The 72089-nt window shown below is 42.9% G+C and overlaps 2 protein-coding genes and 2 long non-coding RNA genes across 5 annotated transcripts; 2 read left to right on the top strand and 2 right to left on the bottom strand.

The window, feature by feature from the left end:
• Window positions 1–28031: 28031 nt before the first annotated feature.
• On the top strand, window positions 28032–34466 carry LOC142107403 (protein DVR-1-like). Its single transcript, XM_075190836.1, has 2 exons — window positions 28032–28306; window positions 33394–34466. Exons 1-2 carry the CDS (start codon window positions 28039–28041, stop codon window positions 34206–34208), a joined length of 1083 nt encoding a protein of 360 aa, XP_075046937.1. The 5' UTR covers window positions 28032–28038; the 3' UTR covers window positions 34209–34466.
• Window positions 34467–34671: 205 nt separating this feature from the next.
• Window positions 34672–37768, bottom strand: LOC142107398 (derriere protein-like). The gene is made up of 2 exons (XM_075190822.1): window positions 37326–37768; window positions 34672–36290 (listed from the first exon to the last, which is right to left on the bottom strand). Exons 1-2 carry the CDS (start codon window positions 37573–37575, stop codon window positions 35479–35481), a joined length of 1062 nt encoding a protein of 353 aa, XP_075046923.1. The 5' UTR covers window positions 37576–37768; the 3' UTR covers window positions 34672–35478.
• A 9982-nt stretch (window positions 37769–47750) lies between these two features.
• On the top strand, window positions 47751–60959 carry LOC142151599 (uncharacterized). 2 transcript variants are annotated; one of them, XR_012691214.1, is made up of 4 exons: window positions 47751–48529; window positions 50877–50988; window positions 60269–60364; window positions 60675–60959. It is a non-coding gene; the product is annotated as an uncharacterized LOC142151599 (long non-coding RNA). The 2 variants fall into 2 exon arrangements; XR_012691215.1 differs by lacking the exon at window positions 50877–50988.
• Window positions 52630–57129, bottom strand: LOC142151595 (uncharacterized). Its single transcript, XR_012691212.1, has 2 exons — window positions 56638–57129; window positions 52630–55926 (listed from the first exon to the last, which is right to left on the bottom strand). It is a non-coding gene; the product is annotated as an uncharacterized LOC142151595 (long non-coding RNA).
• Window positions 60960–72089: the final 11130 nt, after the last annotated feature.

The following is a 72089-nucleotide window of genomic DNA, read 5'->3' as shown; positions in this document are numbered from 1 at the left end:
TACAGAGTTTGGAAAAGGTATATTCTGTGGTGCGAGTCTAAGGGACTTCACACTTCAAAATTTAGACTTCCCCGCTTGCTAGACTTCTTGCAAGAAGGTCTACAAAAAGGTCTCCGCCTAGGATCACTCAAAGTACAAGTATCTGCACTTTCCGTGTACTTCCAGCGAAAGATAGCAAATTATAAAGACATTAAAATGTTTCTGCAGGGGGTTCTACATATACAACCCCCATTCTGCCATCCACGAGAGCCCTGGGACCTCAACCTTGTTCTCAGGGCTCTCACCAAACCACCGTTTGAACCTTTACATTTGGTAGCCTTAAGACATCTTACTTGGAAGACATTGTTCCTCTTGGCTCTAGCCTCAGCTCGTAGAGTGTCGGAACCAGTGGTGGGATTCAGCCGGTTCGCACCGGTCCTATAGAACCGATTCCTAAACTACTTGCGGTTCGGCAGAACCGTTTGCTGGCCTACTGTGTGGCCATAGCCCGATTAAGGGGGGGGCACAGGGGGCACGTGCCCCGGGCCCCTCTCTCTCCAAGGGCCCCCTGCAGCCGCATGCACTTTCCTGCTGTCAGTTTCTAACTGACAGCAACTGCTCCGGGCCCCCCTCTCTCCGCGGCTTTCCCCCCCCCCCCCGTTGCCCATATGACCTAACCTGCTCCTGCTGTCAGTTGCTGTCTGACAGCTCTGCCTATGATTTTTTTTTTTTTTACGGCAGCGGCAGGGGGGGGGGGGGGGTGGTTTGCGGGCGGGTTCTGGGCTGCTCCTCCTCGTTGGTGGGGGGAGCAGTGTAGCAAAAAAATATATATATATTTACTCACCTGATCTCAGCGACGGCGTGCCTCCTTCCTCTCTGCTCTGTTAATGCTGAATGACAGGCGTGACATCATCAAGTCACGCCTGTCATTCAGTGAGGAGCAGCGCAGAGAGGAAGCAAGAAGAGAGAAGACAGAAAAGAGGAGAAGAAAAGAAAAGCTAATAGAAAGGTAAGTGAAAAAAGGGAATTAAGCAGAAAGGCAAACTATGAGGAAAAAGGAGATGAGAGAGGCATAGTAAGGAAAAAGGAGATGAGAGAGGCACAGTAAGGAAAAAGGAGATGAAAGAGGCACAGTAAGGAAAAAGGAGGTGAGAGAGGCACAGTAAGGAAAAAGGAGGTGAGAGAGGCACAGTAAGGAAAAAGGAGGCGAGAGAGGCACAGTAAGGAAAAAGGAGGTGAGAGAGGCACAGTAAGGAATAAGGGGTGGAGAGAGGCACATTAAGGAATAATGGGAGAGAGGCACAGTAAGGAATAAGGGGAGAGAGGCACAGTAAGGAATACGGGGAGGAGAGAGGCACAGTAAGGTAAAAGGGGGGGATGGGAGAGGCACAGCATGAGAAAAAAGGGGGGAGATGCACAGATTGAGGAAAAATGGGGAGACAGGCACAGTATGAGGAAAAAGTGCGGGGGAGAGGCACAGTATAAGGAAAAAGGTGGGGAGAGAGTCACAATAGTAAGGACTATTAATTTAAGATGGGGTGGTTTGGGGGTGAGTTTGGGGAGAATGAGGTCTCTATTAAATGTGCCTATGAATAATTTAATGGCAGTGACAGGTTCGGGAAATAGGTATATTTCTGAAATGCAAATACTATTCATTTATTGCTGGACCTGTTTGTAGGGAGGGAAATAGGTTTATTTATTAAATATGAATACTATTATTTTAATGTTGGGGCTGGAGGAAGGCCTAATTATTAATCGTGGGTGGTATTGATTTAACCTCGGGGCTGGCTGTAATTTTCTAAATGTACCCATTTTTTTTCAAATAGGTCCTCCAACATTCCAGGATCCAGACAAGCCGCAACTAAAAAAACCTGCAGCACAGGTGGTGAAAGTAAGAAGAACAGGTAGGAGAGAGCAGCAGAGTCTGTAAAACGTTGTGATTCTAGTGGGACAATCCTAATTTTTGGTGACCGTTCAATGGTGTACACAACAATGCAGGTTTCTTGGTCTGTAGGAGGGTGCATCAACACACCCATTAGCAATTTTGAATAAATATTGAATAAAATTTTAGTACATTTTATATATATATATATATTATTTTTTATGTTAGTTATAATGTGCGGTATCATTGCTAGTTTTAATGTGCATTATCAATAGTATTTTTAATATGCGGTATCATTGCTAGTTTTAATGTGTGGTGTCAATACCAATTTTAATGTGGTGTTTTGATGATTGTTTTAATGTACAGTATTTTAGTTTGTGGAAACAATGATATTTCTTATGCAGACAACCTAGGCGAGCCCTCTGGGAGAGCTGTAAGTGTCATACTGTGGGCTGTAGGTGATGTAATGCAGCATCTGTCACTATTCCCTTAATTTTAGATCTTAGGGGCCCCCCTGTCTTACGAGCCCCGGGCCCCCCAAAGCCTTAATCCAGCTCTGTGTGCGGCTGCTTTAAATTTTTACACCTTGTGCACTGCAGCTTGCCCTGCTGGCCTGGACAACGATCCCAAATCAGTTTAATAGCTCACACCGGCCTGGCTCTGCTGTTCTAAGCTGTGCTGGGATGTTCAGGCTGTCAGTCATCATGTAAGCCCCACCCTGCCTCCCTTGTTCTTTGCAACAATTGGCTCCCCCTACACGTGTCCTGAACGCACAACAGACTGTGCAGAGGAGAGATGCGAGAAGAAGATCCAGCCCAGGGCGGAGGCCGCGGAGCCACCATCAGCCATCACGCGGCAGCGCAGAAGAGCAGAGCAGACAGGCAGCCCGGGCCGGGAGTACGGACATTACTGGGTCACTCACCGTCGCCGACCGTCGGCATCTGGGGTGAGTAACCGTGATGATGCTGATGTGCTGAGCCTGTCACTGCAGGTCTTATCGGCCTACCGCTGAAGGAATGGAATCCTACTCCTACAGTGCAAAGATGGTTAAGGGTAAATCACACAGCTGATGATGCTCGGATAAAAGCAAAGAAAATTGCAAGTGAGGACGCCAATCAAACAGCAATATGGAAATATCTTCACTAACTGTTTGTGAGGTATTTAATATTAAAAATCTTCCGTTACACATAATCTAGTTGTCTTTACCTCTTTTACTGTTCTTATTGCAGTATTTAATGCGTGAATTGTTAGACTACCTTTCGGTATATCTTTTGGTATAGTTAAAATGGTCATTAGGACATAAACCCTGTTGTTAATTTTTTTGAATCCCACCACTGGTCGGAACTAGGGGCGCTTCACTGTGACCCCCCTTTCCTCATTTTCCATACCGACAGGGCGCTACTTCGTACAAAACCCTCTTTCAGCCCAAAGGTGGTATCCAGATTCCACTTGAACCAAGAGATTGTCGTTACAGCGTTCCGGTCCAACCGAGACTCCCAAGAGGAGGGCTTACAATTACTGGATATAGTCCGAGCACTACAGTGTTATATAGACTGCACGGCCCTGGTTAGAAAAAAAAGTATCTCTTTGTCCTCTATGAGGCTCATAACGAGGGTGGCTAGCTTCAAGGCAGTCAATTGCCCGCTGGATTACATCCACAATTCTAGGCACATTCTGCCAGGGCAGTAGGCGCCTCTTAAGCGGCTCGACACGGGGCGTCGCCGGAACAGTTGTGTATAGAGGCGACATGGTCTTCCGTCCACACCTTCACTAGGTTTTACAGATTACAGGGCTTTGCATCGCCGATGCAAGTTTTCCCTTGAGAAAGTCTTTGGACGAAACGCGTTGGAACCCCACCCACTTAACATCTATTGGCCACAGACGAAACTGGAAGTGACGAAACCGGAAGTACTGCAGTGGAATGCACGCGCCTCACCAACGAAGCAGCGGTTCAATGAAATTGTGATCTCAATAGGTTCCTCTATTTTCACTCTACTGTGGATTACTAGGACTTGTTGGCTGATGATTATTAATTACATGATATTAGCATCATTATACCAGCATATGATATTTATGTCAATATTTATATGTTAAGTCTTATGCACAATTGTTTTTTTCCTTATCATTATCTGTCACATCTATGAACAGACCTGTGCTTTTTAGGTTTAGACCATTTAAGGTTCTTAATATGTTTTAATAAAGTGTTGAATTCATCTATACTGAAGGATATAGTTTTTATATATACATAATAGTCTAACAGTGGTAAAGTGTTGTGCCAACCCCTGGCTGGATACCAATTAAGCACATTAGGACTACACCACATTTATTGAGAAATATTTGGAAGTCAATGAGCGCATACAATCTTGTTTTATTTGTATTTATAAGGAGGGATCCCTAATTCTATTTGCAGCTCTTGCAATCATTAGGAGTTGAGTGCAACCCCTTCTCCTATAAAAACTGTAGCTTTGGCCGCAGGATTATACGCGCAGCTGGTCCAGAGCAATCACTCCCATAAGGAAGCTTTGGTATATCCCCAATGTCTCGCAGTGTCCCCCAAAGGCAGGAAAGAGAAAATAAGATTTTTACTCACCGTAAAATCCATTTCTCTGACTCCATTGGGGGAGTCAGGTTCTCTTAACCTGCATGGTCCCGACATTGCCACTTTAAATAAAATTTTATTGAGGGTGCACTGACGTCAAACACTACGACAGGACACCTGTGCATACGGAAGAAGCTCCTGTCAGTGTTTTGCTAGGATCGGATATGTGGACAGTCGCTGATCAGGTAAGTCTGTGTATATTCTTGTCGTTTTCTTCTGAAATCGGTTTCCTTCTGTAGGTGTCCTCAGTGTCGGATTTGTCAGCATCGGCGAAGAGACTACCACCAGTGCAGACTCCATATTTCTCCTGACCCAGATTTTTTCCATAATAAACGGCCAAAGACAAGAAGGGCCTTTCCAAAAAGTATTCAGGGAAACCAGGCTGCACTCCATAACGCCCTGACCTCAGGCATTTCTAAAAAATTTCTACTTCCTCACAGGTGACTGAAGACTTCCCTTCTCTCTCACATTCATGCTCACTAGTCTCTGACATGTCTTCCTCAGCTACTGCTCCGACCCTTGATTCTACTATGCAGGGTAACCAACATTTTGGAGCTATTCTACAACTCATTAAATCCCTCCCAATGGCAAAGGAGCTCCCACAAAACTGGATTTTCACATTTGGGATGTCAGACTGCAGAAGACTGTCCGAGGTGGCTACCCCTCAGGCCAACTTTGCTAATCTTACCTATAGACTGTCAGTTTGAGAGGGATATAGGAAAGAATCAGAGCAGCATCATACACAACTTTGTGACTCTTTGGCACATCAGGCGCAAGACCTCCATTTGCTACAACACAGGGTTGACGACCTTGTCAACAGGGGCCATAGAAATAACTTACTGATCTGCGCTATCCCCCAGGAGACTAATCTCATGCGGCCATCCATTACTGGTACTTTGCCCCTCAAAGCCTTTTGTATTAATTTTGTTATCCCAAAGATCTGCTGATTAAGACTGACTCAGTATTACCTCAGCAGGCACAATTCTCTCAGTTGTACAGTGTTACAGAACATTTTGCAATTTATGAACAAATAATATTAAATTATTTAACTGGGCAATATTTCACCAATCCCAGTAAATGAAAAACAATATAAAATCATAAATATAAACCATTTTATCATGTGATGGTCTTACAATATGTTATGGAACCCCTGTCACTGTGTGTCGTCCTGTGCTGCAGGTGGGTAATGCAGTTCTTCACTTGCACTTCCCTTTGTCCTGGCTAGCTTTCTGGCGTGGGTATAAATGACCAGTGTCCCCGCACATGCAGATTTTATAGCAATGTCTGTTAAGTAGGGATACAGGTGTTTTTGCGTGGTGGTGCAGTGCATTAGTTTTCGCAGTAATTTGGGCACCAGAATAACTTTAGATAAATAAACTTTACACTCAAATAAAAACACTATAATAAATATGTACAGCTCCTTTCCCACTCTAGCACAGTTAATCACCCCTCCTTTGTGGGGGCCATACCCCTTTGTGCTATAACCAGGGCTGCCAAGAAGAATTCAGGGCCCGGGTACAACAAATTCATGGGGCCCCCCTCATAGTGAAGTAAGCCCCAAAATTTTTTTGCGACGCCTTACGGCGGCGCAAAAAAGATTAGGTGTATGGTCATATATTCAGGGGCGTGGCTAGCCAAACGGCAGTGCAAAAATTTTGGGAGGTGCGGTCATGCATTTGGATGCGTGGCAAACGTGCCATTGGGGCGTGGCTAACATAAAAACCACTAGGCTCTCAATTCGCCGGAGCGTCACATATGTTTAAGCACTCCTGACTTTCAGGACATCTACCACCACAGGGTAGTATACAAACAATGCAGTGTGTACACAAACAGTTCAGTCTTGGCCTACACCTTACATTGGACACAACATTCACCAAAAATTGGTATTGTCCCTACTAGAATCACAACATTTCACACACTGTGCTGCTCTCTCCTACCTGTTCTTCTCACTTTCTCCACCTGTGGCTGCTGCTTTCTTTAGTTGTGGCTTGTCCGGATCCAGAAATGTTGAAGGACCTATTTTGAAAAAAAAATGGCTACATTTAGAAAATTACAGCCAGCCCCGGCCTTAAATCAATAGCACCCACGATTAATAATTAGGCCTTCCTCCAGCTCCAATATTACAATAATGTGCCCCTTCATCATCGCCATGCCTTATGATCACACTGTGCCCTCCATGCTGTTTTTGCCCCCTTCATCTGGCTCCCCTTCATCAGACTATACTATGCTGCTCCCCCCCTTTTTCAATCCCACTGTGCCATGCCTCCCCCCCCCTTTGTAACCCCACTGTGTCATGCTGCCCACCATTTTTTAACCCCACTGTGCCATGCTGACCCCTGTTTATTAACCCCACTGTGCCATACTGCCCCGTTTTTTAACCCATCTGTGCCCCTCTCATTTTTTCACCCCCTCTGTCATGCTGCTTTCCCATTTTTTTAACCCCTCTGTGCTCCCCCCTCAATTTTTAACCCCTCTGACATGCTGCTTTCCCATTTTTTAACCCATCTGTGCCCCTCTCATTTTTTAACCCCTCTGACATGCTGCTTTCCCGTTTTTTAACCCCTCTGTGCTCCCCCCTCAATTTTTAACCGCTCTGACATGCTGCTTTCCCATTTTTTAACCCCTCTGTGCCCCCACTCATTTTTTAACCCCTCTGACATGCTGCTTTCCCATTTTTTAACCCCTCTGTGCTCCCCCTCATTTTTTAACCCCTCTGACATGCTGCTTTCCCATTTTTTAACCCCTCTGTGCTCCCCCTCATTTTTTAACCCCTCTGACATGCTGCTTTCCCATTTTTTAACCCCTCTGTGCTCCCCCTCATTTTTTAACCCCTCTGACATGCTGCTTTCCCGTTTTTTAACCCCTCTGTGCTCCCCCCTCAATTTTTAACCCCTCTGACATGCTGCTTCCCCGTTTTTAACCCCTTTGACATGCTGCTTTCCCGTTTTTTAACCCCTCTGTGCTCCCGCTAATTTTTTAACCCCTCTGACATGCTGCTTCCCCGTTTTTAACTCCTCTGACATGCTGCTTCCCCGTTTTTTAACCCCTCTGTGCCCCCCCTTATTTTTTAACCCCTCTGTCATGCTGCCCCCCCATTTTTTAACCCCTTTGTGCCCCCTCATTTTTTAACCCCTCTGTCATGCTGCCCCCCCGTTTTTTAACCCCTTTGTGCTCCCCCTCATTTTTTAACCCCTCTGTGCCCCCCTCGTTTTCCTCCCTTCACTTACCTTTTCTCCTCTCTTGGTCTTCTCTGCTGCTCTGTGCTCCATTGCTCCAGACTGACTGAATGCTGGGCATGACATGATGAGATCACACCCAGCATTCAGACAGTCTGAATAGAGCACAGAGCAGCAGAGAGGAGGGATGCCGGCTCCGCGATCAGGTGAGTATGTTTTTTTTTTTTTTAAACTAGCCTGCTCCCCCCACCAACGACCGATCAGCAGCGCAAGGGCCCGGGCCGGGCCCCCTGACATGCCGGGCCCGGGTAATTAGTACCCGCTCCCCCCCCCTCTCGGCGGCCCTGGCTATAACACACTCGCTGTGCTCTCCCTGCCCCTCCTGTGATTCCCACTCTAACTGAAGTTTGCACAATCTCTGCCACCCTCTTTCAGGTGCACTCTCAGCCTTGCTTGGTAGATCTGACACTCTCACTAGTGTCCTTTTGCAGCTTCTTCCCTCACCCCTTGGACTATAACATCCTCTCTGGTGTCCTCTCTGCCCCTTTGGGTCACATCAAATATGGCTAAACTGCAACGTGCGGCAATTTCCTTTCCATAGGGTCATGCTCCCCCCTCACTATATGGCAGATCCTCAATGCTGATACTATTAATTGAAACACGCTGCATTGGCAGCAGCCCCCCTTCTTTACTGGTGTCTCCCTGTTTTCTATATTAATATGGGGACTCATTCCTTTTTTTGTGACTTGTAGATTTGAGGACTCCTTCCCCTCTTTATATGCAGCCACATTCTCTCAGTCACTGGGAGATGTGAATAACAATGCCACAGGGGAGTTACAGTAATTTTGTAGAAGTGTTTGGGACATTGCCTTAACTATACATGGACAGAATTAGACAGACTTAGACAACCACATTGAATACGAAAACAAACTTTCTACCAATATTTTCCCTTCACTTTATTTAACTTCCTTTAACTTCTTTGAGATATAACAACCATTATATTTATATTATTTTCATTATTATTATTATTATTATTATTATTATTATTATTGTGCTCCAAAGTTCCAGACAGTGGGGAAAACTGAGACATACAATGAAGACAAAATAAATGCAGACAACTAAAAGGTAGGGAGGGCCCTGCTTATTATTGGTTATAACTTTGATGTTGTAAAAGGTGTCAGCGGTGTTAGGTGAATGTGAAGCCACAAACACTTTTAAATTAAACAGGATGCTGTTTATTGAACATAGTAACAAGTCTTGATGCAAGTACTCACAGTTGTAGATGCAGTAGTAGTACAGCAGCAGCAGGTTCATATACACTATATGGACAAAAGTATTCAGACGCTTGACCATTACACCAACCGGGACTGTAATGACATTGTATTCAAATACATATACTTTAATATGGAGTTGGTCCCCCTTTTGCAGCGATAACAGCTTTTACCCTTCTTTTGGGAGGCTTTCCACAAGATGTTGGAGTGTTTCTGTGGGAATTTGTGCCCATTCATTCTGTAGAGCATTTATGAGATCAGAAATAAATTTTAGATGAGAAGGTCTGGCTCGCAATCTCCGTTCCAGTTCATCCCAAAGGTGTTCGATGGGTTTGAGATCAGGGCTCTTTGCGGCCAATCAAGTTCTTTCACACCGAACTCATCAAACCATGTCTTTGTAGTCCTTGCTTTGTGCACTGGGGCACAGTCATGTTGGAATAGAAAAGGAGCTTCCCCAAACTATTGCCACAAAGTTGGAAGCATAGCATTGTCCAAAATGACTTGATAGACTGAAGCCTTAAGATTGCCCTTCAACCTGGTTTCCCTAAACACACACAAAAACTCATCACACACATCCTTAGTGTCGTGAAATGCCAAATTGCGCTTTTTTTGAAAAATCCAGAGCCGCATCCTCTTCCCTCCATTATCAATCACCATTGGCAGGTTTACAACATGGACTACATTACGAGCATACTACGCCATACCCCTGTCCAAATTACCAACATATGGAGTCCCTGGACTGAGTATCATGGGTCCCCCCACCTCTGGCGTTCTAACCTTCCTGGCCTTTTCTTATAGTAAACGTCTACTTTGTCTCACCCACCCTCACAATACAACTCCTGAGCGAAAAATTTACTTCCCCTCTTCTTTTACCCTCTCCTTTCTCCTTCTCTTCACACTCCCCTCATTGTCATATTGCATATGCATAACATTATGTGTTATATTTGTTTGTTTCTAAATTTTCTATTTTTTCTCTTTGCATCTCCACTGTGCATCGTTACCATGTATGCTTTCCTATGTTTGTTTCTGAAAAATTCCAATAAAAATGTTTATTCAAAAAAAAAAAAAAAAAGATTGCCCTTCAGTGGATATAAGGGGCCTAGCCCAAACACTGAAGAACAGCCCCATACCATTATCCCTCCTCCACCAAACTTCTCAGGGACGTAACGTTTTCCCGACATACACCAAATCCAGACTTGCCAAACAAAGCATGATTCGTCACTCCACAGAATATGTTTCCACGGCTCCACAGTTTAGTGCTTTATACCACTCCTTCTGATGCCTGGCATTGGTCTTGGTAATGTGAGTCTTGCATGCAGCTGCACGGCTATGGAAACCTATTCCTTTAAGCTCTCACCGAACAGTTTTTGTGCTTACATTAATGCCAGTGAAAGTTCAGGAATCAGCAGAGCATTGGCGACTTTTACGCACCAAGGTCCTTAGCAGTCCTTGATTCTGCTCTGTGATTTTATCTGGTCTTTGCTGTTGTTCCTAAACGCTTCCACTTTCTAATAATATTAGAGATGCTAAGGCTTGGTTTTCAGAAAACCAAGCTTTTCCCCCCCTGAACATCCCGAATCCGAGTACCGAGCTGAGCTGGTTGAGTACTTTCCTGCGTCCTCGGAGCTGAAATCGAGACTATACGGCATCGGTGCATCATCGGATATTGCGGGATTTGGAATCCATAAGTACATCCCTTCCTGTCTCACACAGACACAGGAGGGGAAGTAGCATTCTGGTAGACTGCAGTGCCATTGCTCACACAGAAACAGGTGGGGTGGCAGGGTTATTCTCAGTCTCTAGTGCCATTGCTCACATAGAAACAGAAGGGGTAGCAGTGTTCTTGTCAGTCTTCAGTTACATTACTCTGTGTCATTGCTCACACAGAACCTCAGTGTTCTTGTCAGTCTTCAGTTACATTGCTCTGTGCCATTTCTCACATAGGAACAGGAAAGGTAGCAGTGTTCTTGTCAGTCTCCATTGACAATCCTCTGTGCCATTGCTCACACCAAAACAGAAGGGATGGCAGTATTCTTGTCAGTCTCCAGTGACATTAATCTGTGCCATTGCTCACATAGAAACACGAGGAGTGGCACTGTTCTTGTCAGTCTCCAGTGACATAGATCTATGCCATTGCTCACACAGAAACAGTAGGAGTGGCAGTGTTCTTGTCACTCTCCAGTGCCATTTCTCTGTGCCATTGCTCACACAGAAACAGAAGCAGTAGCAGTGGTCTTGTCACAATCCTGACTAAGCGGGACAGTCACCCACCAAATTCAGGACAGTTGGCAGACTGTCCTGGTCTCTCCTACCTGTCTTGTCATTGTCACCACTTGTGGCTGCTGGTGTCTTTAGATCAGTTGCTGCTTGTCTGGATCCTGGAATGTTTAGAAAACTCCAACCAGCACCGGTGTTAAATCAATATAACACCCACGTTTTAAATTTAGGCCTCACTCCAGCCCCAACATTAAAATAATAGTATTCACATTTGATAAATACATCTATTTCCCTCCAACTAGCCCTGACATTAAATAGTGTATACATTTAATAAATATACCTATTTCCCTACAACCAGCCCCAAACATTAAATTAATAGTATTCCCATTTAATAAGTTAACCTATTGCCCTCCCTCCAAACAACCCCAGCAAGAAATTAAATAGCATTTATGTTTAATAAAAATAACCATTTCCCACAACCATCTCAGGCATTAAATAATTCATAATCACATTCAATAAATATACCTCATTTTCCCTAAGCAGCCCCACATTCACTTAATAGCACACATTATAGTCATATACTGTCCCCCCACACACATTATAGTCATATACTGTCCCCCACACACATTATAGTCATATACTGTCCCCCACACATATTATAGTCATATACTGTCCCCCCACACACATTATAGTCATATACTGTTCCCCACACACATTATAGTCATATACTGTCCCCCACACACATTACAGTCATATACTGTCCCCCACACACATTATAGTCATATACTGTCCTCCCACACACACATTACAGTCATATACTGTCCCCCACACACATTATAGTCATATACTGTCCCCCACACACATTACAGTCATATACTGTCCCCCCACACACATTACACAGTCATATACTGTCCCCCACACACATTATAGTCATATACTGCCCCCCCCCCACACACATTACAGTCATATACTGTCCCCCCACACACATTACAGTCATATACTGTCCCCCACACACATTACAGTCATATACTGTCCCCCACACACATTATAGTCATATACTGTCCCCCACACACATTGGGCATTTTTATTGTCCCCCTCTTACAGTCAATGCCCCTTGCAGACATTTTCACCCCCCCTTCCCCCTGCAGACATTTTCACTCACCCCCCTTCCCCCTGCAGACATTTTCACTCACCCCCCTTCCCCCTGCAGACATTGTCACTCACCCCCCCTTCCCCCTGCAGACATTGTCACTCACCCCCCCCCCTTCCCCCTGCAGGCATTTTCTTCCCCCTGCAGACATCACTTCTCCCGTGCACTAATTTTTAGTTATTGCCCACCCCAGCCCCCCTCCGCAGTACCTGTCACTATCCCCTGGACGGATTACAAATAAAAACAGTGCACCAACTTACCGAAGGCTCCTGGGTGGCTGCGTCGGCGCGATGTGACGTCTTCGCGTGACCGCGCGGAAGTTTAAAAAAAAAATTAAAAAAAATGCGGGACTGGAAGCGCAGGGCCCTGCTCTTCTGTCTCCAGTGCCATTGCTCTGTGGCATTGCTCACACAGCAACAGAAGTGGTAGCAGTATTCTTGTCACTCTCCAGTCTCCAGTGCCATTGCACTGTGCCATTGCTCACACAGCAACAGAAGAGGTAGCAGTGTTCTTGTCACTCTCCAGTCTCCAGTGCCATTGCTCACACATTAACAGAAGGGGTAGCAGTGTTCTTGTCAATCTCCAGTCTCCAGTGCCATTGTTCACACAGAAACGAAAGGTGTAGCAGTATTATTGTCACTATTCAGTCTACAGTGCCATTGTACTGTGCCATTGTTCACACAGAAACAGAATGGGTAGCAGTGTTCTTGTCACTCTCCAGTCTCCAGTGCCATTGCTAACACAGAAACAGAAGGTGTAGCAGTGTTCTTGTCATCCTCCAGTCTACAGTACCATTGCTCTGTGCCACTGCTCACACAGAAACAGGAGGGATAGCAGTATTATTGTCACTATTCAGTCTACAGTGCCATTGTACTGTGCCATTGTTCACACAGAAACAGAATGGGTAGCAGTGTTCTTGTCACTCTCCAGTCTTCAGTGCCATTGCTCACACAGAAACAGAAGGTGTAGCAGTGTTCTTGTCAATCTCCAGTCAACAGTACCATTGCTCACACAAACAGAAGGGATAGCAGTATTTTTGTCACTATTCAGTCTACAGTGCCATTGTACTGTGCCATTGTTCACACAGAAACAGAAGGGGTAGCAGTGTTCTTGTCACTCTCCAGTCCCCAGTGCCATTGCTCTGTGCCATTGCTCACACAGAAACAGAAGGGGTAGCAGTGTTCTTGTCACTCTCCATTCTCCAGTGTCAATGCTCTGTGCTATTGCTCACACAGAAACAGAAGGGGTAGCAGTATTCTTGTCACTCTCTATTCACCAGTGCCATTGCTCTGTGCCATTGCTCACACAGAAACAAAAGGGGTAGCAGTGTTCTTGTCACTCTCCAGTCCCCAGTGCCATTGCTCTGTGCCATTGCTCACACAGAAACAGAAGGGGTAGTAGTGTTCTTGTCACTCTCCATTCTCCAGTGTCAATGCTCTGTGCTATTGCTCACACAGAAACAGAAGGGGTAGCAGTATTCTTGTCACTCTCTATTCACCAGTGCCATTGCTCTGTGCCATTGCTCACACAGAAACAGAAGGGGTAGCAGTGTTCTTGTCACTCTCCATTCTCCAGTGTCAATGCTCTGTGCTATTGCTCACACAGAAACAGAAGGGGTAGCAGTATTCTTGTCACTCTCTATTCACCAGTGCCATTGCTCTGTGCCATTGCTCACACAGAAACAAAAGGGGTAGTAGTGTTCTTGTCAATCTCCAGTGCCATTGGTCTGTGTCATTGCTCACACAGAAACTGAAGGGGTAGCAATATTATTGTGTCACACGCCGGGCGATTGGGCTGTTCACCCGATCCCCTGCGCTCTTACCTGGTCACGCCAACAGCCTCTTCCGTCCCAGCCACCGCCATCTTCGTGTCAGGGCTACTCATACGCAGATCTGATCTATTTATCCCTTCTCCACCCTTCCAATTGAATAAGGCATTTTGGCTCCAAAGTCAAAAGGGCACATCCTCCTAAGTTTGGTGCCTGCTCTTCTTGTTACCGCCTATGTACTAGACGTGGCTCCATTTGCTCCTGCTGTGATTTTTTTCTTCTGGAGAATTGCATCCTGTTGTTATCCTGTTGTATGAAGAGCTGACACTCTCCAGAGTATCTAACCTTCATTCCAGTGGTAACCTGCTGACTTCTACTATACTTATCCTTGTGTTGTCTGCCATTGCTGACTGTCTCTGTATATTCCCCTAAGGGTTTTGCCTGGTAATCTTTGTAGGGGCTGCGACCTGCGGAATAGACGCAGCCAAGACCAAACTGCCTTGCGGCGGTCCCTGGTGAAAACTGTCTCCCCGTTAGACTTCGCGCCTTACTTGAGCAGTGCTAATCTAGGCAAACTGAAGGGTCCATTTGTGCACTATGATATATTGTCACTCTCCAGTCTACAGTGCCATTGCACTGTGCCGTTGCTCCACAGAAACAGAAGGGGTAGCAGTGTTCCTGTCACTCTCCTGTCTCTAGTGCTATTGCTCTGTGGCATTGCTCACACAGAAACAGAAGGGATAGCAGTGTTCTTGTCACTCTCCAGTCTACAGTGCCATTGCTCTGTGCCATTGCTCACACAGAGACTGAAGGGGCAACAGTGTTCTTGTCACTCGCCAGTCTCCAGTGCCATGGTTCACACAGAAACAGAAGGTGTTGCAGTGTTCTTGTCACTCTCCAGTCTCCAGTGCCATTGCACTGTGCTATTGCTCACACAGTAACAGAAGGGGTAACAGTGTTCTTGTCAATCTCCAGTCTCCAGTGCCATGGTTTACACAGAAACAGAAGGTGTTGCAGTGTTCTTGTCACTCTCCAGTCTCCAGTGCCATTGCACTGTGCTATTGCTCACACAGTAACAGAAGGGGTAACAGTGTTCTTGTCAATCTCCAGTCTCCAGTGCCATTGCTCTGTGCCATTGCTCACACAGAAACAGAAGGGGTAGCAGTGTTCTTGTCACTCTCCATTCTCCAGTGTCAATGCTCTGTGCTATTGCTCACACAGAAACAGAAGGGGTAGCAGTATTCTTGTCACTCTCTAGTCACCAGTGCCATTGCTCTGTGCCATTGCTCACACAGAAACAAAAGGGGTAGCAGTGTTCTTGTCACTCTCCATTCTCCAGTGTCAATGCTCTGTGCTATTGCTCACACAGAAACAGAAGGGGTAGCAGTATTCTTGTCACTCTCTAGTCACCAGTGCCATTGCTCTGTGCCATTGCTCACACAGAAACAGAAGGGGTAGCAGTGTTCTTGTCACTCTCCAGTCCCCAGTGCCATTGCTCTGTGCCATTGCTCACACAGAAACAGAAGGGGTAGTAGTGTTCTTGTCAATCTCCAGTCTCCAGTGCCATTGGTCTGTGTCATTGCTCACACAGAAACTGAAGGGGTAGCAATATTATTGTGTCACACGCCGGGCGATCGGGCTGTTCACCCGATCCCCTGCGCTCTTACCTGGTCACGCCAACAGCCTCTTCCGTCCCAGCCACCGCCATCTTCGTGTCAGGGCTACTCATACGCAGATCTGATCTATTTATCCCTTCTCCACCCTTCCAATTGAATAAGGCATTTTGGCTCCAAAGTCAAAAGGGCACATCCTCCTAAGTTTGGTGCCTGCTCTTCTTGTTACCGCCTATGTGCTAGACGTGGCTCCATTTGCTCCTGCTGTGATTTTTTTCTTCTGGAGAATTGCATCCTGTTGTTAACCTGTTGTATGAAGAGCTGACACTCTCCAGAGTATCTAACCTTCATTCCAGTGGTAACCTGCTGACTTCTACTATACTTATCCTTGTGTTGTCTGCCATTGCTGACTGTCTCTGTATATTCCCCTAAGGGTTTTGCCTGGTAATCTTTGTAGGGGCTGCGACCTGCGGAATAGACGCAGCCAAGACCAAACTGCCTTGCGGCGGTCCCTGGTGAAAACTGTCTCCCCGTTAGACTTCGCGCCTTACTTGAGCAGTGCTAATCTAGGCAAACTGAAGGGTCCATTTGTGCACTATGATATATTGTCACTCTCCAGTCTACAGTGCCATTGCACTGTGCCGTTGCTCCACAGAAACAGAAGGGGTAGCAGTGTTCCTGTCACTCTCCTGTCTCTAGTGCTATTGCTCTGTGGCATTGCTCACACAGAAACAGAAGGGATAGCAGTGTTCTTGTCACTCTCCAGTCTACAGTGCCATTGCTCTGTGCCATTGCTCACACAGAGACTGAAGGGGCAACAGTGTTCTTGTCACTCGCCAGTCTCCAGTGCCATGGTTCACACAGAAACAGAAGGTGTTGCAGTGTTCTTGTCACTCTCCAGTCTCCAGTGCCATTGCACTGTGCTATTGCTCACACAGTAACAGAAGGGGTAACAGTGTTCTTGTCAATCTCCAGTCTCCAGTGCCATGGTTCACACAGAAACAGAAGGTGTTGCAGTGTTCTTGTCACTCTCCAGTCTCCAGTGCCATTGCACTGTGCTATTGCTCACACAGTAACAGAAGGGGTAACAGTGTTCTTGTCAATCTCCAGTCTCCAGTGCCATTGCTCTGTGCCATTGCTCACACAGAAACAGAAGGGGTAGCAGTGTTCTTGTCACTCTCCATTCTCCAGTGTCAATGCTCTGTGCTATTGCTCACACAGAAACAGAAGGGGTAGCAGTATTCTTGTCACTCTCTAGTCACCAGTGCCATTGCTCTGTGCCATTGCTCACACAGAAACAAAAGGGGTAGCAGTGTTCTTGTCACTCTCCATTCTCCAGTGTCAATGCTCTGTGCTATTGCTCACACAGAAACAGAAGGGGTAGCAGTATTCTTGTCACTCTCTAGTCACCAGTGCCATTGCTCTGTGCCATTGCTCACACAGAAACAGAAGGGGTAGCAGTGTTCTTGTCACTCTCCAGTCCCCAGTGCCATTGCTCTGTGCCATTGCTCACACAGAAACAGAAGGGGTAGTAGTGTTCTTGTCAATCTCCAGTCTCCAGTGCCATTGGTCTGTGTCATTGCTCACACAGAAACTGAAGGGGTAGCAATATTATTGTGTCACACGCCGGGCGATCGGGCTGTTCACCCGATCCCCTGCGCTCTTACCTGGTCACGCCAACAGCCTCTTCCGTCCCAGCCACCGCCATCTTCGTGTCAGGGCTACTCATACGCAGATCTGATCTATTTATCCCTTCTCCACCCTTCCAATTGAATAAGGCATTTTGGCTCCAAAGTCAAAAGGGCACATCCTCCTAAGTTTGGTGCCTGCTCTTCTTGTTACCGCCTATGTGCTAGACGTGGCTCCATTTGCTCCTGCTGTGATTTTTTTCTTCTGGAGAATTGCATCCTGTTGTTAACCTGTTGTATGAAGAGCTGACACTCTCCAGAGTATCTAACCTTCATTCCAGGGGTAACCTGCTGACTTCTACTATACTTATCCTTGTGTTGTCTGCCATTGCTGACTGTCTCTGTATATTCCCCTAAGGGTTTTGCCTGGTAATCTTTGTAGGGGCTGCGACCTGCGGAATAGACGCAGCCAAGACCAAACTGCCTTGCGGCGGTCCCTGGTGAAAACTGTCTCCCCGTTAGACTTCGCGCCTTACTTGAGCAGTGCTAATCTAGGCAAACTGAAGGGTCCATTTGTGCACTATGATATATTGTCACTCTCCAGTCTACAGTGCCATTGCACTGTGCCGTTGCTCCACAGAAACAGAAGGGGTAGCAGTGTTCCTGTCACTCTCCTGTCTCTAGTGCTATTGCTCTGTGGCATTGCTCACACAGAAACAGAAGGGATAGCAGTGTTCTTGTCACTCTCCAGTCTACAGTGCCATTGCTCTGTGCCATTGCTCACACAGAGACTGAAGGGGCAACAGTGTTCTTGTCACTCGCCAGTCTCCAGTGCCATGGTTCACACAGAAACAGAAGGTGTTGCAGTGTTCTTGTCACTCTCCAGTCTCCAGTGCCATTGCACTGTGCTATTGCTCACACAGTAACAGAAGGGGTAACAGTGTTCTTGTCAATCTCCAGTCTCCAGTGCCATGGTTCACACAGAAACAGATGGTGTTGCAGTGTTCTTGTCACTCTCCAGTCTCCAGTGCCATTGCACTGTGCTATTGCTCACACAGTAACAGAAGGGGTAACAGTGTTCTTGTCAATCTCCAGTCTCCAGTGCCATTACTCTGTGCCACTGCTTAAACAGAAACAGAGGGGATAGAAGTATTATTGTGATTCTTCAGTCTACAGTGCCATTGCACTGTGCTATTGCTCACTCAGACACAGAAGGGGTAGCAGTATTCTCGTCACTCTCCAGTCTACAGTGCCAATGCCCTGTGCTTTTGCTCACACGGAAACAGAAGGGGTAGCAGTGTACCTTTCACTCTCCAGTCTCCAGTGCCATTGTTCACACAGAATCAGAAAGGGTAGCAGTTTTATTGGCACTTTACAGTCTCCAGTGCCATTGCTCACACAGAAACAGAAGAGGTAGCATTGTTCTTGTCACTCTCCAGTCTTCAATGCCAATGCTCTGTGCCACTGCTCACACAGAAACAGAAGGGGTAGCAGTGTTCCTGTTACTCTCCTGTCTCCAGTTTCATTGCTCTGTGACATTGCTCACACAGAATCAGAAGGGGTAGCAGTATTCTTGTCAATCTGTAGTGCCATTGCTCTGTGCTATTGCTCACACAGAAACAGAAGGGGTAGCAGTGTTCTTGTCACTCTCCAGTGCCATAGCTCTGTGCCATTGCTCACACAGAAACAGAAGGGGTAGCAGTGTTCTTGTTACTCACCAGTCTCCAGTGCCATTGTTCACAAAGAAACCGAAGGTGTAGCAATGTTCTTGTCGCTCTCCAGTCTACAGTGCCATTGTACTGTGCCATTGCTCACACAGAAACAGAAGGGGATTGTCACATCCACGAGGATGAAGATGGTGACACCTACCAGCATTTGGCGCTACTGAGGCGCGGAGTCTAACACGCCTCTGGTTTTCACCAGGGACCTCTGCAAGAAAGTATGGACTCCGCTTTAAGAGGCGTGCAGGTAGTGGCCCTCAGTATTAGTTAGCTGGAAGGGTGATGGAATTCCAAAATACTGGATGGAAGTCTGGACACAGCACTGCACAGTGTAGACAGCAGAACCAGGTCAAAACTAAAGAGACAATAACAGCCAAGATCAGAAGCAGGAGAATGGTCAGGAATCCCAGTCAGAACCAGGAAATCACTCTAAGCCAGAATCAGGAGCCAAAGGAGAAGTCAGGAACAAGCCGGGGTCAGAATCCAAATGATCAAGAGTTACACAGGAACAAACGCTGCAGCAAGGCAGCAAACCAAATACTCTGGCACCCAAATGGTGTCCGACTGATCTTTAAATAGAGGGAAGTGTTCCGTGATTGGTGCTGCAGTTTTTCGGCCGTAAGAATGCAACCAACTAGTAAACAGGAAGAGAGAGTCTCTTGTAGCTATGCAGCGGAACTAGATGCCCTGCGCATGTGTTCTACCCACTGTACACTTAACCACAGATATGTAGACAAGCGGAACTGGACAAACTAAAGAATATATGACTGTGACAGCCCACTGGGTTGGTGAATCGCCTTCAGCAGCAGATGTTTCAGAGGCAGGCTACTCTGTGTATCACCAGCTTCACTAAGAGCCATACCGCTGACAACCTGTTACAAAAACTAAGGGATGTCATTGCAACATGGTTTATCCCGTTTGGACTTTTCTCGGGATATGTCATTTCTGATAACGCCACCAATATTGTTAGAGCATTACAGCTGGGTGAATTCCATCACACTCCCTGTTTTGCTCACACAGTCAAATTGGTGGTACCAAGCACTTCAACCACAAAAGTGGCAGTCCTTGTTGCTGAACTGCTTGGTTTGTTAAACTGTACATGTCCATATTAACATATTTCTAAGGACAATTCCATCTTGCACTGTTTGATATTTAGGATTTGGTCTCTCTGCTTGTGTAACAGTCGACAATTCTGGTGTCAACAGTACTATTAGTTCGCCAATTCATATGGTGCACAGTATGATTAGGCAGACTATTCAAATGTGGACAGTATTATTATAGGGCTAGGGATATGGTTAAGGAGACGTCTAGTGACAGGTGTAGGGATAGGGACAGGTGTAGGCATAGGGACAGTGTTAGGGATGGGGTTAGAGTTATAATACTGTCTATGTGGTGCCCCAAAGCCCAGTTGAACAGCACAGAGGAGTGCATAAGCGCTGTTAAAATGCAGGGCTACAAGTGGTTAATTTTGCTCCTGGAGACTTGTGACCAGGAGTGATTGACAGGAGGAGGATGAAGGCCCTAATTTGCTGGGGGAGTAACAGGAAGAGGATGTGCAGGAAGGAGGAGTGTGTGGCATGGTAGAAGAAAGGGGAAGCTGACATGCAGCTGGGCAGAGAGACTGATCTGCTGCTGGAACAGGTGACATTGCCAGCACACACGGCTGGAGAACGGCTGGGGACACGCAGTGGGACGTTCCAAGACAGTCTCCACGAACTGCAGAACCTTCTCATGGTAAAATCCTAGCCTGCAGTGTACTGCACACACCCCAGCGTCAGAGGGAAGAGTGATGAGAGAATCTGTCCAAACTGACATTGCATTCCTGTACAAGAAAGAATATTGTGCCCTCCTTGGGAGCTTTTCCCTCAGATTATACCTTCACACAGGCTGCAGGGAACCATTAAGACTGTCGTTTCAGCTAAATCCTGTGTGGGCTGATATCTGAACTCTATTCCCCGTGCAGAGTACATGTGCTATTAGAGACGCATTGATTTATGAGAGAACAGCGCCATCTTGTGACTGAATTGAGCAACAGTCCTGTGTTTTGTTATAATCTTTAACCCAGCCTACAGTTTAACATCTACCCTTTTGAGAGAAAGTACAGGGACTTAATCGGGATTGTTAACCCTTCTGGAAACCTCTGCAGGACATTTGAACACTACAAAATTCCTGTGCACAGGTCAGCCCAGGACTGAGTGGAAAATATGGTAACGGTACCAGGGATAATATTGGTGCACCAAATGTTTTAGATGGATGTTAATGTTATGTGATTTACCTAAGAATTGATTTATTAATATTGAAGGTGTGACATTCAGCTTTAGCGGTACCACTGCGATTCAAGTTAACTCAGCAGTAGATGCTAAAAGTGGGGCGCCTGACCCATAGGGAACAGCATGGTACCCCAAACACCTGAATAAGAAGGAGCCCTCTAGTGGGCACGGTAGTGACCGTAAGAGTCTTGATGAGTTATTATTGATGGTTCTTGCATCATCACCAGTCAGATATTGTTAACTTGAAAGTAGTAACTGTGATTACCAGTGTGCCTTATTAGACAATGTGCATTGAAGATGTTATCGCTATTGTGCCTTATACTCACCAGGTGTATGTTATATGTTAAATGCTATTGTGCTCTATGCTGATCACAGGATTATTTTGTCATTACCATTGAGCTGAAAGGGTCAGTGGTGCGGTGGCTTACCAAAACTATCCTTGCCGCATTCTCAATAAACCCAAGTTGTTTGACCAATCCTTGTCCCTTTCATTGAAGTATTTATCTCCTGACCACCGGATATCCGAACAGAAAAGAAACTGACTCGTGTCTGGAGGACAAGGTAAGGGAAGGATTTCCCATCAGTACTCGACCACCACATCTACATTTTAATTGTTGTCCTAATAATACCAAGGATGTCATTATATTGTCAGCTTTATAATCTTGTCTAGTCTGTTGCCCATCAATCATATTATGGCAATCCAATATGAGGGTGGGTGGGAGGCTCCAAGGACAATTCCATCTTGTACCACTTTTCTTTTCTGTCACTGCTGTATGGCAATGTTTCCTAGATCTGCTATGAACTGCAGCGTGTTTGTGCTGTTGTTCCGTCGTTTAGTATCCAGCCAGCTCGCTGCAGTCTTTGGCCGAAAGTGGATGCAAATAATATTGTGACCCGTGAGGTGGTCACAATCGACTGGAAATGACTGCAAATTACTGTTATTCAGGTTAATAACAATAGAGGAACAAAAAAATAGCCACATTATGTGATTTTAGCATATTTTAGCAAAACCAAAACACATGAGGGCGCTTTTGCCAAAGGTGGCATCATATCACAGTACCATGCTTGAAGTCACTGAACTCTTCAGAACGACCCGTTTTGTTTCACAAATGTTTGCAAATGGAGACTGCAAGGATAGGTGCTTGATTTTATACACCTCTGGCAACAGGTGTGATTGAAACACCTCAATTCAATAATTAACAGGTGTGGTTAAATATTTTTGTCCATATAGTCTATTTACTGTTTAGTCTGAGAATTGTGGGTTCATTTCAGAATTCTGTTTAGTATAGTTGCATAACAATATCCCTGGAACCAAGGGAGCTGCGTATCCCCCTAATTTTTGCATCTGTAGAGAAGGTCATGCTCTTATGCCTCCCCAGACAAAGTCCCTGACAGTTTTCTTCAAGTCCAGAAACACTGGTTTGGCATCTGGGTGGTAGTTTGTATTAAATAGAGAACTTTTTTCTGACATTAATTTTTCCAAACCATGAAAAAGAATGCGTATGCCAACCCTTTAATTCAGCCCGGATCTTAGAGAACATGGGAATTAAATTTAATTTGTACAGATTTGAGATATCTTTAGATAAGGTAATACCTAAATATCTTAAATGGGATGGGTGCCATGTGAAGGGGAAGACATGCAGCAATCTATATAGTGCGGAGCTGGAAACAGTGATGTTTAACGCGATTGACTTAAAAAAATTAATTTTGAAATATGATAGCTCCCCAAAGTATTTAAATTCTTTCACTAGATTAGGGAAAGTGATATTTGGATTTGCAATCAGGGCTAGTAAGGCATCAGCAAAGATTGCCAATTTATTTTCATTACATCCTAAGCATTTGCCACTGATGGGTTTTTCCTTATAGTCCTAGCCAGCACCTCCATGTAAGACAAAAAACAATGGAATGGACTAGAGTTTCAATGTACCAGGATAAGTGTGTTGGCAGCATTATTTTGTTGTTTCAGGAGAGATTTCCTTGGAAATAGGGATGTTGGAGTATGCCAAGAGCCAAAAGATAGGATCAGCCAACATCTCACCTCCAATGATTTCAATAGATAGTATAATCACTTCTTGCCAATATGGTTTGATCTTGATGTATTCCCACCAAATATGGATAAGATAACTGGTTGTGGTGTTACATCTCCAGCACAACAAAGGTCATGGTGTGTCTCTGATAGCTACCGGAGCCAAGTTGTTCTATCCTTTGAGTAACCAGCACCATAACAACTTGAATAAATATTAGCCAATTAGCAGATTTATGTGCTTTATTGCACCATCTTAGAATGGCGTGGGAATGTTGGATTAGGACGGGATGACTTGAAGTTAAATAATATTGCGTCACTGAAATCAAGCTAAGGTCATAAAAGAAGGGGGGTTATCTCCCTGCATCTGTCCAGACCACGCTATCGACTAGGCACATTAGATATAGCTCTACTAAAATTTGCAGCAATGAAGCAATGACAGCTAGTCTAGTAAATCTGGTCTGTATTTCAAACACCAAGGCTCTCTCAGTCAAGATCTTCAGGACCCAAAGTGTTGACATTTTACCGTTATATAGAACTTTGGCACTAACGGGAAACCTGAAAATTTTCCTACTTAATGTGGTATTAGTGGAGCCTTCATATATTATCACAGGTTTTTTCTACTTGATGCACTAGAGCTAGAGGGAATTGGAGTAAAGTCAAACTATGGTGATCAATCCTTGTCTTTCCACATTGGAATTGACACATTGGACACTTCACTGGCAGTGCCCCATTAGTGCCCTCATTAGGGTTTTAGAGAACAATCCATATGAGCATTAGGGTGAGGTAATTTTGATCCTCTGATGCAACATCACTGCTCTTTGTAGCCAGTGGACTATAAAGAAATATTGGGTATTGTTACCAATAATCGTACATAACCTGTACACTGCAGTCAGCTCCTAACAATGTGTCCACCTGCATACAAATTTTGCAGGTACAATGGCCTATTTGTTATACTATATGGTGACAGTCTGTACATTTGTTTGGTAAATACAATGGATGGTTACATGATGCAGCTATAGTGATGACTATTATGTTCATCTTTCCCTTTCTAGGGACTGAAACAAAAGACAGTAATGAAATAAAAATTACTCTTTACCAGTTGGATACAGATTTTCCAGTATCACATTTGGAGAAGTATCACTCTATATTGATTAATTAAAAAAGAGGGGGAGAGTTTACCCACCTCTGATCTTTCCCCCATGCTTGCCAGTAGGTCCAGCAGATTTGCAGGCTAGGACACATGTGAAAAGCTGGGTTTCCTTTGACCAACTTCACTGGTGAAGGAGTAAGGCATAGTTGTCTAGTTCCACGAGGATGGCTGAAATTGCCAGGGAATCCCAGGGTAGTTAAGAGAAGGTAGCAGTTTCACTCCTCTCTGTCACTGCTGTCACTAAGATGATAGGAGCTCCCATGTGGGAACTACCACAGTCTGAATGGCCCTGGCCCATAGCAAATTGCAGGCTCCTCTCTAATCAACAGATCACTCAGAGTATAGTATCTTGCGGACTGGCTGCACAGGACCCCTGTGAGTTTGATTAGGCTGGGAGATACGGCCTTCAGCTGAGCTAGGGCAATTGTCTGCAGAGTCCACATAGATACCACTACTGTTTCAGAGGGAAGGTTCTGTGGATTAGGTGGAGGGAGAGCAGAGTACCAGGTGCTGGATTGGTGATAAATGCAGAGAACTAAAGGTTGGGCATTCATTTAGCCCTGGCATCTCCTGACCTGAGGGCAAGAACTGCTCTGAGGTTCCCTCCTGTCGCCTAGGAGAAAGTGTCCTGAAATGGACCTCATTAGATTAAATTTGTGCTGGCTCAAAGCCTGTTTACAATACATTCATCTTCCTTGGCTACCAAGCCACATCTATATACTGTATATATAAATTTTATTTAATCGAACTGCAGATATGAGTAGGCAAAATTTGCTGTGTTAAATATGAAAAGCTATGTTTTTTTATTTAGGTGATTATGTCCTATAACATGGACATGGTATAAGAGCGGTATTTTATCACCAAAATAAAAAAAATCCCATATAGCAAATAGGTGGAGACTACAAAATCCCCCTGTTACCTAAAACCATTGGACTCCATAGAGCTCTATTGAAAAGTTATGGGTGGCTTCTATACTAGCATTCTCTCTGCAATTTACAGATGGTAAATCTAGTCTGTCCATTGACAAATTTGGCTGAATTTCAGCAATAAATACATTTGTGCCATTTTGCCACAAATCTCTGAAGATTGGAGCTGATCCTACAACAATTACAGGACCAGCTCTCTCCTCCCCCATAGACCTCAGAGCCATTTCTGGTTTCACAGGGCCAGTGCTGTTTTAAGTAAAATAACTAGTTTTGGCTAGGTTCCTCTATAACAAGGAGACTCCAAGCATGGACTATGTTGTTTATTGCCCCTGCCCTCAAAGCCCAAAGGGGTGAAAATTTCTTTTGTGCCCGCCAAATAAGTGAAAGCCCTGTGTTGACCAACCTGGGAATGATTCTCACTATGGCAGAGGGACTCCATGCTTGTAGCCTCTATGTTATAGTATAAAATGTGGATGAAGGGGATGGATGCAGGATGACCTGGATGAACACCGGCCATTGGAAAGAGGGGTGTGCAGCGAAGCCTGTTCTCCCTTTCTCACCTGGAGGCAAAGCAGGGCCAGTAAGCAGCGACCAAAATGTGAGGAGGGGGAAGGCTGAACTATAGCGGGTGCAGGCTCTGCAGAAGAAAAGCCAATGTCAGAGTATCAGTGCAGAGATTAGGAGAGCACAGCAGCCGTCACAATTAACAAAGATTTGTACCTCCACTGCAGTCTTCAGAAGATATGCCTACCAGCTTCAAATGTTAGGCCTCCATGGGCTGCTTGCCAACGGTGAGCGAGGGGTGTGTGTGTGCCAGGTGCTGGCTCTGGGGAACGTGCTTGTGGTGCTCACATGGTTGACAGAACACACCCCGATTTGGGAAATTGGCACACCATTTTCCCTTTGTTTGTTTAGGAAATAAAGCTGTGACCATTCTTTACACTAATACCAGTCTGCAAGTTTTTTAGGCCACTGGTTTGTCTATCTGCCTCTTAACGGGGCCGAAGGAGCTACAATGGCAAAGTAAAGGGGGAAGGGCAAGCCCATCCTCACTTTTACACTTGGAGGCAAAGCGGGGCCATTAAGCAGCAACCAAAGCGTGAGGAGTGGTTGAGCGGCTGAAGCAGAGCAGGGAAGGCACTGCAGGAGAAACGCCAGTATCGCGCAGAGATTCCCACCCGCCTCATCCCCTGATCCCAAAAAAACAAAACAGAAGAAAAGAGATAGAGCATGCTTTATCGTAAAGTTCCATTTTCTTTTCTGTTTTGCTGTCAGTCTATTGTATTATTCAGGGTCAATTGCATGCTGGCCTGGGAACACGGTTGTGTCCAATTGTTTAATTTTTTTTTACCTCCCATCCCTAGTGTCAACAATGACACTCCATATGTTTTGTCACAGTTGGCAGCGCTGTGCAAAGTATGGCTCTGGGTGGGAGATAGCAGCAGAAAATAACCCTGGAAATGCGGCCATGTGTCTGGCACCAGCTTCAACGGTTGGACCTGCATGTGCCAATGATGTGCTTGCGGCGCTCACACGGTGATCTGTTGATTAGACAGGAGCCTGCCATCAGCTATTGGGAATTGGTAAACGTCACATCCTTGCACACTGCTTTCTCTGCATTTGTTGTTTGTTTTGGAAATAAAGCTGTGATCATTCTTTACAGTAACACCAGTCTGAGTTTTTATTTCAGTTAGCGGATGACAGCTGGACGTCCCCCAGTTGGCCTATTCACCCCTTAACAGTGATCCTGTCTAGCATTGAGATTGGTTGGAGTTTTAGTGGGAGGAGGGGTAGCATGCGCTCTGTGGATTTAATTGTATATCTATTTTAATTTAAACTATGGCTGTGAAATAATTTTCCCTTTTTTCTTCATTAGTGAATATCACTAAATTCCCAGCAGTTTGTGAAGTTTGAGACAATTTTACAGAATTTCTGTGATTATATACACCTCTGTGTATGTTATAGGAGGCGTGGCAACCTTCTAACTAGTAATACTTAGTTTTGTTTAACAAAAATAAAAGAAATGTTACTAATGTAATCTGAAAATATATTCAAAATATTTAGGCCTACCAGATAAGCCATGTAAATCTGAAAACATATGACTCAAGCATGCTACATGTCTCTGTAATAAAAACTTCTGACATGTAATTGAACTAATTGCAGTGCATCCAGGCAGCATGTTTAATTTATGTCTCTGAATTTACATGGCTGATCTGACAATATTAACCATACATATGTGTGGGCATTGGTTTATATATGTAAATGTATGATAATTGTATGTCAATCAATAATTTTAAGCACTGATATTCCTGCTTGAGCACAAATGGCCTAATAAATAAACAGACATTAAAGAAGCTTAGACTGATTTGCACATGCTCAGAAAATCCAGAATGCTGATAGGTAAAGGGAAAATATAAAGATTATTTGTAGTGAGAAAAAAGGTATCATTGATTCCTATGATACAGAACACATGTTACATAGATTTCTCGCAAAATGTTTTGAGGCTTTTGTAGGTGCAATAAGAGTTCAAAGGTCATGCTTTGATGTTTTGACCCACTGAGATTCACCACAATCCTCTCCAATTAAGAGCTGATTTGTGAATATAAAGCTAGGATATAACTGCTCCAATCATTGTAGTTTTGTTACAGTGGAGATTACTAGGATGCTATGGCTCAGATTGGGGATTTTGCTTTCTGTCTTTGTCCCAGTAACAATGGATTCTGAAATAAAGCGCAGGGAAGATTTGTTTTTAAGAAGCTTGGGTTTTTCTTCTAAGCCTAACCCTGTCTCTCCCCCACTTATACCTTCTATACTATGGGAAATCTACAAACGGAGGATGAGCAGCTCAGCCCAAAAAAAGAAGCCAGATTTATGTTTTGTGAAGGAGTTTAATGTTCCTGGTAGTGTCATCCGAGTGTTTCCTGATCAAGGTAAGTAATTGGAGATAAAAACAGGGAGTACTAAAAGGAATGCCAATTAACTATAATGACAGCAAATTGAACTTTTATGTATATTTTAAAAAAATCTTACACTTATGAATTATATCTTCCACACTTATCTCTAAAATACTTGGGCATGTTGTACATGTGTTATAAGACAGCTGATTACTATGGAGTGACAGCTATTTAATACACCATATCAGTGCAGAAATGTCAATAAATAGTTTAATTTCTCCTAAAAACACCCCTATTTCTCACAGATCCCACAACAAACCCTAAATTATTTGCATATGTGCTTCCCCCATATCTGTACTCCCTACACAAGTGTCCTAATGTGGAATGACAGTCATTTTTTGTGGAATGACAGCTGACTATTCTGGAATGACTGCTGTTTTATACACCAGTGGCCTAGTGGTTAGCACATCTGCCTCACAGCACTGGGGTCATGAGTTCGATTCCCGACCATGGCCTTATCTGTGAGGAGTTTGTATGTTCTCCCTGTTTGCGTGGGTTTCCTCCGGGTGCACCGGTTTCCTCCCACACTCCAAAAACTTCATGGTAGGTTAATTTGCTGCTATCAAAAATTGACCCTAGTCTCTGTCTGTCTCCCTCTCTGTGTGTGAGTGTGTGTCTATATTAGGGAATTTAGACTGTAAGCTCCATTGGGGCAGGGACTGATGGGAATGAGTTCTCTGTACAGCGCTGCGGAATTAGTGGCGCTATATAAATAAATGATGATGATGATCTTCTTGCAGAAATGGCAACCTAAAAACACCCCTGTTTCTCTCATATGTGCTCTCCAATATGTGCAGCCTACAACGCAAGTGTCATAATGAGGAATGATGGCTGATTAATTTGGAATGACTGCTGTTTTATATGCCTACTAAATGACACCGGAATATATAGGTGACAATAATCAAACCGGTGCAGAGGAATAAAATACAAGGATGTGCAGGTACTCACACAGGCCTGGAATAAGGTCTATTGTTTAAGAAGCATTCCAGCTGTTGCTAAACCTACGAACAGATTATGGAGAGAATTGTGATGTCCCTAAAATGGCAACACCCGAACAAGGTCCTCATTGATATGCATTACATACTGTTTTAATTTATAAGCAACATTTTATTTTCATTATAATAAAACAATACAGTTCTGGCAACAGATAACAAATCAGTCATGTATAGCATTATGCATAGGAATATCAGGGCCATTGGTCTCACCCAGTTTAAATTTGACATATTAACATAATATCAAGCTATATGTAGATTATAAAGTACATATAGGTGGAAAAGAACATTCTACATTCTTGCTATTGAAACAAACTTACCATATGCCATGTCTTTGTAACAATGGTATCTTTTTATGTAACTTTTTTGAATGTTAAATAGGTGGAGAAGTAGGGTACATTCACAGCTTAGTCACACAGAAAACCCAGTTGATATAACCTAAAATATATGGGTATTTCGTTACTTAAGGATAATTGTTGTTTTAAATCCTTTATTTTGATTTTTACAATATGTCGATATGGGGGTTTTAAGGGGATTTACATTGAGGATAGGATGGAGAGGGCATCAGTAAAGGGATTAACTATCCAAACTGACCAGGGTCCCACACGTTCAGACATTTCTTTATAGAATTGTTCTGCAAACTAATATATACCATCCTGGATAAAAACCAAATGCTTTAACAATTTCTTGAAGTGGCCATTACCAATATACAGTTAACCGCACTAGTTATGTTTATATTATTTATCGACTGAGTTGTCTATATGATTAATAGGGCTGCCGAGAAGAGAGCTACTGCTTTCAAAAATTCCACCATATGGTAGATGGTACATACTTCTCTTAATCACTCAAAATAATCTATGATGATTTATATACAGTCATGGCCAAAAGGTTTGAGAATGACACAAATAATAATTTTCACAAAGTCTGCTGCCTCAGTTTTTATGATGGGAATTTGCATATGCAGAATGCCATGAAGAGTGATCAGAGGAATTGCAATTAATTTCAAAGTCCTTCTTTACCATGACAATGAACTTTATCCCAAAAACATTTCCCCTGTATTTCAGCCCTGCCGCAAAAGGACCAGTTGACATCAGGTCAGTGATTCTCTCGTTAACACAGGTGAGAGTGTTGATGAGGACAAGGCTGGAAATCACTCTGTCATGCTGATTGCGTTAGAATAACAGACTAGAAGCTTTAAAAGGAGGGTGGTGCTTGAAATGATTATTCTTTCTCTGTTGGCTGCAAAGAAACACATGCAGTCATCAATGCTTTGCACAAAAAGGGTTTCACAGGTAAGGATATTGCTGCTATTAAGATTGCACCTAAATCAACCATTTATCGGATCATCAACAACTTCAAGGAGAGAGGTTCAATAGTTGTGAAGAAGGCTTCAGGGCGCCCGAGAATGTCCAGTAAGTGCCAGGACCATCTACTAAAGTTGATTCAGCTGCTGGATTAGGACACCACCTGTGCAGAGCTTGATCAGGTAATGTAGCAGGCAGGTGTGAGTGCATAGCCACCCACGTTGAGGCGAAGACTTTTGGAGGATGCCTGGTGTCGAAGCCAGCAAAGAAGCCACTTCTTTCCAGGAAAAATATCAGGGATAGATATTCTGCAAAAGGTACAGGGATTGGACTGCTGAGGACTGGGGTAAAGGCATTATCTCTGATGAATCCCCGAGCAGATTGTTTGGGGCATCTGGAAAAATGCTTGTCTGAAGAAGAAAAGCTGAGCACAAACAGTCCTGTGTCATGCCAACAGTAAAGTATCCTGTAACCATTTATGTGTGGGGTTGCTTTTTAGGCAAGAGAGTGGGCTCACTCACTGCAATTATTGACTCTTTGCATAAACTTGATGTAATTGTCAATAAAAGCCTTTGATACTGAAATGTTTGTAATTTTACTTCAGTATACCATAGCAACATCTAACAAAAAGTTCTAAAAACACTGAAGCAGCAAACTTTGTGAAAAACTAAACCTGTCATTCTCATGGTGGCTTAGTGGTTAGCATCTTTCTCTCTCGTTCTCTCTCTCTCTCGTTCTCTCGTTCTCTCGTTCTCTCGTTCTCTCTTGTTCTCTCGTTCTCTCTCGTTCTCTCGTTCTCTCTCTCTCTCGTTTTCTCTCGTGCTCTCTCGTTCTCTCGTTCTCGCTCTCTCTCTCGTTCTCGCTCTCTCTCTCGTTCTCGCTCTCTCTCTCGTTCTCGCTCTCTCTCTCGTTCTCGCTCTCTCTCTCGTTCTCGCTCTCTCTCTCGTTCTCGCTCTCTCTCTCGTTCTCTCTCGCTCTCGTTCTCTCTCGCTCGCTCTCGCTCTCGCGCTCTCTCTCGCGCTCTCGCGCGCTCTCTCTCCCGCGCGCTCTCTCTCCCGCGCGCTCTCTCTCCCGCGCGCTCTCTCTCCCGCGCGCTCTCTCTCGCGCTCTAAAAGTTCTAAAAACACTGAAGCAGCAAACTTTGTGAAAAACTAAACCTGTCATTCTCATGGTGGCTTAGTGGTTAGCATCTTTCTCTCTCGTTCTCTCACGCTCTCGCGCTCTCTCTCTCTCGCGCGCTCTCTCTCTGTACAGCGCTGTGGAATTATTGGCGCTATATAAAGGATTATTCTCAAAACTTTTGGCCATGACTGTAAGCATGTATAGATGTGTGTATAGATGGACAAATATAAGTAGTGGACAATATTTTGGAAACACATGGGAAAATAAGGGACACCAACTATATGAAGAGCTTCAATACAGGCGTGTTTGATGTGTTTATAGAAATAGCATGTATAAATATGCTGGTCTGCCCTGGTTGCCTTTAATTATGGCTAGCATAGCTGCAAAAAGAGAGCTTCGTGCTTTGAAAGAAGGTTGATTGTTGGGGTGTGTTTGGCATTAGCATCAGTGACCAAGACAGATTTTTGGAAGAGGAGATCTATTACTACTCTACTCTGACTTATATTGCTAGGGAAGGACTTGGCGTTAGCAGCATTGCTATTCTGTATTGGTTGTACTGGTCCTTATATACATTATATACTACAATAAATAAGAGATGTTGGTTGCCCCCCTGAACCGGTCACCTATTCACTGGGACTCAGACACTGTATTTACAACTTTGTATAGTGGTCAGGATGTGTTGCTGCTTTAAATGAACAAATCTCAATGTTGATCTGTTTTCTGACATCGAAGTGAAGTGTCAGTGTGCTGTATGTTCACAACTTTAAGCACTCTGGATAGCAGTGTGTTTGGAAATGTCCTCTGTCTGTTTTAATGTAAGTCTGCATTTAATCCATGTTGCTAAAATAAATGTTTTGGTTTTTTTTTGTCGTCTATAGTTGTCGTAATAACGTACCGCACCCCTGACAAGAGATCTAGTGTGACAAGTTAAATCAAGGCCTGATTTTAGTAACTCTTAGAAGAAAACCAACATTGGATTGGTTAACTTTGTTTACAGAAAATTTGTGCAAATAAGTCCTATTTTTTGTCCCCCAGATATAGACTGCAGCAATTAAGGAGGAAGATTTCTATAAAAACCAGTCCCAATTGCTGATGACACATTCTTTGACACCTTTACATTTTTTTCATGTTACCCGATATAGTTACCCGTATAGTTCTGAAGCTATTTGAACGTCTCTCATTGTGATGCTTTCCCTCCACCTGTGGTACTTTTGGACAGAATTGTGATAATTGCTTGGTGAATGCAGCTTATCAAGCACTGCAAATGGGCTCATTGGTCCCTAATGAAGAAAATACCGACAGTAAACACAAGCGTTCATCGTGAATGCTGAATGCACATTGTTGCAGAACATTCTATTCAGATGATTAAGTTGTGTTCTCTATATGGTGTGTACAGTTCAGACTGAACACAGCCAACAAAAAAATATAATATTTTGGCAGACTGACCAACTTGCATAAACCATTATTTATTTTCAATGCACCAATAATATTTATGCTTGCTGAGATCCTACCAAAATTCATATGTCTACTGGTACTTTGGTGTCCTAGGTAAAACTGTTGATAATCTCTAAGCTAAATGACTAGTCTTAAAAACAAATGACCATGACTTTCTAATAAATTATTTTTATTTACGCTTCCTCACTAGGCCGGTTTGTTCCTCAATCATCTAGCCATCCCCCAAATCTCTGCTTGGAAAAGAGACTTTTCTTCAATATCTCTGTAATGGAGAAACAGGAGAAGGTAACCATGGGGCAGCTGGAGGTACAGTTCAGCCAGAACACTTATTATGGAGAAAAATTTGATCTGCAGCTTTACAGGATCCTACAGATGTCCCTTAAAGGGATGAGTGGACAGAAGAGCAGCAGAAAACTCTTGGTTGCACAAACCTTCCATCTGCTTCACAAGTCTCTCTACTTCAATATGACTGAGATTTGCCAGAGCTGGAGAGACCCTCATAAGAACCTGGGTCTGGCTTTGGAGATCTTTTCTAGGAAAGAAGCCACCCTATTACCTGGAGAGATAAATGAGTGCCAGAGAATACAATCCTTCCTCTACACCTCTCTGCTCACTGTGACCCTCAATCCACTACAGTGTAAGAAGTCCCGAAAGAAGAGAAGTTATGGCAAGCTCCCATTTATTGCCAGCAACATTTGCAAAAAGAGGCGCCTCTATATTGAATTTAGAGATGTGGGCTGGCAGAATTGGATTGTAGCTCCTCGAGGATATTTAGCCAATTACTGCTATGGAGAATGCCCTTACCCACTGACAGAGGTACTAAATGGCTCTAATCATGCCATCCTGCAGACTCTTAGCCATTCTTTTGAGCCTGAATATGTACCTTTGCCCTGTTGTGTCCCAACAAAGATGTCTCCTATCTCAATGTTGTTCTATGACAATAATGACAATGTGGTGCTAAGACACTATGAGAATATGGCAGTGGATGAATGTGGTTGCAGGTGATAACCAATAAGCATTTTTTGACTTTACCTAATAAGTAAATTGTTACATTCTTTGTGAAACTGCTACCACTAATTGGCATTACAATCAAGACTGGTACTACTATTGAAATTCATAAAAGGCTAAATCACTTTATTGTGGACTAATGGTGGAAACAGAGTTGTTTTATATCAGGCAACTTAAGAATATAATATAAACCATTCTCCTCTCCCCACATTCCCCACTTTCACCCTAAATGTAAATGTGTGTGCTGTTTGGGTTTCTATATGTTGTACTCATTTTTGTAAAACCTTTTTATTTATTTGTGTTAAATAACTTTGTCAACTAAAAAAAAAAAAAAAAAATGATTAAAAAAGCTTGGTATATTTTTGATGTGCCATTTGTGATAAACTAGAGTTTTTAAAATTAAGTTGTATAGCTTCCAATTCTGGTGAGAGATAGATACAGACATATAATGCATCAAGACTTGATTAAAAAAAAATACTTTATTTAAATCATGTCACAAATACAGTTTTGGAAGTTTACTGTGTAAGCTAACCTATTAGTACAGATCATTTGGTAGAAGCATGTAATTTGCTAAATAATATGCATAAGTCAACAAACTATTCCCAAAGTTCCATTAAAGCTAATTTCTTAGTGCTACATAGAATAGGTAGAGGGTGGGGGGGAATAAAACAGATTTGTTCAGTGCAAATGTAGCAGCAAGGCATTATAAATCCACTAAGTGATAATGTGTCTTTGTGATCATGTGTCAAGAACAAGGCTCCAGTTTCATCAAAATGGAAAACTGGCAGAATGCCACTTCGCCTTTTTAAATTGCGCTAAATGCAGTATATAATATAATAAGTCAAGGTTCAAAGTCACTTATCAAGTTGTCTTCCTTTTTATATGCTTGTTATTTGAATATTGAAATGGAAAATCCTGTATGATGAGAATTCCAGCCTCCACTTACCACCTTCCCTTTTGAACATAATGACAAGAAGGAAGGAGTCCTGGAGCTTATCCATTAATAAGCTATGCATAACGTGAAGGGTTTCTAAACTTGTATGGTTCTCAATCCTCTGAATGTTCATTCCTTGTATAATGTCTGCTCCAATATTATAACACCTTTTGTGGTTAACGTGAAGTCCTCTCTTTCTCTCATCACAGCAGGCGTATTGGGCTATCTGGGAATGGCATAAACCACTCCTAATTAATAGAACACACCTGTCAAAACATTTGGCTTTTGAGAAGGAGCATTTGGCTTGTAAGAGTTACAATGGGTAAGACCTTCTCATTTGCAGCCACATTCATCCACTACCATGTCCTCATAATGTCTTAGCACGACATTGTCATTGTTGTCATAATACAGCATAGAGATGGGAGAGAGCTTGGTGGGAGCACAACATGGCAGCGGTGTAATTTCCGGCTCAATGGAATGCACCAGTGTCTGTAACACAGCATGGTTGGTGCCCTTGAGCATCTCGGTCAGTGGGTAGGGGCATTCTCCATGGCAGTAGTTGGCCATGTAGCCACGGGGTGCAATAACCCAGTTCTGCCATCCCACATCCTTGAAGTCAATATATAGTCTCCTCTTGCTGCAAATATTGCTGGGTGTTGGCAGCGAAGACTCTGCACTTCTTTTGGTTCGAGAGGCTTTGCAACTGGTTGGGTCAAGAGAAACTGTGAGGAAAGAAGTATGGATGAAAAAATCTATTTGCTCACAGGATGATGAGAAATGATTGGTCCTGCTAGTATCGACATCAGCTAATATTTCCAGAACCAGTCCCATATTGTTTTCTGCTTTGGCCCAATCCTGGGCCACTTTGGTCAGGTTGAAATAAAGAGACTTGTGAAGGAGACGGAATGATTGTGCAAACAAAAGTTTCCTGTTCATTGAGTGATCTCGCATTCCCTTTAAAGACATATGCAGAGGGTGGTACAACTGAAGCTGGAACACATGCCCTTGGTAGGTGTTGTGCTTGAACTTGATTTCCAGTTGGCCAAGGGTCACCTCCTCTTTCTTCTCCACCACAGAAAGATCGAAGAAGAGATATTTCCTAAAGCATAGAGATCCATGGGGAATTTCACTGGACATCAAAGGACCTATATGAAAAAAACAAACAAACAGAAGAACAATGATTACTGATGGTTATAAAATTATTTAATAGATGCATGCTACATTATCAGTGCAATATAGAGTTAAGGTATAGCTTATTTTCCATTGTTTGCTCATGTAGAATATCGTTGTTGTGCTTGTTATCTTCAATAAAAAGCGCCATACCAGTGGGCTTAGTAGGGGAGATATTATTCATCCAACATTCAATACGATAAAGATAACATTTATAATAAAAACAACTATAGGACTTTAAAATTTCACACCGCTGTGAAGTTGGGCCATAAGTATGACTTCAGTAAAGTGTTCAATCACCCTTATTCCAATTTCATACAATATATACAACTATGGGGAAATTATGTATATATCTTTTTTTGATGTTTGATCTTTTACTTGTGTCTGCCAAACCAGAAATCTATGAATGTATATTAGTTATGTCAACATATTGGTTATTTACATTGAAATTAATTTTATAATATCTCCCTATTATAAGGTCTTAAAGGGTTGTAAAAATATGATCTAAAAACACATTACAAATAAAACATGTTCCAGCAGACCAAAGTGTGTATTGTGTTTTTGTACTTCTGAACAGCAGAATGTATTAAATTATACACATAATAGTTAAGTATTGGGACATTTTGTACACTAATGTCCAAGAAAGTAAATCAGACACACTGTTTTGAATGGTTTTAACCTACAATTACCAACATACTTTAGGAAACTAGTCTATCCTTTGACTCATAATTAGTTGGAAAGACATCAGTCACCATAAATTACATAAGGAAATACATGATTCTAGGATCTCAAAATAGTATATGAATTGTATCACTGCAAAGCAATAAACACTCCTTTAGTAATAAAGTGCAGCTTTCAGACCAAATAAACAAAAATGCAGAAGAAAAAGGTAAACAATGTATGTACTGTAAATTACTAATGTTGTACTAGATAATTTCCCCATCATGTAAAGGTTAAAAATTAAAAAAGTACTGAAATGAATATACTATTTTCCCCACATCTGTACTCACCTTGATCTTTGTAGGATCTGACAATGTTTCCAGGTACCTGAAAGCCCTCCATCCTGCATGGATTTTCTGAGTTGATGCCCTGTTCAAAAATTTTCCAAAGGGCCTTTGGTACAGGACCTGGAGCAACAGGTCGGGGTCTTCCATTTAATCCCAAGGCCTTGAGAAGCATCCTCTCCTGAAAAGGGAGCTCAGAGCAGTCAGCCAGCAAAAAGAGGGCTAGAATGGTGATGAATAGCACAGATGTGTTCATGGTGCTCCCTCTCAATGGTCTGATTTTTACTGTGAATCTCACCCCTAAATACCATTAGAAACCTCCAGAGTGTGAAATTTGTCAGCTTTCTGGAGTCGGTAGGGAGGTGTTAAAAGGTAATCATCCTGTCTTCACCTTTTTGAATGTAAATAATCACATTCCAAGGGTCAATTACGAATTCTCAAACCAAGAAAATAGATGTAATAGGATATAAGAGTAGATCTATATGTGTATACTTTTTGTACAATGTTCTTATAATTATTATTAATATATATAACCTAAGCGGAGTTAAGGCCATTTGATATATATAATTATATGTGTGTGTGTTCTCATTTCTATGCTAGATAATTACTATATTTTTTTGCATACCAAATGACATAAGCTTTGAGGTTCCTGCTGCATTTCTGCTTTATTCCACTGTATATAGATACTGAGATTAGTAATAAAAATGCAAATGGAAACCAGCTTCAATAAAGTAAAAGTTTGTATATAAAATACTTTACTTCTCAAACATAGCAATTAAACATACATTGAAATAATGGTGTGACATGATTCTCTTTAAATATTTAATCCTGTACCTCAACTGATTCAGTAGATTGGTATACAGATCAAAGAGCTTGCAATCTAATGTGAGAAGAATCTAGCAACATCTATGTCCAAATGGACATCTGGTCTTGCAGTTTCATGTGAAACTTGTCCGAAAGCATACAGTGTGTTAGGAAGTTGCAGTCTAACAGCATATTTTGGTATACTCCTAATGCAGTAATATACACCATTATTCTATAACAGTTTCTATAATCTAGTAACATGGCATCATTATTTGTATTGCTTTCTTGTCCTTGCTTCCTTTTAAAACATTTAAACAATAAATTATTGAACCGATTTAGCAGTACATCTTTCACACACTGATACAAACAAATAGAAATATCTGATGACTGTTGAAAAAACAGATTTGTCTGCAATTTGGCAACTCAACTCTCCTTATGTGGCCTACTTTACAAACTACTATATTGCAACCTTTTACATAGAGACAAATAAGGCAGTACACACATAACGTAGTATCGCATACACTACCTCTAGATGTGCAACAGTGGTAGGAGATAGCTGGTACCCACCATCCAGATAAGAATTACAGAATAAGCTTTATGAATTATGAAAATAAGGCTATTTCTTAACCATCAGTAGAGGCAGAAGCTCAGGCAAAGATCCCTCTTTGTGGTTTCCATGGTAGGAAAGGTTTGTTTGCCATGTAAATGTCAAACTCACAAAGAATACATTTAAAGAAAATATGAAAATATTGCTTTCAAAATCATGTCCTAGTCTCAGTTCAGTATGGGAGAACTGCTTCCTAATTGTTTTATTTGCAGTTGTAAAGTAATTTTAGTTATTACTTATTACTAAGTAAATCAAGAGAGCTCCCAGGTTATAATATTTTTTATTAGAAATTGCACAGTGATCATGGCAACCAAGAATTCTATACATTAAAGGTAATTGATGAATATACACAATTGTGACACTTTTCAAACCAGACATGTCAAACCCACGGTCAGGGTAGTTATCAGACGCCCTCCTCTCCTTCTCCCTTCGCACTGAATGTTGGGCGTGACGTCAGGAGAAGGGAGCAAAAGCAGCATGAAGGGCGCAGTGTGAAACAGGGGAGACAGGTGATGGGGAGCAAAAGCAGCATGAAGGGCGCAGTGTGAAATGGGAGACAGGTGATGGGGAGCAAAAGCAGCATGGAGGACACAGTGTGAAATGGGAGACAGGTGAACGAGAGCAAAAAATTGTGCATTTAGGAAAGGAATTCCCACTTTTCACCTCTTAAAATTACCTAATTTTCACACATCCATGAAGAGATTGGAGATAAGTGCTGAGGGGGAAGTAGCTGCAGATTCGCCTTTAGGGGGTACTGTCCAAGTTATTGCCCACCCATGCCCATGTGGGTACCACTGGCATCTTTTTATTTTATAGGTCCTGGTAAAATAAAGATCAAGTCATATTTATAACTGGTGTACAGGGACTGGTTGGGCTGGGGGGCAGGGGGCCCTGGCAACCTGCATTTCTTTGCCTTTAAAATAGGCTGCTGAGTCAAGTCTTGGCCCCTGGGCTATAATTTGCCAGCCCCCCCCCCCCACCCTGCCTTCCCCTGCTGGGGTATTTCCCACTACCAGCACTCATGGCTAAATAAATGTATTTTTGTATGTGTTTTATTTACATTTTTCCCCAGAGCACTACAGGAACTAAGTGCTGCATGCCTAAACTCATAATGATGGCCTGGGCATGCTGGGACCTGTAGTGCACCATGGGCAAAATGGTTAATTTAATCTAATTCATTTAAATATTAACCCACACCCTCTGCTCCAGGGTTTGGGAATTGCCCTAATTCTTTTCAGCATGGGGCTGGTTGAAACTAAGAGGGGCACATTTTTTTAGTGGGTCTGATGCCCATAGGCCATCCAAAACCATGCTGACTGGCCTAAGGCTGGTTTGGCATCAGCAGGAGGACCCCATGATATGATTTTCCTTACCATAGCCTAGTGCTGGTTCTGGCAAATTCTACGTTTTTGTCCCACCGATTTTGTCAGTTCCAGTCTAGGCTGGCAGCACTAGGGCTGGTTAGAATTTTTGAGAGTATCCGTGGCCATTGCATATGATACACTTATAACGTATCATACTCTTTTAACGTAGGAGCGTAATTAAGCGTATCTGATGAAAATGTACACATTTTGCGTACCATTACGAGTCGTGTGTATCTTAAGATGTGTGCGGCTCTGAATACTGTGTAAACTATTTACGATAAGTACATTGCAATTTGCGTCCAACTCTACATAAGGCCCAGGGTGCTCTATCATTTTAATGGGTTGCCTTTTACAACAACTAAGCACACTTTATTTGAGAAACTGCATTTTTATGCACAAACATATCACTGTAGTAAAAAATTCAATGTAGACAACACAGGAAATGAAGATAATCTTGAGTCCCCTTAGTCTTGTGCTTTAAAGCATAAATTAAGCTCCAAGAGCAGTACGGGCAACTAGGTATTGGGCACAGCAGACAAATAGCTGCATTTGCACTAAATATTGCATGTCCACATTTCTGCAGCATTGTAAATCACTCTCACAATCTGTATTATTTATCCATTTGGGGTCTCTGATCTATTTCAATGTAGTGATTATATTTCAGTAGTACAACATATATTATATAAGCAGAACATATTTTTCCCAACATAGAATTAGGCTGTGTTTTTATGAACAAAGAGGCCTTGTCTATACATATTTTTCTCATTTGTGTCTTTCTATTGTTGTTGAGATTTTACTGTTTTATGAACTTTAAGAAAACAGAATAAAATGTTGAAACTGTGTTAGAACCAAATATGTGTTCAAATATATGTTGATAGGATTAGCAGTTGTTATAAGGGGAATTTGATAAAGAGAAAAAGATGTGTTAATTTGCTTGTTAAATATGTTAATTAATTCCCCAATTGTTTCTTTGTCAACCAGCTGTTACTATGTCACTTACATTGATACTGAGCTTTCTGAGACTTGGCCACTATGGAGTTGAGTTTCACACTAGATAAGAGACACCCTGAATTGTAAGAGGTGACAGGACACCAACCTCCTGCTAAGACTACCAAGTCACTCATACATGGCTTAACAGCTTGTTGACCTATATGTGAAACTAACACCTATGATTGGCTTGGACAAACAAAAACAGCTCTTCTCTCAAATAGTTTTCTTAACACCTTTTACCCAAGATTACAATATGCTTGTTTAAGCGTCAAGAAAACTGCCTTGGGGTGTACTGTACTCCCAACAATATATGCTGGTTATTCTTACATGATAGATCGTAGCTGCCAACTATCCCCAATTTCAAAGGCAAATCCCAGGTTTTACTGATTTGATCCTAGAAATGTTCAACATTGAGTTTCTGCATGTAGGATTGCTGGTATTTGGTATACTAGATGCAGTTATTACTATCCATTGTTATTCTCTGGGCTTCATATTTTAATTTTTTTTTTTAATTAGGAGCATTTAAAATACAGGTTATAATGACATTATAGCCAAGTTTAGAAAACATACCATGTTGGACATTATAGTCATAAAATGTCTACCTAGATTGTATCACATATGACATGACCCTACAAATGATTTTAATATATTGACAACAATGGTTAAAATTACATGCACTTTATGTAAACACTGTTAGGTGATTTAAAGGATCACATAGTGTGGTAACATGAGAACTACAAATGTTACAAAATAACACTAAAGTGCACCAAAAAAATTGAATTTATATCTTGTGTGGGACCTCTTGTTGCCCAAAACATTAGTGAACATTATTTTTCAACTGGTGAAAATTGGTAATAGCTGTTAAGTTATAATTACTATTTTTATTGTTCACTGGTATTATCAACAGACTCATAAAGATTTAACTTTGTAATAAAAGATATACTGTACAAAATGTAACAATATCATTGTCTGACTCTAACAGGTCCACATTCCTAAATATAGAGCACTTGGAACCTAAAGAGGAATATGATATTTTGCAAACAGAACTTAAAGCGAACCTAGAAAAATAATAACATTGAAGAAGTAAAATGACACAAGTACAGAAACTAGCAAGTGGGATTCCACTCAATAAACCAGATCAAGCTCAGAGGGTTGTTATTTTCAGGAATACATAGCCCTCAGGTAAAATACAACAAAACAAAAACGAAAAAAGCAGGAGGAGCAAAGGGAAAAGCGCTCTGTGATAACAAGACAGCTCCTGCAAAGCAATGGAAGACGTGGGAAGGAGCCACCTTTTAATTGAACACCTTCCATACAGTCAGCACTTCAGGGGTAAATGCAATACAGATACAGGGCAAATGTTGAAGAAAGCGCTAATTATATGTGCAACAAGTTTCTGAAAAGATTTTACAGTAAGAAAGTAGTACTTGGATTTAAATTTGCATTAATAAGTGGGGAACATGATAGTGATATGTTAATTAAAGCTGACATTGAACAAAAACTGAGGAAGCAAACCTACTTGACAACTTCAAGTGAATGAACCTTCCCCTGTTATAATTGCGCATCATGTAATACTATTATATAACACTTCCTACGACTGGTCAGACTTTGTCAGTTAAAGGATGTTTTACTTGTAAAGAAGTAATATATCTACTCAAGTGTCCGTCTGGATTAGTGTATGTTGGACAAATCAGTAGTAAATCAAATGTAGTTTATCTGAACACAAGAATAATACTGGAATGTATACAAGTGAAACAGAATGTGAATTTAATAAACATGATCAATTTGTAGCCAATAATTTCACTGAAGCACATAATAATGGGTCTTAATTATGCTGTCAAGTGTTAGCAGTAAGAACACCACCTAGAGGCGGAGACACATGTAGACTCAATGGCAAAACTACCATTGGTGCAGCGCACTGGGGCCCATGGAGATAATGGGGCCCTCTGCATGGGGAGCTATCGAGTTGTGGGCCCTGGTCCCCTCTGCCCCACTGCCCTGCAGCGGGTCCCACAGCTCTCTAGTTTCACCTCTGTGTAGACTACTCCATCAGAGAGAGGCGTTTCTGAATAAAGTCTCTTTTTCCACATGGCTTAAACAGACAAATAGATATCACATATTATTTAGATTGAAAGGTCAATGTAACATGTGGGTCCCTTTCATTTTCCTAGGGGCCGCACAGTACCCTTAATTTTAATATTGAAAAAAACAGCCACAAAACAACCTTGGTATCCCCTAACTCATCCCAAAATGTACCCAGGTGCCTCTGACTTACTCCAAAATTCCCCCACATGCCCTCAGACCTTCACTTGCCCCAAAATACTCCCAAAAAACCTCATGTGTACTCAGGGGCGGACTGGCCATCTGGCACTTCTGGCAAATGCCAGAAGGGCCGATGGCCAGAAGGGCCGGTCCGCATGTCCGCCGAGCAGCAGCACCCTGCGCGCTGCTCGGCGGACGGAGAGTCAGTGACTGGCGACTATGTGAGTAATCACATGGGACGGCACCACGCCACAGGCGCCGTCCCATGTGATTACTGCATAGTCGGCAGTCATTGATTCTCCGTTGGCTGACCAGCGCGCAGGGTGCTGCTGCTGCTGGATGTAAAAAGGTAAGTGTCTGTGTGTGTAAGTAATAGTGTGGCAAACAGTGGGGCTGGCAAACTGGGGCAAACAAACAAACAGTGGAGGAAAAACAGTGGGGCTAACAAACAAACAAACAGTGGGGCTAACAAACAAGCAGTGGAGGAAAAACAGTGGGGCTAACAAACAAACAGTGGGGCTAACAAACAAACAGTGGGGCTAACAAACAAACAGTGGGGCTAACAAACAAACAGTGGGGCTAACAAACAAACAAACAGTGGGGCTAACAAACAAACAAACAGTGGGGCTAACAAACAAACAGTGGGGCTAACAAACAAACAGTGGAGGAAAAACAGTGGGGCTAACAAACAAACAGTGGGGCTAACAAACAAACAGTGGGGCTAACAAACAGTGGTGCTAACAAATAAACAGTGGGGCTAACAAACAGTGGAGGAAAAACAGTGGGGCTAACAACCAGACAGTGGGGCTAACAACCAGACAGTGGGGCTAACAACCAGTGGGGCTAACAACCAGTGGGGCTAACAGTGTGGCTGTGGGGCTAATTTTGTGCATGTGTGGCCCCATGTTGCTATAGTGTACGTGCGTGTTTGGCCATGTTCATATAGTGTGCGCGAGCGCAGTATTTTAATATAATATGTGAGAGAAGGGAGGATCTTAATATAGTGTGGGAGGTAGGCTATTTAATGGTGGAGTGTAGGTGGGGGCTAATTATTTAAGGTGAGGTGAAAGAACCTTTAATTTAATGCTGGGGTGGTTTAGGGCTATCAATTGAATATGGGGCTGATTTTGGGGAGAAGGGCTATTTATTGAATGTGAATATAAATTATTTATTGTCGGGATTGGTTGTGGAAAATGGCTATATTTATTACATTTTAATGCTATTTAATTTATTGCTGGGACTGTTTGGAGGGAGGGAAATATGTCTTGAGTAAATGGGTATACTGTTAATTTTATGTTGGGGCTGGTTGGAGGGAAATTGGTCTACTTAATTAATGTGAATATTATTATTGTGGGGACTGGAGGTAGGCCTAATTATAAAACGTGAGTGCTATTGTTTTAACATTGGGGCTGGTTGGAGTTTTCTAAATCTCATGTACCCATTTTTTTTTTCAAAATAGGGCATCCAATATTCCAGGTTCGAGACAAGAATGAACTGAGCTAAAGAAACCATCTGCTACAAGTGGTGAAAGTGACCAAGACAGGTAGGAGAGAGCAGGACAGTCTGCCAACTGTCCTGAATCTGGTAGGGCAGTCCTGAATTTGGATGACTGTCTCCCTTAGTCAGGATTTGGTCCGACTGCAAGGACAGTTGGGAGGTATGTCCCGCTTCACAACGTACTGCTTGTGAAGGCAACGCTGTGTGCTTCTAACAGTAGGGCCTGTGTATTTGTCTAAAATGTAATGTATTATTATAATGTATGTATCAATGCCCCATGTTGGCCACACCCACAACACAATGAGGTCACGCCGTGTTCAGCGCCACCGCTACGCGGCGGCACATATTTTCATTCCTGCTGGAACTGAGGTGGGCCTGTGTACCTTAAATGCCAGGGCTGATTTTTAGTCCCAGTCCGGCCCTGTGTGTACTCCAAAATGTCACTGCATGCCACTCAGACCTCCCCTCAAGCCTATCACATCTCCTCACACGCCTAATAACCTAACACTGTCTAACAATTACTTACCTTTATTCTGGAGTCCGCAGAGGAAGTAGGGAGAGCATGTTGCGCAAAATACACCTTTTCCTTCTCCTTTGATGAGCTGTGGGACCTCCCTGCTTTGAACTTGAGGTCTCGTGATGCAGAAACCAGCTGCTTTATGACCTAAAGCAGAGAATAAGTCAAAGAGGGGACAGTGAGCTGGGGGCCACAGGTAAATATCACTGTGCGGCTGGCCACCTGTTGCCTTAAAGAGTATATAACCCCATGTTACTATTTGATTGCTGCACTTGAAGAATGGGAAGGAGCCCCCTTGAAACAGTATTTGTCATACCCAGGGCTTTTTTTGTGATAGAACGCTCAGAACGGCGTTCCGGCACCTTTTTTTCCATGGGTCTTCAAAGTTTAATAAACTTTTTAACATTTTTTTTTTCTCCTGCTTTCGGCTCCAGCAGCGTCGTGACATCACGACGCTGCCAGTGAGAGGAGCCTAGATCAAGCAGCGAAGCAAGAAAAGAAGCATAGAAGGGAAGTACAGACTACAGAAAGCAGGGGAGGAGACACAGAAAGAGAGGGCTACAAGAAAATGAGGGGGGCAGAAAGAGGGCTACAGAAAAATGAGGGGGGCAGAAAGAGGGCTACAGAAAAATGAGGTGGAAGAAAGGGAGGGCTACAGAAAAACGAGGGGGCAGAAAGAGAGGGCTACAGAAAAACGAGGGGGCAGAAAGACAGGGCTACAGAAAAATGAGGGGGCAGAAAGAGATGGCTACAGAAAAATTAGGGAGCAGAATGAGAGGGCTACAGAAAAACAAGGGGGACAGAGAGGGCTACAGAAAAATGAGATGGCAGAAAGAGAGGGCTACACAAAAATGAGGGAGGGCAAAAAGAGAGGGCTACAGAAAAATGAGGGGGGGGCAGAAAGAGAGGGCTACAGAAAAATGAGGGGGGGCAGAAAGAGAGGGCTACAGAAAAATGAGGGGGGGCAGAAAGAGAGGGCTACAAAAAAATGAGGGGGGCAGAAAGAGAGGGCTACACAAAAATGAGGGGGCAGAAAGAGGTGCGTTCCGGCACCTTTTTTCCATGGGTCTTCAAAGTTTAATAAACTTTTTAACATTTTTTTTTCTCCTGCTTTCGGCTCCAGCAGCGTCGTGACATCACGACGCTGCCAGTGAGAGGAGCCGCGATCAAGCAGCGAAGCAAGAAAAGAAGCATAGAAGGGAAGTACAGACTACAGAAAGCAGGGGAAGAGACACAGAAAGAGAGGGCTACAAAAAAACGAGGGGGGCAGAAAGAGGGCTACAGAAAAATGAGGGGGGCAGAAAGAGGGCTACAGAAAAATGAGGTGGAAGAAAGGGAGGGCTACAGAAAAACGAGGGAGCAAAAAGAGAGGGCTACAGAAAAATGAGGGGGCAGAAAGAGATGGCTACAGAAAAATGAGGGTGCAGAAAGAGAGGGCTACAAATAAATGAGGGGGCAGAAAGAGATGGCTACAGAAAAATTAGGGAGCAGAAAGAGAGGGCTACAGAAAAACAAGGGGGGCAGAAAGAGAGGGCTACAGAAAAATGAGATGGCAGAAAGAACAGGCTATAGAAAAACGAGGGAGGCAGAAAGAGAGGGCTACAGAAAAATTAGGGGGGCAGAAAGAGAGGGCTACAGAAAAATGAGGAAGGGCAAAAAGAGAGGGCTACAGAAAAATGAGGGGGGGGGGGCAGAAAGAGAGGGCTACAGAAAAACGAGGGGGGGGCAGAAAGAGAGGGCTACAGAAAAATGAGGGGGGGGGGGGCAGAAAGAGAGGGCTACAAAAAAATGAGGAGGCCAGAAAGAGAGGGCTACACAAAAATGAGGGGGCAGAAAGAGGTGAGTTCCGGCAACTTTTTTCTTACAAAAAAACCACTGGTCATACCTACCTATCTCACAATAAACCAGCTCTGATAAGCCTTTGAAATATTTGCTGCTGTCACTTTTATTATTGGATATATGTTTGGGAAGTGAAGGAGCCCACAAAGCACATTCTGAGCACCACTGCTTCACAATAAAAGTGAAAAAGGTGGCTGACCACACTATAATAAGAGTTTGCTGCTTTAACAGAGTTTGCATTAGGTCTTATGCCATGATAAGCATAATGTGCACAGTGACACAGCATATTTTTTAAAATGCTTTATCTATTAAATGAGAGGAGCATAATACAAACTATTTCCAGAAGATATCAAGAAGATAAATAAAGAACGTGGTATAAGCATGAATGTAGCAAGCAATAAGCAATATGACAGCAAACGCTTTTGTATTTTGTTTTTGTGTTTTTTAGCAGAGAAATGTAAGAAAAAAATAAGTAAAAGGGAGAAGGTTGATCAGAAAGAGAGGTGTGACTGGGGAGTGTCCATTTCAGTGATACCCTGGGAACCGCGCCAGTTTGGGCTATACATGTAGGGACCAGAACATATAAAGACTCTGGTTTCCCTGTGCTCATGGTGATAGCCATTTTGGAAGCCAAGACCCAGGAGATATGAGGGTGGTCTAATGTTGTGAGGCAGAAGATATGATTAGCCCCTCAGAGATAAACAATAGGGGAGGAGTCAAGAGCCCCTAAATCAAAGAGGCTCCACCAGCTTTAAGCTCCATAATAAGGGACATGCATAATTGGGATCACCACCATCAGGGGTACCCCGAGAAGAGACACCTGACATGGTGGGTGTGTGGTCGCTGCCATAAGGAGGCTTCTGTTAAGAGGGGGAGAGCCCCCAACAAGCCAGAAGAACCTTTGAGAAGAAGCTGCTGAGTGGAGGGCAGTGTGGTTATCATGCAGTATGTGGGAGATGTTTAACAAGACACAGTAGTGATGAGCAGTAAGAAGAGTTACCCACGGAAAGCCCTGCAAATGGGGCGAGAGACGAGTGGTGTGTAAAGCAGTGTGACTGTGGTTGCAGAGTCCTTGGATATTGGGATAGATGGAAGGGGAGCAGCCTGGATGACCCTCACTGTGGGAAGAGCTGTGTGGCTGGTAGAGAGAGTCCCTGGATATGGGGGATGATTAACAGTGCAGCATCATGAGGACCGGTCCCTTGAAAAGTGCCCCGAAACCTATCACTGACTGTAAGCAGAGTGGCTACATGGAATGGAGGAGTCCCTAGATTGGGGGACAGCTGTGTCATGAGGACACATGGAACTACTGCTCCCAGTAAACCTACTGGTACGTAATCTGCCTGTTGCAACAAGTACTGTGCAGTGTGACGTTTTTATAGCATTGACATCTGCTAAAGATATGTGCTTGAGGAGTTTGGCATTTATGTACTGTAAATCATTGCAATCCTTATGTTTATATGCTGGATTAAAAGGTATTTGCATAAAGTTCTGTTTATTTATTATGAGATGGCTTGACACCCAAAATATATTTTTATTTTTCACTGCACCACCACTAGTGTTCACTCCACACAACCTGTGTTAATCACTTGTGTATTCAGGGGACACTCTGGTCACGGATGCCACTCCCACACCATAGCCAAAGCTGAAGAGGAGGGCAACAGTGAGTGGGGTACCACACTACATCCTGTCACCACAAGTTCGTGGAGCTCCAGCAGAGTTTCAGAGAATGCCTTTGTATTCCCGAATTTCACACATCAACCAGGGTCTCCAAATGTTCACAAATTTATTTCAATGGTTGGTTGTTTGCCTGACATTGGTAAGGCAGCCAACATCCTCTCACAATATGTTTCTGTACCATCTTGAAAGTAGTTTATACCCAACCTCCACTGTCTTTTACTAATTGAGTGTGAGTGGGCTAGTTTACCTATTTTACCCATTGTTTAGCTGTGAAATTAGGTAATGAGGAGTCTGATGGAAACTTTAACAGCATATACTGTATATCCGAAAAGGGAATATAGAAAATATCTTTTTTTAAACGTTCTAGTGATAAAATATGTAGGACCCATTAGCAGGCTATGTCTTAGGTCTGAATTGCAGTAGCCCAGGGATGTGTGTTATGGAAGTCTGTAGAGGTATTGTTTGACGTTGATCATCATCATCATTTATTTATATAGCAGCACTGTACAGAGAACTCACTCACATCAGTCCCTGCCCCATTGGGGTTTACAGTCTAAATTCCTTAAAACACACACAGACTAGGGTCAATTTGTTAGCAGCCAATTAACCTACCAGTATGTTTAGTGTGGGAGGAAACCGGAGCACCCGGAGGAAACCCACGCAAACACAGGGAGAACATATAAACTCCTCACAGATAAGGCCATGGTCGGGAATTGATTTAGATAACAGAGAGACTATGTGTGCTTCAACCGTATAGAGCTTCCATGTTATATAATTAATTAGACAAATTTATATGCCTCACTACTGTCGCAGCACCTATTAGAGGACGCCAATCTCTTAATTATAGAGTGTAGAGTGCGCCAAGAGGAGTCAAAATAAGTTAAATAATCATAAATTTGATAATGTATAAAATATATTAATTAGGATGACAGATCTTATAAATATGACACATTTATTGATAAACAAAAATAAAATTCAAACCATAAATTTATGCAATTCAACTCATCTGGATCATGTATATAATGAGCTGATAAAGTGAAGTGTGGTACACCTCTTAAATGTCTTGTATAAAGTGTCTGGCCAGTACACTATAAAAACTTAAAAAATTAAAAATAAAAACCTGGTGTAACACATGTGTTATTAGAAAATTTAGGATCGGGAATTGAACTCATGACCCCAGTGCTGTAAGGCAGAAGTACTAACCATTTAGCCACCATGCTGATCCAGATTAAATGTCATCAATAGGAAGGGAGGCTTTGTAATAGCTCTTAATATCTGGTACCTCTACTCTTACCCACATCTTTGGCAGACAAAGAATTGATTTATTTAGTCTAGGGTGTTTTCCTGCCCATAAAACTTAGTAATGATTTGTTGGATGGCTTGAAAGACGTTACTTTACAGGTTTACTGGAACCCTCTGGGATAGACATAATAGTCTCCAGAAGAGATGTGGAGCAGATGTGGGGTGGAGTATATAAATGGGAGGCATGGGGGAGCAATGTGTAATGTGGATGTGGGGAGGATGTACACAGTAGATAACAGAGGAGGCTGAGAAGACACACAGAGGATAAAGGGAAACAACAGGAGAGACTACAAAACAGAGGTGGCACAGACTACTTATGTAGAATATACTTTTTTTCCTTAATTGTAATGCTTGCTAGGCTGGAAAGAAAGATGTGTTTTGAATGGGCTTGGGGGCTTTTATTTTCCTTTTAAGCAATTTAATGCTAAGTATTATGATCCCATTCCCAATGTCATTACTAGTGTTTGTTTAGTGCATCATGAACTCTAATTACAGTGCTGCTTTCCATATAATTTTAAATCAATTCTAAACAAACTTATTGGGTGGTAGTTAGCACATGTATTTTCTTTACCTGTTTGTGTATAATTGTTATATGAGCATCTAAGGCTTGGAAAAGGATGGAATAGTCATCTATAATTGTGTTTTGCCATTTAATAATATTCAATAATATGAGCTTCTCGGACATTTTACAATAGGTTATTGCAAAGCCAGTACATTTGCATTATGGTACTTGGGATATGGCCAGGGTGAGTTTATGCCTTGTCACTGGATCTTCTAAAGACTTGGCTTCCCCCTCAGATAGGGAAGGTAGGTCAGATTTCTGTGTGTCTAATCCGATATAGTATTGTCTGAACACTTAATTATTCTGAAATTTGTTGTTAATGGCCCATGGTCTCAGTACTTGGAGGATCGTACGTTTGGGCCACCTTCTTCTAAGGGTGGCTGCTAATTATTTGCTGCCATTGTTTTTGCATTCATGAAAAGTGAAAAACAAAATATTTGAGCGTAAAACCCATTAAACTCTATCTACCACTGTAAATTTATCTGCTGTTACATTTTCTACTTTATTTCCGTCTCTCTGTTTCTCTCAGTCTCTATCCCTGTCTCATCATGCCAAATCTGTTATTCTTTTACCCCTCCCTTCTGGAGAGCAGAGAATCCAATTCCCCCCTAACCCTACCGGGTCACATGACCCCCTCAGTCTACTTCCCAGCAGTGATCACTCTAACTGTGCCCTCACTATCCTTACCTGGATCTGCCATTGGTGGCACTTCCAAAGAAGCTATTTTGAAGAATAAGGAAGCTATATAAATCCCTATTTTTCTTAAACTTAGCTCTGTGTTGGGTCATGACCTTGTGTACACCTATTACCTTCCAAGGAATAGTCAGAGTAATGTCAATAGAGGCATCATGTCATCTTTTGTAAAGGACAGATTAAGGTTTAACATAACAAAGTGCATGTGTTTATCTGACAAGCTATGCATTAACACTGCAACACCAGATTGTCCTTATCTACACAAGATTCACAGAGGGCCTGTTATCTCAGGGGGCATGTGGCTGTTATTGCATTATGAAAAAAAAAAAGATAAATGGGATTACATTCTAACTCACTATTTGCTTTCATTGCACAACCAAAAACATAATAAAATTATTGTTCTAAACTTAATGCCATTGGTTACTCATTGATATATAACATTTTTAATATTCGTCTATCAACGGGTTAAGTCTGGGATCAAAAATGTACAGGGTCCCTATAATTATTATGGTCTTCCCTGGGTGCACAAAGGCATCTGAGAAAACAGACATTTCATTGTACAGTTGGATGCGACCATATGTGTGGACTGAGTAGAACATGCAAACAGTGCAAAGCCAGTGCAGTAATTTGTGATGTGCTGCTAAGTTGCATATGTCCCCCCATGTCTGTCTATCATTATTATTTATATTCTATAAACTTATATGCTGTACAATGAGGGAACCATCTTATCTTTTCCCATATAAGTGTTATATCCATTAAACATCTGTCTGAAAATAAACATAGTCCTAAGTACAGCATTAATGGTAATGCTGGGAGGTAGATGTTGCTGTGATCGCTATCTTCCAAAACAAAACACAGACCTGGCCTGCAACAACATCAATATCAATCTGGATGCAAAGTACCAATTTGGCTCTAAGCAGCCCCCAATAAACCCTCCTCTTACCCATATCACTCATTGGGTGTTATCAGAGCTTCTCAATTCTCTCCACAGGTGACCCACAGGTCAGTAAATCTGTCTTTGCCAAGCTTAGAACATGAGTTCCCAAAAGTTTTAAGCCATAAATACTGTTCTGAAAATGTAGCAGCTTATAGGATTCGTGTGTTAAATCTAAAATTCTGACCCAAGTCAGCCTGTGGTGTCAAGTATATCTGGAAGCGCTTCAATCAGCTGGAGAGAATTGACACAGACCAAGTTCTGTATGCAAGGAATATTCTCTAGTTTATTGATACAAAGATACAGGTTTTTATAGGCTACTGAATAAATGAATCCTACGTCATATGCATACAATAGTTTATACCACTAGTTTATGAGAAGCGCTACTGATTAACTTTCTCACGTATTCTTGAGGTGTTTACTTTTCTCCCCCTTCTAAGGACAGATGAGCCTATTATTTCTTATCTCAAGGGGAGTTGGAGATATGCTATGTGCAGCACCATGGATGCAGCTCCCATACTACCAGCTGGATATGAAGCTCATTATTGTTTTCATAACTGGTTACATTCTTCAGGTGTTCTCTATTAGTTCAACTTCAAGGCCATAGGCTCACATATTGCAAAACTGCAAGTTAACAGAAAAATGAATAATCTCTTCTAGCAAATAATATTTCTATACAAGTTACAATAAAATGGCTGAACAAAGGCCTTATGAGGCCTTAACAAAAAATCATATTTAACATTTCCCATCTTTTATTCAATTTTCGACCCTTTCTCCTCCTACCTACCTAATCCTATCTATAGAACCACATTCTTAATAAGCAGGTACTTATACACATGTAGGAGGCCACATGCATAGAGTTGGTCCCCTTAGGAATCTGTCAACTCATCCCCCACTAATAAGCCTGTGATCCTCCCTGTCCTAACTTGATTTATGAGGAGATGCATTTTGGCAAATGTCCATGTCTAGAAAAGATGGTTTCTTAGAAGATGGTTTCTTAAAAGATGGTTTCTTAAAAGATAGTTAATGAGTCTATAGTAGTTCTGCAGGCCTTGCATGTCCTTTGTTCAATCTTTAGTAGTTTCTTGTTGCAAACTCTGCAGTTCTTTGGCTTTGCTAGTCCAAATAATTCATGACACTCATAGTCTGGTCAGGTTTCAGAAGTAATTTCTGTGATCATCAGAGGTTCGGGATTTTCAGTGGTTCCCTTTTTGGAGAGACAACAATCAAGTGTCAGTAACTTCTTAATCAGCCATATATTTAGTTTCATTATCACCTATACGATCAACAGGATTGCTAAACCATTTGCTACTAATGCCAATATTTCCAATATCCAACATGAATCATTACTGACAACTTTACCAATGAGGTTATGCATCTGCACAAAGACATTTTCAGAGTTTACTCTACTATGAGTGCAAATTGTTGAGCACTCCTTCCCATATGTTTCTCACAGTGGCATAGGCAATATGTCACTTAACTGTCTGTTTCATACTGGGTTAGGGAGGCCTTAATCCCTACTTCAGTCACAATTATTCTGGCAAGACATATCAATACAATGAGACAGTCATTTCTATTTATCAGAACAAGACTCCCCTGATTTGAAGACTTTGCAGTGTTATGCGTGAATCCAGGTGTCTCTTTCCTGTACTTCCACTGCCATGGGAGTCGTCAACAGGACTTGATAAGGACCCTTGTATCTGGGTTCAAGACTTCTCCTGATGTGCTTTCTCACGACCACCCAGCCCCCCAGGGTGCAGTTTATGGGTACCTGTATCAAAATTAGGGTTTGCAATGGAGGAGAATATTTGACCATGTATTTCAGTTAGTTGTTTCTATAATAAGGCAACATAATTCAACAAATCACTATATACATGGTGTAGTTGCTATGGAAAATAACAGCCTGTTCTGTTTGCTGTGCCAAACAATATCTCATATGGTGTTAAACCTGTGTCTTTCCTAGCAGTATTTTTTACTGAGTGCAGGTAAACATGAGATCCATGGCAGACCTGTTTCAGCCATTATTTTCTGCATTTTCAATTTCAGTGTACCATTAAGGCGCTCCATACATCCTGAACTTTGGGATCTGTAGGGGGTGTGATAGTTTCTGGAATCCTTGCCCCGTAAAGTGTATCCCTCTGTCACTTACAATGACCTCTGGTACACCATATCATCAGATTACCTCATTCGCAATTTTCTTGGCTAATGCTTTAGCATTTGCTTTTCTATACAGCCATGTCTCCAGCCAGTGACTAAAGAAGTTGACACAGACAAGCACATTCTCAAAGCCCGAGCATTTGGGAAGTTATAAAGTCTATCTGTATCCTCTTATAGGGATCTTATGTCTGGGGTGTGCTTTTCCATAGGACAGACTTACTCGGGTTACTTTGTGCACAGACTAGGCATTCTGCCACTAACGACTGTGCTGCTTGGGCGAACCCTGGTACTATCCATAAGCTGCTAGTGAGTACAACCATAGCATCTTTTCCCAGATGCACTTTCTCGTGTGCTATATTGGCCATAATGGGATAAACTACTTTTGGCAGACACAAACGCTGACCTTTACACCACTCCTTGCACTTCTAGTGCTCCATGTATTGCCCAAGTCTTTTTCTTATTTTCTGTTGCTTGTCTTTCCATAAGTTGGAGTGTGCTCTGGTCAAACAGGGGTCAGGGGGTCACCATGTAAATAGACTCCCCTTGGGGTACTGGGGCTATGGCGGCTTCTCGTGCGGCCTGGTCTATTTCACTTAGCTTCGGGGGTAGTATCTCTGTGTGTGTCTTCATCTTCATCACTGTTTGGAGGACAGCTGGAATGCAGTGAACAATGCCCTGGTATGTTCATCATATTGACTGGTTTGCTTGCTGAACCCATAAGGTCCCTACTTTTCCATACAGGGCCATAATCATGCGCAATTACAAATGCATAACTTGAATCAGTGTAAATATTTACTCTTTGTCCTTTTGCATATATGCATGCAAGTGTCAGGGCCTTTAGTTCAGCTTCTTGTGCTGACATGTGACTCGGTAGAGTCTGTTGAATCACTATTTCTGTGTGTGTGGTTACAGCACACCCTGTATACGGGACAGGATCTATGTGATAGTGTGAACCATCTACAAAAAGAGTGATGTCTGCATCTGGTAATGGTTTATCTTTAATGTGAGATAAAACCAGAGATTCTTGTTTCATTAGTTCTATGCAATCATGTTCAGAAAAATTTTGTTTGCATTTTTTTTTTTCCTTTCTTTCTGTTCAAGCTGGAATGGAATTCCCCCAAATCCCTAGGGTAACCCCAATATATACAGGTACTTCTCCCATCTTTTGAAACTTGCTGCAATAAGGCAGCAGGATTCAACATTGTGCACTGCTTAAGTGTAACGTTACTGGGAGTAAGCAGTGCTACTTCATTAGGATAGGCTTCAGTAAGGAGCATGTGGAATCCAAGGACAAGGTTCTTGGTTTCTGAGTTCCACAAAGTTTACACTCATTAGATGGAGTGTACAGTACAACGGTTAAGACAGATGTGGTAACTTTAATTCTTCTGGAAGAGAAACACTTAGCTTAAATAACCTGTTAATAAGCCACATCATCAGTTCTATTAGTGTATATAATAATGTGTTGGGCCACAATACTCACAAACACATTCCTGCATTGGGTGTAAACCCCTGTAGTCATGGGTTGCTCTTTTCTTTATATGGTTGGGTTAAACTTTTATATTAGAATTTTCTAATTATGTATAATGATCTATACATTACTATGGGCCTGAGTCTGGTTCTTCCAAACTTGGCTTTCCTTTCTAGTCTAGTACACATCTACAGCGCACAGCAAAGGAAAATAACGTGCAATCTATATTCCTCCTGCTAATATCAATGAACTCCCCTCTCTGGTCTCCCTTGGACCTTTAAAAAACTTAAAATACAGTTTACTCAGATTCCCCTTGTCTGAAGGTCTTAACATATATCTGTGAACATGAGAGGCTCTGGGGCCTCTTGTGCTTCCTTTTTTTTTTTTTTTTTCTAATAAAAAAGGAAAGGGAGGAAGAAAATACACAGTGCGCTCGGCAAGTGTTATATGTCACTCATTTCACAATAGGAGGGAATGTCCTTTGTGCTGTATATCTTCATACTTAGTAAATCTGGCCGGTAACAAATGTTTTGCTTGTGCTTGGTTTCTGTCACAACGTACGATACCGTTAAGGTAACTGGGTGTCCTAGCACAATATCTATACTCTTTTCAAGCACTAAAGCAGAGTAGTATGCAAGTGACCTTAGCTTGCGACCATGTATTTGTGTCAGTACTCCTTGTACATGTGCACTGACTTCATAACAAAATAATGTGAAAGGCTTGTCATAATCTGGCAAAGCCAGTGCTGGCGCTGAAGTTATTTCAGCTTAAAATTGGTTAAACATTTGGTTCTGCTCAGAGGAGAGTATAAATGGCTTGCTATGATCCAGAAGTGCTAATGCAGGAGCACATACAATTGCTCTTAAAGTCTTAAATCTTTTTCATTTCTGTAAAAATATAGAATTCCCATCAATGCATTACCATACCCACAATAAAGAGAATTATTTACAGTATATGACAATTATAGCACAGTAAATAAGGGCAGTAAATGTCTTTACAAACACTGATTTACTCAAAACTGTAATGAGGATACAAATAAAAACCTTTTGCTTTCTGCACATACAGAAAAACCACCTAGTTCATGCATTTGCTATGCGAATAGCACATAAACTCTAATATCTCTTCCAAAACAAGGTAATCATTACTCAGAAGAGTTTACGTTATTTAAATCCTTCATTAGTTTATACTTATGTTTGTTGTGGTGCAAAGATGGTGCATTGGAAGTTAAATCAATGCAATCTGGATTGCCTAATGGGTCTTTGCAGCTGGAGACCTGTGAATAAAAAAACTTTTGCATAGAGATTAACATTTATTTACTAGGAATTACTGTAACTGTAACATGCGTGTATACTGTTATCAGGTAACCAGTGAACAGCTGCTAAAAGCTTAACTGTGACGCTATGCGTTCCATGCCTTGATTTCCTCAAAGGGGCAGTCCCTAATTTCACAAATAGAGAATGTCAGTGACGAGACCTGGGCGAGTGTTCAAAGCCACTCCTTTCTTATCATCTCTTAGTACAGCCCTTTTAAATGACACTAATTAAATTTCCGGGTTTAGAAACATTCAATCTGGAATCTTGGTTCCAAGTATTCAACCATTTTAAAAGCAGCACTGTCTCATAAATCAGAGTACTCTCGTTAGACACAATACATTGTGTCTGTAAATCATTCAACATTTTCTCAACAAAATCTCTCTCCCGTGACCAAATATTCACAAATATTTCTAGATTCTGTGATTCTCGTGTTCAAAGTAAAAATATATTCACTTAAGTCTCGCTCACAGACGACATTTTATCTCGTAACATTTCTTTAAAGGCATAACAAACCCTCCTGATTTCTGAGAACATTCATCAGCGCCATTTTAACACAGATAAAAACAGCATGTAAGCTCACTCCCACAATTCTCAACTTCATTAAAGAGAAAGCTATATTTCTGAACTTCAGAAACAAAATTATTTTGTTCAAATACAGAAACGGCTTGTTGGATCCCAGCCAGCTTTGTTCTGACACTAGTACTTATAGTGATAATGTACATTATTTACAATCTTGTCCGTGCAATCGGACCAAACATTTTAAAACTTCTTTTGTATCTTTTTAAAAGCTTATCATTAAGCAATGAATGTACAACTTTTTCAACCTTGAAACATGTCTCTTGTAAAAAACGGACAAGACAGACAAACATTGTGATTTAAAGTAAATCAAACATCTCCCTTATAGAGCACTAAGACAGAGAACAAACAATGTGAATTATCACGGATCTCTCTCACACGCAGTAAGACGGAGACAAAACTCACATACAGAGAAAGAAAACTTAACTGACATCTTCCAGCCTACTGCTGTGGAACTACAAGTCCCAGCATTACACTAAATACAAGTTAGCTTCAACATGTTATCATCAATCAGCACTCCGGACACATTTCTTTAATTTTACATACATTGTCAAAAAACAAAAAACAGTGTGCTTCTTATCTCAACACACTGAAATCATTTACACAGAATAAGGGAGGGGCACATTTCACTTATTCAGCTGCACAGGATCAAACATACATTTATAATATACAACCTACTTGATTCATTATTCAGCTTCCGATGCATTTAGCATATCCACATATATTTCGACTTTTCAGATCTCTTAACTTTCCTGTGCCACCTCAAACAATCTCTTGGGGTTTGATCTCAATACCCCTTTGTTCTTGTCACATTACCACTTGCAACACCTTTGTTTCTCCATCCACACATATCTTTGGCTATCCCCGCTTTCTTGAAAAATTCCCTGCAGACCTTCTACTCCCCCATTTCCTTTAGTCTTTGTGCATCATATCTATGAGGGAGCTGCTGTCATTTGTTTACTATCTATATTACTCGTATTGACAGTATTCTGTTGAGTCCAAATCGGGACTCTTATCTAGTTTCTGTGGGTTGTCCTTGCACTGGACGTCCCGTTCTGTGGACTCCTTGTACTGGATGTCCGTGCTAAATAGCTTCTTTGACAGTATCTGGGACGAAGGTCTTTTGGAAATCTCTCTTACACAATTTGGGCAGATTACAGAATCTCCCTTCTTTGATATACCTCTGGGGATGGTGTCTAAAATGTTCACTCAATGTTCAAAACAATAACTCTCTAAATCCCTCTATTCCATTACATGCTTCTTTGATCAATGTCTTATGTGACTTTTATGCTTTATACATCATACATAGGTACAAACACATGCACTCAAAATTCAATCATCTTTCAAAAATCTAATCAACAATACAATTACAGTAAACAAATTGGGTTAATACTGTATTATATTAATCAGATGATACTTGAGACTCACAAATTCGCGTGTCAGGTGCCTCAGACAGACATGAGGTGACCCAGACTAGGAAGACCAACGAGTAGAAATCTACTGACCGCGGATGTTGGGGTTCAATGTGCTGGGAAACCTCCGTTGTCTGTCTTGTAGCCTGCTGGACAGCGAATCTCTGTGGCGACCTCCAAGTTGTTAAATCTAAAATTCTGACCCAAGTCAGCCTGTGGTGTCAAGTATATCTGGAAGCGCTTCAATCAGCTGGAGAGAATTGACACAGACCAAGTTCTGTATGCAAGGAATATTCTCTAGTTTATTGATACAAAGATACAGGTTTTTATAGGCTACTGAATAAATGAATCCTACGTCATATGCATACAATAGTTTATACCACTAGTTTATGAGAAGCGCTACTGATTAACTTTCTCACGTATTCTTGAGGTGTTTACTTTTCTCCCCCTTCTAAGGACAGATGAGCCTATTATTTCTTATCTCAAGGGGAGTTGGAGATATGCTATGTGCAGCACCATGGATGCAGCTCCCATACTACCAGCTGGATATGAAGCTCATTATTGTTTTCATAACTGGTTACATTCTTCAGGTGTTCTCTATTAGTTCAACTTCAAGGCCATAGGCTCACATATTGCAAAACTGCAAGTTAACAGAAAAATGAATAATCTCTTCTAGCAAATAATATTTCTATACAAGTTACAATAAAATGGCTGAACAAAGGCCTTATGAGGCCTTAACAAAAAATCATATTTAACACGTGTCTAGTGTGGTGGGGGAGCCAGGTGACAATGTGTATAGCGAATTAGGAAGACATTAACCACACTTTAAGGGGTAATAGCTACAGTTAAAAATAAAATCATTACCACCAAAACAGCCATACAGTATATAGAAACAATGTACATGCACTTTTACTTCACTAAATTGAGTATATTGATTATTTTGTTAATTCACATACAACTTTTTCTCACCAGGAATGGAAAAGAGGTACACTAAACAGAGGACCAAGATGAAAGAATATACAGTTACAATGTAACGCAAGCTAAAAATAATACAAACAGGCATGGAAGGTGAAACTTGATTCTTACTTTAATAAGCAACATGGTATATGGTACATGTGTGTGTATATATATATATATATATATATATATATATATATATATATATATATATATAGTGGCGATGGGAGTGGTTTTCCACAGGCCTCTAATAGTGGAATTAGCTATGGTGCTAACTGTCTGCAGGTAAAAGGCTGCAGATAAAGTTATATACAGGTGTAGCACTGTGCTTAAGTTCAGTAATGTACAGGTCAGAGACATGTTGTAAAGTAAATGTAAAAAAGTGATTTACTTGCATGCTTTAACGTGTTTGTATCCACAGAGCTGATAGGGGTGGCTGTGCTGATTAGGCGTTACAGAACACCTGAGGAGCCATCCTTTAAAGACAAGGTGGGAGTGTCGCCTGTCAGTCATCCAAGCATGTGGGAGGAGACATCTGTATTTAATCCTGAGTTGTGCTATTGTTAGAGGTGACTGACGCTGAACTAGTTGGCCAGTCAGTAGGGAGCTGTACTGTGTCTAGTTAGTGTTTAGGGTCACCAGGAGGTGCAAGTAAAAGGTAGTTGCTTGCTGGTGTCATCCTGACGGAAGTTGTGCAATTTATTGTGATGGAAACAATAAATATATTTGATTTATAAAAGAGGTTTCGTGTTGCTGATGTCTACTGGGTATTCTTGCAACAGAAGGTGACAAAAGTGCCAAGAGAAGGGTGCGGTTTTGTTACAATATATATATATATTTAGTTCTGTGTTAGGCTGAGTATACATTCATTGGGGTGATATAATTGGGGATGGTTTTGTTATTTTGTATTATAGATTCTGGTATATTGTGAGATAAAAATGCAGACATGAAAAAGCAAGTGTCTAAACACATACTTATGTTGAACTATATATATATATATATACATGTTTTGAAAGTAATATTTTAGGAAAAAAAGTGTAAAATTATTTTTTTTAGCTTTGTAAAGATTTATCCTTGGAGGTTTCCATTCTTCATAATACTCCTCTTTCTTTAAAGTCACCAACTACACAGTTCCACATATCCTATCTTGTATGTAATTGTCAGTGAATCTCATTCTTAAACTGTACATACAGTATGGTGCTTCTATCATTCTATATGCATTTGTCTGTAGGTGTTTTTTATTCCCTATATATGGACAACTGCACAGCACTAATGTCATTCTATTCAACCTAATTCTATTCAATTCTACGCAACCTCGACCCTCTTGACCCTGCCTCTCTGTCCTCCTCTCTCGATACCCTCCTTTCTCCCCTTTCCTCCCAGGCCTGCCCCAACCAGGCGGTCTCCCTCTACAATCACACCCTCACCTCCGCTCTGGACGCGGTCGCACCTGCCCACTCCGTCCACCCCCGCTGCTCCAAACCCCAACCCTGGCACTCCAAATTCACCCGCTTCCTCCAAAAATGCTCCCGTTCCGCCGAACGTCACTGGAGAAAATCCCGCTCCCTGGCTGACTTCCTCCACTTTAAATTCATCCTTTCATCCTACAGCTCTGCCCTCTCACTCGCTAAACAATCTTTCTTTAAATCCCTCATCTCTTCCCAGTCCTCTAACCCCCGCCGCCTCTTTGCCACCTTCAGCACTCTCCTGGCCCCCTCCCCTCCCCCCCCTCCCTCCTCCCTGACTGCCTCCGATTTCGCCTCCTTCTTCTCCTCTAAAATCGAGGCCATCCGACTTGAAATCTCCTCCTCCACTCTCTCTTCCACCCCTCCCACTCTTCTGTCCTCCCCCCGCCAACCACCTTCCCCTCCACTCCTTCCGTCCCACCACCGGCGAGGAAGTCCACTCTCTCATTTCATCCTCCCACCCCACTACCTGTCCCCTGGATCCCATCCCCTCCCACCTTCTTCGCTCCCTTTCCCCCACCACCTGCTCCCACCTCGCTCACCTCTTTAATCTCTCCCTCTCCACTGGCATCTTCCCCTCCTCCTTCAAACATGCTCTCGTATCCCCCATTCTTAAGAAACCTAATCTCGACCCCACTTCTCTCTCGAACTATCGCCCCATATCTCTTCTCCCTTTTGCCTCCAAAATTCTCGAGAGGCTCGTCTGCAGCCGTCTCACCTCCTACCTTTCTGAATACTCCCTCCTTGATCCTCTCCAGTCTGGTTTCCGCCCCCTCCACTCCACTGAAACTGCCCTGGCTAAAGTCACCAATGACCGCCTCTCTGCAAAAGCCAGGGGCCACTTCTCCCTTCTCATCCTCCTTGACCTCTCTGCAGCCTTTGACACCGTTGACCACCCCCTCCTCCTTCACACCCTCCAGTCTTTCGGCCTCTCCGGCCCAGTCCTGTCCTGGTTCACCTCTTACCTTACTCACCGTTCCTTCTCTGTCACCACCTCTGGGTCTCTCTGCCCCCCATCCACCCTTCCAGTCGGGGTCCCTCAGGGCTCTGTTCTGGGACCCTTACTCTTCTCTCTATACACCTCCTCCCTGGGTGAACTCATCAGCTCCTTCGGCTTCAGCTACCACCTTTACGCTGACTACACTCAACTATACCTCTCCTCTCCTGATCTCTCTCCCTCCCTCCTCTCTAAGGTGTCCGCCTGCCTCTCTGCCATCTCCTCCTGGATGTCCTCTCGATTCCTCAAACTTAACCTTGCCAAAACTGAGCTCATAGTTTTTCCTCCCTCTCATACCCCATCCCCTTCTGACCTCTCCATCACTGTCGACAACACCTCTATCTCCCCTGTCCCCCAACTTCGCTGCCTTGGTGTCATCCTCGACTCCTCTCTCTCCTTTGGCCCCCACATCCTCTCTCTTGCTAAATCCTGCCGCTTCCAGCTGCGCAACATCGCTCGCATCCGGCCCTTCCTCTCCCAAGATGCCACCAAATGCCTTATCCACTCTCTGATCATCTCCCGCCTGGACTACTGCAACCTCCTCCTTACTGGCCTCCCCCACTCTCATCTTGATCCCCTTCGATCCGTCCTTAACGCTGCAGCTAGGCTTATTTTCCTCTCTCGCCGCTCCTCTTTTGTCTTCCCCCTCTACCTAGCCCTTCACTGGCTCCCATTCCCCTTCAGAATCCTCTTTAAGCTCCTCACACTCACCTACAAGGCCCTCGCCAACTCCACTGTGCCCTACATCTCCACCCTCCTCTCTATTCATGCTCCATCTCGCCCTCTCCGTTCTGCCTCTGACCGTCGCCTCTCTTCCCCCCTTATAACCTCCTCCCATGCGCGTATTCAAGACTTCGCCCGCGCTGCCCCCCTCCACTGGAACAAGCTCCTTCCCTCCATCAGAACTTCCCCTAATCTGTCCAGTTTCAAACGGGCCCTAAAAAACCCACCTTTTTCTTAAAGCCTTTCTGTCTCCCACTTAACTTCCTACCTTATTTTCTGCCTCTGTCCCCCTACTCTCCCTCTCTCCCCTGCGTCTCTCTGTCTGTCCAACCCTCCCCTTAGATTGTACGCTCCTCTGAGCAGGGCCATCTCTCCTCCTGTTTCCACCACTTCTAACTCTGCTCTCCAGCTACTTAGCCCTCCTCCTCGAGGGTCCTCCACCCCACGTTCACTCTCGCTCCCTCCTCCCCCCTGGGGGTCTTCCACGCCCTCCTTCTTGGGCCCCGTCATTTGCGGATCCTCCCTCCCCCTTCCCCGCCCTCTCTAGCTGTGCATTGAGCTTACTGAGTTGCTGTGTTTACTGTACTGTGCTGTCTCCCATTGTATTGTAATTTTGTTTGTCTCTGTACGGCGCTGCGGATGCCTTGTGGTGCCTTATAAATAAATATTAATAATAATAATAATAATAATATTCAGTAGATGTGTTTCAAAGTATCTGTTCTTATAGCAAACACATGGAGACCTGCATAGCAGCACTTTTCTTGTTCTATATACATACATTGTTATGCACTGTACTTTACAAATGTATAGATGTACAGAAAAACGGGAGAAAACAGGGAGAGCTGCCAGTTTACTAGAGTATTTGCACCAGCTATAGGGATGGGATAGCAATGAGATAGACATAGATGGGACAGTAAGGAGAGACATGGAAGGGAGAGTAAAGAGAGACATGGAGGGGACCAGAGTCGTAACTAGACATGTGTGTGCGTTGCCGTCGCCCAGGGCGCAAGCCCAAGGGGGCACAGCAGCCATCCGCTACCTGCCTTCAGCCCTTACATGCGTTCCACTGTGGAAGTTAAGGGCTGAAGGTAAGAGCTGAAGAGTCTCTGTCTCTCCCTTACTAAAAATGTTTTCAACTATTGCATTGTTCCTAGTATACACAAAAGTATTATGCCAATGGGTTTCAGATTGTAATGCCCTTTACCTGTAGATGCTGCTACTAGTTTCACAACTAGAGATTTATTTAAAAAATATATGTATTTATAACACAGCAACACTAGTGTAGTGCTCTGATTTTGTCAGATATTAAAGGGGATCACCACCTAAAGTTAAATAATATGTATGTACTACCAACGTCATGCGTACTACTGAGCAGCTTGTGTCTTATTCTCATACTCCTGCCATCAGTATTGCAAATTAAATTTACTTTTGTAAGCCCGACTCTTTGCTCTGCTTCATCACTAATTTATATTCCTGCCCCCTCTGGCCATCAATGGGACTGAATAAATCAAGCCAAATTTTTGTTTTTTTTAGATTTAGGGGGAGAACCCTTTCAAAAAGCAGGGATATAATCTTCCATAGTAAAATAGTAACACATTTAAATCTGTGATTGCCCCTAGCTCTGAATATGTACTCATAATCAATGTATAGCCAAATTGGGCAGCATTATCAGTGCAATGTAATATATATCAGTGCAATATATATATATATATATATATATATATATATATATATATATATATATATATATATATATATATATATAGAAAACCAACAAGTTGATATAGATGGCGCTAATAACCACAGCGTGACAGAATTATCAATATAAATCAAATACAATAAAATATGGAACAGTTCCAGATAAATAGTTGGCTCAAGTGTGAGCGGCAGCCACGATAACCTGTAGCCAGATGGTCAATCCGGAAATGGGAACACTGCAACAAAAGACAGGCACGGCGCCTCAATGTGTATTATCAATTGATTATATATATAGACGGATGTAATAAGCTGCGTACCATGAGTTATTCGTAGGTCGTCTTAATTGTATATGGGAGATTCTCCTTCCGGGCTGTCCTCCCAATAAATCACAGCTCAGACAATGCAGAAAAAACAAAAATAACATAGAGTAGTACGGTCATGGTATATGTCACGCTTCTTGTGAACATGCACACCACCTATTTAGGTATCCTTATTGTGAGAAAGAAACCGTATATACCCAAAGTGGAGATTCATATGCAATATATTAAACACCCACGTGATGTATATAATGAACTGCGTACCAGATGTTTTCAAGGTATAAGCATAGATGAATTCCTTGGATAATCAAGTATATATTCTCTCCATCTCCATGGCTTGAAATGCCTTTCCCCCACAGCAAACTAACAAGTAATCATGCATTTGCAAATATGTGTAAAAGGATTCTTTCAGTAAAGTGCTAGCCACACCCAGGCCTGTTTTAACCATAGGGCTAACTGGGCTACAGCCCAGGGGCCTATGGCATCCAGGGGGCCCTTGAACGTGCTCAGCAGCAGTATTGATCGGTCAGGGGCGCCCCCAGCCCGATCAGTGCTGCTAAGCACTCTCCCTGCAGTACTTCCCCGGCGCGCTGTAGTCTCCTTACTGAGAAGATCTCGTGAGTCGCACTCTCATGAGATCTCCTCAGTAAAGTTAAGGTAAGTGCCGGGGAAGGGGGGGGGGGGGGGGGCGGGCAGCTCGGATCATGGGGGGGGGCCTCACGGGGGAATGGAGGCCCCCTTAGCCCGGGGCCTCCATTCCCTTAATCCGGCACTGGCCACACCCCCACATTAGGTTGGCCACACCCACTTGTCAAATGTCACTCCCACTTAGATGGGGGGCGTCGGTGCCCTGTCTTGCCCAGGGCACTAAAATGTCTAGTTACGGCACTGGAGGGAACAATAAAGAGAGACATGGAGAGGGCAGCAATGAGAGAGACAAAGAGGGGAAATGAGAGACATGAAGGGTGCAGCAATGAGAGAGACACAGAGGGGGCAATGGGAGAGACATTAAGAGGGCAGCAATAACAGAGACTAACAGGGGATAGCAATGAGAAACAAACTGAAAAGGCTGCAATGAGAGAGAATGGAGAGGGCAGTGAGAGAGACATTGAGGGGACAATAATGAGAGTGGCACGGAGGAGGCAGCAATGAGAGTGGCACGGAGGAGGCAGCAATGAGAGTGGCACGGAGGAGGCAAGCAATGAGAGTGGCACGGAGGAGGCAGCAATTAGAGAGGCACCGAGGAGGCAGCAATGAGAGAGGCACCGAGGAGGCAGCAATGAGAGAGGCACCGAGGAGGCAGCAATGAGAGAGGCACGGAGGAGGCAGCAATGAGAGAGGCACGGAGGAGGCAGCAATGAGAGAGGCACGGAGGAGGCAGCAATAAAAGAGACATAGAGGGATAGCAATGAGTGAGACATGGAGAGGGCTGCAATGAGAGATACAGAGAGGGCTGCAATGAGAGAGACATAGAGGGGGCAGCAATGAGAGAGGACAGCAATGAGAGACACGGAGAGGACAGCAATGAGTGACACGGAGAGGACAGCAATGAGAGACACGGAGAGGACAGCAATGAGAGAGGCACGGAGGAGGCAGCAATGAGAGAGGCACGGAGGAGGCAGCAATGAGAGAGGCACTAAGGGGGCAGCAATAAAAGAGACATAGAGGGATAGCAATGAATGAGACATGGAGAGGGCTGCAATGAGAGATACAGAGAGGGCTGCAATGAGAGAGACATAGAGGGGGCAGCAATGAGAGAGGACAGCAATGAGTGACACGGAGAGGACAGCAATGAGAGACACGGAGAGGACAGCAATGAGAGAGGCACGGAGGAGGCAGCAATGAGAGAGGCACCGAGGAGGCAGCAATGAGAGAGGCACGGAGGAGGCAGCAATGAGAGAGGCACGGAGGAGGCAGCAATGAGAGAGGCACAGAGGAGGCAGCAATGAGAGAGGCACTAAGGGGGCAGCAATAAAAGAGACATAGAGGGATAGCAATCAGTGAGACATGGAGAGGGCTGCAATGAGAGATACAGAGAGGGCTGCAATGAGAGAGACATAGAGGGGGCAGCAATGAGAGAGGACAGCAATGAGAGACACGGAGAGGACAGCAATGAGAGACACGGAGAGGACAGCAATGAGAGAGACACGGAGAGGGCAACAATAAGAGAGATATGGAGGGGGCAGCAATGAGAGAGACATGAAGGTGATAGCAATGAGAGAAGCAGAGATGGTTGCAATGAGAGAGATGGAGAGGGCTGCAATGTGAGAGGCATGAAGGGGACAACAATGAGAAAGATACGGAGAGGGCAATAAGAGAGTCATGGAGGGGGAATGAAGAGACATGGAGGGGGAATGAGAGAGACATGGAGGGGGAATGAGAGAGACATGGCGTGTAACAATGACACAGTTTTTCTCATTTGTGAATGATGACACTATTCCATTCATTTTAGACAATAGCCCCCCACCCACTCCCCCCTCCCCTATACTAAGTTTTATAGGCCACGGGAAGCCTTAAACCAGCTCTGGTTTCAGAAGTCCAGAGATATTGCAATTCCTCTTATTACCACAAGGTGTTAGTAGAGTAACATTAATCAAATAGCAAAGTATATATGTAAAGCATCATTGAAGTCCATTTACAGATAAACTTTTATGGAAACAGTTACATTTTTATTAATAATAGATAGTTCCCTTAAGATCTTCAGGGAGTGGGTGGTCAAATCCATTCTTGAAGCTATTCTTGTTTTTTAAAGGAATATTCATATTCTAGCATAACTTTAGTCAAACCAACACCCAAAATGGTGTACAACACGTAAGCCCCTGACACTGTGTGTGGTATAAAAGTGCATGGGTTAGGTAGTGCACCTCCTTCTAGCTCTGGCTCCTAGGCATGGGTATAAATGACCAGAGGTTTCCTACATACGCATGGTTTCAGCAGTGTCTCTACAGGTGTTGGGACACTCTGGTGGTAACTTAGGGTATAGTGCAAACAGATGTCTCAATAATTTGGGCTCCAGACCATCTATATTTCAAAATAAACTATTTATTTACACTCCTCTTCACTCTAGAAATTCTTAAATGGTTGCAGCAATAAAGTAAATATGTACAGTTCATGTATATACCTCCTGTCTCCTCCTGCATAGTTTTTAACAAAGTGTTAATAACAAATTTTCCACATCTAGGGCATTTTTTTTCATTCTGCAGTCCTGACACAAATGATATACTCTCAACTGCATCACACCCCTCCTCTGTAGAGGCGATACCTCACTTGCTTGATTTGGGTGCCAGACCATCTCTAAAAAAATAAACAATTTATTTACGCTTCTCTTCACTCCAGTATGATTCTTGCATTGCAAATAACATTAAAATAAATATGTATATCTTCTTTCATACTCCAGCACAGTTAATCAGCTGGGACTGACTCCCTTGGGCTATAGCACATGCTTGCTGTGCTCTCTCTACCCCTCCTGTGAATCCCACACTCATTGCAATTTGCACAGGCTCTGTTGCCCTCTCCTGTGCACTCTCTGCATTGCTTGGTACATCCAACACTATCACTAGTGTCCGCTTACCGCCTCCTCACTCACCCCTTGAGCTACTACACCCTCACTAGGTGTCCTCTCTGTCCTTCTGGGTCACATTAGGTTTACATGCTCTCCCCTCTAGACATGCAGACTCTATATGGCAGATCCTCAATGCTGTCACTATTAATTGGCTCCACACTGCTTTGGCAGCATCCCCATTCTTTATTGTGGTTCCCCCATTTTATTTCGCTGGGGCTCTTCATTATTATAGGGACTCCTTCCCCTGTTTCCCTGTGGCTCCCTGTACTTATGAACTCCTTCCCCTCTTTATATGCAGCCACACTCTGAGGTAATTTCACCCTCAAATCTGTCTCATTTCACCCGTATTCTCTCAGTTATGACTTTGGCACCGAAAGGCCATGGACAAGCTCCCAAATATGCTGGGGGATCCCAGGACCTCCACCCCTCCGTTCAAGGTCCTTGGCTGTCACTCTCTCTCAACACATACCAGCCTTATGTTGCTAAGCAACTGTTCCTGGTGTGTCTCCTCTGGGTCCTAGTGCTGGGGCCACACTTTGTTGTTCAGTCATTGAGAGGTGGGAACAATGCCAGAGGGGGAGTTATAAACATTTATTCAATATATTGGGGCTCTGACATCACTCTCAGCGGACAACATGCTGTCATCATGAAAAAAGAGGGTCTTAGCCAGCCATTATAGAGTGTGGAAGGAAAGAAGAATAATTACTCCTGTCACCTCATCTGAGTAATTTCTCTTTCATTTTGGCATAGTGTGTGTGGGGTGTGGCTATAATTTTAGCCAGTGCGAGGCAATGCTGTGTGCACTACTTTTAGGTGCATGAAGCTCGCCATTCACAGAGCAGTGTGAAGCTGGACAAACCTACCAACTGTCCATGCAGTGGGGACTAAGTCCTGCTGAGTGGAACTGAGCAGGACAATCACCCAAATGCGGGACTGGCCCACCAGAATCCAGGCAGTTGTCAGAATGTCCTGCGATCTCCTACCTGTTCTTGCACCTGTTTCTTAGCATGCTCCAAATTATTTCATACAAGATGCGGCACGCAAATGGACATCTGCATGTGATTCTCAACATTTACCATGTTGGCAAAGGCTAGCATATCCATGGATGCAGATTTAGGGTTCTTTGCAATATTTTAGATCATCAAACAATCTAATCTTTGAAGAAATTTGCTGGGACACCCCCTTATTGGAAGACTGACACTATCTTCAGTGTTTTCCCATTGTAAATAATCTTTTTTGCTTGCTTAATTGTCGGGAAATGGTTTTATAACACTTTCCAGACTGATGAGAGCAATACTGGCCATCTCCTTGGCATGGTATTACAGCAAACCTGAATGCCCCATCCCGAACTACCAAAGTTCTGCTTTTATATAGATGTGGTAGTACTTCCCGATGATCATAATATAATATATTATTTTAATATCATAATAATGATGTGCGCTTGATAGCTGCACCTGGCTCAATGTACCTTCTTTATTGACATGGGAGTGGTAAGGGTGTGCTCACACTTCTCACACATGCATGTTGACTTTGTTTTGTTAATTAAATAATGGCAAAGTCAAATCTGTGCATATTGTGTATAGAAGCAGATGATCAACTAATCAAAGATTATCAACAAAATAAAATACTAGCACTGACACTCATCTAAACAGGTGAGAGAGAAAGCAATATATTAGTGATTCCAAGGGGTATATTTACTAAACTGCGGTTTGAAAAAGTGGAAATGTACCTATAACAAAATGACAGGTAGACTCTGATCGGTTGCTATAGGCAACATCTCCACTTTTTCAAACCCGCAGTTTAGTAAATATGCCCCCAAATCTGTTTAAATCTGTCAAGTGGTAGATTTCCTCTGTGATCCTGTATCCTTCATAGAGGTGAAATACTACTGGTGGTTACTCAAAAAAGAAAATATACTACATTGTGCTTACGGTTATAAAAATGAAGCAATAGTGATTTTTTTTCTAAGCGTACAGTATTTGACTAACTTGATGAGGTGAGATTTCTTTTTTAATACCACACCAAAATTAATTATCCTATTCTCTTTTTGAAGTGAGTGAAAAGAATGTGAGTGTAGGCGCGGTCCTGTGTGAGGTGAGCACACGGAGTTAGGAGGTACAGTAGAGTGGGGGCTCCTGTGGTGCTGTAGCAACCGGCTGGTTGGCTAGCAGCGGTGTGCTCTGGTGAGTAGCGTGTAAAGTACTGTATACTGTATTTATTCTGTCTGTGCGGCGAGTATTGTTTGTATTACTGTATTTTGAGTGTGCTACATAATTGTGTCCAGGGGCAAGACGTCAGGCCCCCATTAAAGGTAGGCTCTTGTTTCCTGTGTTTTCCTGTACTAACCCGTGCTGTGGGGGACAAGTGTAGTTACCAGTGTACACATAGTCAGGGAAGAACACACGTAGTTTTCCCGTCCCTTAGGTCCCTGGGGTCGCACTGGTTTCCAGAGGGGGTGACTGAGTGAGTCAGTGGCAGTGCAGCACAGCTCAACGCAGTTCCAGGGGCGTCCCGTGGTTCAGGTTGAGTTTCCCAGTCCTCAGTTCCGTGCAGGTTCCCTAGCGGTTCCGGAGTGGGATACGTGTTCGATACCCGGGTGCAGGCAGTCGGGTGGTTCAGTTCGATCGGCTGTTCCGGGCGGCAGTCTGTACGCGGGTTAGTGGGCTGTTCCAGTGAGCCTCAGTCGGGCCTGGTACAGCCGGTCCTTAGGATCCGTGGGTGACCCCATAGCAAGAAGGCAGCTTCTTGGTACGAACTGGGTGAGGGGGTTAGGAACTGCCCTCCGGTATAGTCCGTGCACACCGGCTGGTGTTCCCCGTAGTGGTTAGTGAGCAGTTCCGTTAGCGCACCACACCTAGCTAGTTGTAGCTGTATAGTTTAGTTGCGTTGCTGACCATTAGAGTGTTGTTAGGGTCGGGTCGCTGTTGTAGACAGCTTAGCATTTGTGGGTGCCCATCTTAGTCTCACTAACAGCGCAGAGGGAGGCTGTGTGTTCCTTGTCATCCTCAGGTGTCGGGGAGGTGCAGGAGAACCGGATCGGAAGTGGGAGTGGGATTCCCCCTTTCGGTTAGGC

This window comes from Mixophyes fleayi, chromosome 1, assembly GCF_038048845.1.
Source record: "Mixophyes fleayi isolate aMixFle1 chromosome 1, aMixFle1.hap1, whole genome shotgun sequence".
In the NCBI taxonomy this organism is placed as follows: Eukaryota; Metazoa; Chordata; class Amphibia; order Anura; family Limnodynastidae; genus Mixophyes; species Mixophyes fleayi.
The sequence above is the reverse complement of the archived record's forward strand: the minus strand, read 5'-3'. Positions and strand labels throughout refer to the sequence as shown.

Coding starts and splice junctions, on each gene's coding strand:
- LOC142107403 (XM_075190836.1), top strand. CDS start 28,039: ATGCTATGGCTCAGATTGGGGATTTTGCTTTCTGTCTTTGTCCCAGTA. Junction 28,307..33,393: donor CCGAGTGTTTCCTGATCAAG/GTAAGTAATTGG, acceptor CTTCCTCACTAG/GCCGGTTTGTTCCTCAATCA.
- LOC142107398 (XM_075190822.1), bottom strand. CDS start 37,575: ATGAACACATCTGTGCTATTCATCACCATTCTAGCCCTCTTTTTGCTG. Junction 36,291..37,325: donor CAGATCCTACAAAGATCAAG/GTGAGTACAGAT, acceptor TTTTTCATATAG/GTCCTTTGATGTCCAGTGAA.